This window comes from Sphaeramia orbicularis, chromosome 1, assembly GCF_902148855.1.
Source record: "Sphaeramia orbicularis chromosome 1, fSphaOr1.1, whole genome shotgun sequence".
Classification (NCBI taxonomy): domain Eukaryota; kingdom Metazoa; phylum Chordata; class Actinopteri; order Kurtiformes; family Apogonidae; genus Sphaeramia; species Sphaeramia orbicularis.
In genome coordinates this window covers 15424537-15480148 of record NC_043957.1, presented here as the reverse complement: position 1 = coordinate 15480148, position 55612 = coordinate 15424537, and the positions used below count along the sequence as shown (strand labels likewise).

General features: G+C 39.7%; 1 protein-coding gene and 1 pseudogene across 1 annotated transcript; both read left to right on the top strand.

The window, feature by feature from the left end:
* Positions 1-11699: 11699 nt before the first annotated feature.
* LOC115417402 (uncharacterized) lies at positions 11700-16472 on the top strand (annotated as a pseudogene).
* Positions 16473-26647: 10175 nt separating this feature from the next.
* Positions 26648-54875, top strand: LOC115434334 (protein jagged-1a-like). The gene is given in 27 exon segments (XM_030156270.1): positions 26648-26867; positions 30718-31020; positions 34523-34583; positions 38366-38626; positions 39352-39412; positions 39498-39628; positions 39803-39922; positions 41061-41174; positions 41256-41335; positions 41337-41370; positions 43410-43523; positions 45599-45645; positions 46856-47029; positions 47873-48023; positions 48104-48271; positions 48725-48838; positions 48920-49033; positions 49393-49506; positions 49854-49970; positions 51493-51520; positions 51761-51846; positions 52228-52341; positions 52430-52539; positions 52627-52857; positions 53005-53136; positions 53392-53539; positions 53867-54875. Coding segments are annotated over 27 exon segments (3705 nt in total). The 5' UTR covers positions 26648-26801; the 3' UTR covers positions 54379-54875.
* The last annotated feature ends 737 nt before the right edge of the window (positions 54876-55612 follow it).

Genomic DNA, 55612 nt, shown 5'->3' with positions numbered 1-55612 from the left:
ATGGCCTGGGTATATGGGCTCTTGCATAAAGTCAGCATAGGTAGACTGGCAGGAACTCAACCGGAACCTTCAAAAAGAGCCATTTCAAACTAAAAAATAAAAAAAGTTTATGGTCTTACCTTTATTTGTACATGAAATCCATGCGCCGATCCTGGTGAATTAAAGTGTATAAAAAAGAACGAAGAAGATTATAAGCGCATGAATCTGTGGACTCACAGGCGCCATCTATCATGAGGCAGGGGTACTGTTTGCCTCCCCAGTGACTTTTTCACTGCGGTTTTATGATTAATCTGCGAGCCTAAACACATTACAGAAATACATTCCATACGTTATGCAGATTATGGAAGGATAGATCATATAATCAGAGTGTTTGAAAGCATTTTAACTGCGATATACAGAGGGACAGCGACACAATATTTTCATCGGGTACCAGTAGAGTTCATGAGGGGAGGAGACAGTTCTCCTGGAGGCACAGCACAGCGCTGCCTCACAACACATCTCCTCCCTGTATTTGAATGGAGCATGTGGAAATTCTGCTCTTCTAATTGACAAAAATAAAAAATAAAAAAATAATAATAATAACAATATTGGATTCGAACGGAAAATGAGTTTATAGGACATACCAGCTGACAACTATCAGCATTTATTATATTTTATAGTCAAGTTTTTTTTCTTTTGAAGATTGACAAGGGAGGCTCTGCCTCCCCTACCTCTCTGACTGCACGTCACTGCAAACACACACATTATAATGACGTCTTTCAGTCTTTATAAAGTTTACTTTTAGCCTCATCTGACCTACTGACATGACTAAAGCCTCTCTCTTTACATATTTTCTTTGGTCTTATGTTTAAACTTCTTCTGCATCCTTGTGGTGCTGTGTTACGTTTTTGATGGACCTACAGTTCGGACGTTCAGATGTTCCTACAGGAAGTGACTCAGGATGATGGACCATGTTTAACACTGAAGGATGGTGATGTGTCAGCAGCGATCAAACAGCTTTTAAAGGCATAAGAGCTTTGTAATTACATTGCTCTTTGAAGCCCTTGACCCTCCTTACTATCACCCAGGCATCATGGGAGGACTGTAAACTTCAGAGGCATAGTTTTATGGATTTAGATGACACGATGCCAGAAATGTTTTCCTCATTTTCATCATTTAGTATCAAATACTCAAACTTTACCGGATTTTAATCACAGCTTCAGGACAGGAACGTTCAAGTAAATATTCTAAAGTGATGGAAACGTGATGGTGAATGATCTGAATCTGAATAAAAGCTCTTTGGAGACAAAGGCTTGTTGTTCTGTTGGTGACATCTCGTTCGCCCCCTGATGCTTTGTGACCTTTTCAGAATGGACTCCAAATGTTAAGGTCTGAATAATAACAGCTCATTTAAACCTCACACATGGAGGGATGTCGTCCACCAGAATAATAAGATCAACGAGGGACTGGTTATTGTCCTCATGAACCTGTTCATCTATTGGTTTGTTTTCAGTGGTGAAGAGTCTGGTTCAGCTCTGTTTATGAGCAGCTGATAATGAGATGAGCTGTTTAAGACTGAATAACCCACATACAGAAGAAGAAACTGGTTCTGAGCTCTGAAATACGTTTAAGAGAATGAAACCATAAACATTAAATGCAAATTTTGACAAAAATACATAAAGTAACTTGATAATGCACATTAAATTGAGTTAATGTTTTAATTTTAATTCATGGACAATATTTCCAATTATATTATTCTTATTGCACATGTTTTGGGAGACATACTGTATGTACACACAAGATTTTGAATGGTGGAGGTGATGGACACCAAAGTCATTCCTGCATGCAGCATCCCGACTGCCTGATCACAGTTGGCTGCACTCAAGCAATGACATTTTCCCCATTTTTACTTCAGGGTTTTTATAGGGAGGGTCACATGTGCACAAAGCCTACACATTTTTGGTTAACAATTTAGCCCTCCCATTATTTCAGGTCCCCTAACTCACAGTGGTGTAGTCCAGGGTATACAGCATATACCTACTTATTTTTCAGTCAGCAATAGCGTACCCACTTCTAATCCCCCCGATGCACACCACGGTTATAATCGTGTAATGAAAACGAATGAAATGACGAAAACTAAAATTGAAAAACTTTTCAGTAACTGCAATAAATAAAATCTGTAATTAGAAGAAAAAAATGATAACTAACTGAAACTGTATTGTAAGCTTACAAAAACTAACTAAAACTGTATAAAAATTATTGTATAAAAATCCCTTAGTTTTTGTCTTTGGCAATGTCGGATTGATATCAAACTGATTTATTTCGCTCCAGCAATTTGATCTGGCGGCACCATACAGCCTTCACAGTCCGTCAAGTCTGGTCACTTGTGGTTTCCAGTTGTCTTCTGCTCCCCACCCTACCTGGAACCATACAGACTAAAGATGGGACAAAGCAGCAGAGTCCTGTATGGGATTTACTTTAGTATGCGTGGGTTTTGTGTTTTTTTTTTTTTTTTTGCACACTGTGTGTGTGCGTGAGTGACAGAGACAGAGCGGAGCTGAATGACAGACAATGTCCAGACAGGTGTTGAACTAGCATCCAAGGTAAAGACTGGAGAGTTCTGTCACCATGAAAAGGGCCTTCCAAGCCCTTAACTGCACAGTTTAGAAGAGGAGAAAAGAGGAGGCAGAAAAATAATCCAATTACAGAGGTATGTAACCTTTATAATGTTAAAAAACATTTGATGTTACATAGCTACAGCTAGCTAATTAAAATGAAGCAAGTTGGCTAATACTGCTACTGTAGGTGATTACAGATATGAGATATCTAATGTAAATGACAAATGACATGGAATAGATGAATGACCATGTAAGATTTGGCAATGCCCGCCTAAAATTTAGCGTAACACTGCTCCCTTGTCATTCGGAATAGTTTAAATGGAATGACAGCTATAATGGAACAACAGATGACTTCAAATAACAGAAAACGACATGTTGGGTTTACTTGCTTGGCTGGCCTCTAGTAAATATAGTGAACAGAATACGGAAGTATGAGCATTTACCCCCTGAGGTTAGCTGTCGGTATAAGCCCTGGCCTCAGCTGTAAGTGAAGGTCCAGGGAGCCGCGTGAGTCCATCTACCATGAATTTAAAAAAAAAAAGCATTTCCATATCAACTTTACAGGACTAAAGCGTCCACTGTCGTCTTCCTGACATATTAGAGCCAAGGCATCACGTATGTGACATGACATTTCTACACGCACTGTTGTCAATCACGTTGGAATAAAATGTTTTTATCTCTTCCCATGAAATGAATGTGGTATTGTGATTTATTCTTGATGAAATGTAACTGAATGCAGTCGGTATGTAATCATTGCAGCTGGTCAAAGGTGACTACTGATGTGTATAAATAGGAAAAAAGGGGGGAATGTATCTGGGAATGTATCATTCTGGAGAATGACAATGTATTATCCATTATTATGACCACCTTCTCCCTTGACAAATGGAATGACACTTATACTCAGTGGAATGACACCGTAATTCATAGAATGACAGTGTTTTCTCCTTGTTATAATCTCTATCTCCCTCTCTAAAGCAAATGACGCCAATATCTCATGGAATGACGCTGTCATTCTGGAGAATGACAATGTATTATCCATTCTTATGACCACCTTGCTCCCTTGACAATGGAACACAAACACTTGTGGGTTAGGGTTATGTGAACCGAGATCTTGGCATAAACTGACACGTGATCAAATCGCCTGATAACATGTGAAATGTCGAAAATGCTTACATACAAATTCCATTAGAATTGGCATGATATACAACACGATTTCATGAGATCAGTCTCATCTGCCAGTCCCATGGATCAGTCTGGGTTTGGTGGTTCCAGGAAAACAATACCTGTCTGACTGCATTGAACCAAGAGTACAGTTTGGTGGTGTGGGGGTGTTTGTCAGAGGTTGGGCTTGGGCTTCAGCAGAACAGGACATATTAGACTTTGCTTTATGCTCTAAAAGACATGCATGAATGAGTTTGGTGTTTTTATTTTGTTCATGTTGTTCATTATTAGCCAAGTTTTTCTTTTTTGTTCATTCGGTTGATAATTTTGTTCACTGTTTGACTCAATTTCCTTCAGTTTTGTTCAGTATTTTCAGTAGAAATCAATTTATCCAGTTTGCTAAATGTTTGGCTAATTTCTCATTTTCTGTCATTTTGTTCATTTTGTTGAATATAGTGGTTATTTTGGTTCTTTTTTGCTTATTTTATTGGATATTTTAGTGATTGTGATTTAGTGATTTATTCCGAACATGCAATGAAATTTAACATATATGCAAACTAGTAAAACATACATAATCAACAAATATCAAGAATCATAATAATCTTAGAAGAACAGCACAATAGTTTCCATTTACATGCCCGTCGTTGTCATTTTTGTCCTTTTGTTCATTATTTTTCAATCTTTTTTGTTGATTGTTTTGGTCATTGCTCTTTTTGTTGAGTATTTTGGCACATTTTTGTTATTTTTTGTTCATTATTTTAGTGATGTCTGTTGGAAGAACTGGACTGACCTCTACTTGATAGAACACCTTTGGATGAATTAGAGACTGTGATCCAAACCTTCATCCATTCCATATCATACCTGAACTCACTAATGCATTTCTAGAGGAATGATCAAAAACTCCCATAAACACACTCCTAAACCTGGTGAAAATCCTTGGCAGAGGAATTGAAGCTGTTATAGCTACAAAGGGTGGAACAACTCCATATTGAAACCATGGATTTGAGAATGGGGGTGGCATCAAAGTTACACATTATGAAACAGGTTTATTTAGGACCCAAATGCAGTACAAGGGAACCAGGATAAGTTTGAATGAGTCTTTATTATCACTACAGAAGACCGAAATCAGAGCAAGATGAGTTAGTATTACACACAGTTCGTTCTTCCAGCTGGATTCCTTAACGCAGTCCTTGAGGGTGAGTCTCAGGGTAGTAAAGGGGTTGAACCTGGCCGTGCAACCACGGGGAGAAGCCCGACTACTAAGACCCGTAAGGATCAGTTCTCCCGATGACCAGTGAGAAGGGAAGGAGCTTACTGTGGCTGCTGCAGCAGAGGCGAGGAGACCGTAGACTGAAGAGTGCTGGCGGTGCTGAGGTGCCGATGAGGAATGAGGAGCAGGTGAGTCAGGGACAGGCGGAGGCGTCAAAGTCAGGGGTGCAGACAGTAGCCAGGGACACTGAGGCAGGAGACGTAGTCGGAGATGGAAGGCAGGTTGGTTTTCCAGGAGGCAGGCAGGAAGACGTGGTCCGAAACAGAAGGCAGGTAAGTTTACCAGGAGGCAGGCAGGAAGACGTGGTCCAAGACAGAAGGCAGGTAGGTGTACCAGGCAGCCAGGAAGACGTGATCCTAGACAGAAGGCAGGTAGGTTTACCGGGAGGCAGGCAGGAAGACGTGGTCCTAGACAGAAGGCAGGTGGGTTTACAAGGAGGCAGCCAGGAAGACGTGGTCCTAGACAGAAGGCAGGTAGGTTTACCGGGAGGCAGGCAGGAAGACGTGGTCCTAGACAGAAGGCAGGTAGGTTTACCGGGAGGCAGGCAGGACGACGTGGTCCAAAACAGAAGGCAGGTAGGTGTACCAGGCAGGCAGGAAGACATGGTCCTAGACAGAAGGCAGGTATGTTTACTGGGAAGCAGGCAGGAAGACGTGGTCCAAGACACAAGGCAGGCAGGTTTACTGGGCAAGCAGGAGGACGTGGTCCAAGACAGAAGGCAGGTAAGTTTACCAGGAGGCAGGCAAGGAGAACAGGTCAAAAACAGGCAAGGATGGCAATGGGTTATCAGGCAGGAGGTAAGTGCTGGAAAGTCTCACATAGATGCTCAAGAACATTCTGGCGAAGACAGGAGAGTTAGAATGGCTTAAATACAAGGCTGCATAATGGGTTGCAGCTGTGTGAGCAGGTGAGGAGAGTTGGCCTGATGAGATGGTGTGACTGACGGGATGAGAGGATCAGAGAAAGGGAGAGTGGAAAACCATGGCTGCAGGAGGTTGGGATGGAACTGAGATACTGGGACTGTGACACATTAACTTTAACATTAAAGTGAGTAAAGACAGACGTCCCAGTACTTTTGGTAATATAGTGCATTCCAACACTGTCACCAACAGGATAACGTCACATCGAATAAAGACAGAATCATTTCCAGCTTCACCAAAAGCAACTGGACAGTGAAGATCCAAATGGACATCAGACCGGATTCCAAGATCAAACTGTAAATGTGAGAAACAGTCCCCTCAGGTGTTTGGGTTCAGTCATTACGCTTTCAGATTTATGCTCAGTGAACCCAAACAGCTCATCATCCAATAATAAACATGATTTACCAAACCACCAGGTAAATATACTATCTTGTAATACTGAGAAATGTTGAGGCCTGGTTTCAGTTATACAAGCTCTGAGCTGTAAATCTGACAGAAGCAGAAACTGCACAAATGAGACGTTTCTCTGTTTCCTGTTTGTGGCGTTTGGCGACAGATTCCTCAGTGTTTGTTTGAGGGAAACATCATTAGATGAAGCTGTTCTTTGCTTTGTGAGATGAAGCAGATTCTGTAAACGACAGCAGAGTTGGATTGATTTACAGGAGCCGATGTGATGGAGGGAAAAGAAAAGCAGAAAACAAATAAGAGACATTTTGATTCACTTCTACTCTGATGAAACCAGTGACATATCATCTGAAAATGAAAAATTTCCAAACAAAATTGGTGCTTTCAGATTTGGATCATTCTCTTTGTTTCATTTTTGTCGACTGGTTCCATGATTATTTTCATGCCTCCATATCATCCATACCATCCGTTGCTTTGTATTGATCACTGTTATTTATTAATCAAGCGGGGATTGCGAATGAAAATTAGCACTGACGCAAACTCCAGCATATTTACATGTTTATATTGAAATGGAATGTATAAATGTGTGCACTGTCCCGCCTAAATGAAGATATATAATATAATAATGTTTGTTCTGGAAAATGTCAGTAAATTCTGAAAACTCTCTTCAGTTTCAGTTCAAAAAATAGGAAAAACTGGAACCAGAGCATAAAAAAATAACTCAAATTGATGAATTATAGTCAAATTATCGACAACTGATCCATTAATCAACAAGTGGTGCTAGGCACAACAAACCCCACTCCTCACATCTATTGTAGGTTGTTTTGGCATTGATCCAGCTGATGTCATCATGTCTATGTGTGTGCTGATGTCAGCATAAACATGGACAGCATAGACAAATTTCGCCCATAATAAGAAAATGCAAAAAAAAAAAAAAAGATTAAAAAATTCATTAAAAAAATTTGAACTTTCACCTATTGTTCCCAAAATGTAATCAGATCTATTCTGGGTCACTGGCAATCTATAAACTCAATTTGGTATGAATTCAACCAATAGTTTTGCTGTTAGAGTGTTAACAAACACACAAACCAACCAAACAAAAAAAAAAAACAAAACCTTTGCCTCTCCTTTGGTGGGCAGGGTAATAAATTGTTGTAGCCAACGTTCACATATTTCACATTCCATACATGAACCTTTAACATTGTTATTGTTGTTGTAGTTGTTAATGTTGTTGTTGTTGTTATAACCTTTATGAGATGGGATGAAGGCCTAATTTGCAATAAAACCAAGAAAACACAGGAGATTAGTTGATTTTGGAAACAAAAAAAGAAAAAAGAGAAATATACAGTTGTTCCAGTCAGAACAAGAGTAATCAGTGATAAAAGCACAAACAAATGATACAATGAGTCAATAGAACAATTAAAACCAATAAAAACATAATTAATTAAAATCTACAACCGTCATTCTTAATATACTGAAATGTGAACCATAGAGTTACAAATAATGCAACATCAATTAAAAAAATAGGACCAATGGCCCTGTAGCTTACCGGCCAATGAAAAGCTTTGGGAAATGTATCCAGATGCCATTTATTATCACCCAGTTATGTGTATTTATTATATTACAGAAATAGCCCATGTTTTGGTCATATTCCAATCAGATCTGTAAAAAATGTAAATTCCAAGTTGATATCATTGATACTTACTGATTTATTGGATCAATCCACTTCCTATCTCTTATAATGGGAAAATTTTTCAAAGTGGCACCAAATCCAGAATCAGATCCGAATCAAAATAATTTCAATACCTTGTGTTGACATCATCATAAAGAAGCTGTATACCAAGTTTGAAGTCAATCAGAACTGGAGTTTCGGAGAAGAAGACAATTGAAATTTTTTCCCCATAAGAGCCCATGTTAAATTTTCCGTAAGTCCCCAGATCCAGAAGAAGATCCTGATCAGCATGTGGCCATTATGTTTTGGTCATCTCCCCATCAGGGCTGTACTGTAAAAATTTCCACTGGATATGATTTATATTTACTGAGTTATTGCATCGATCCACTTCCTATCTCTTATAAAGGGGAAATTTTTCAAAGTCACACCAAATCCAGAATCAGATCCGGATCCAAATAATTTCACTAACTTTTGTTGACATTATCATAAAGAAGCTCTATACCAAGTATGAAGTCAATCAGAGTTGTAGTTTTGGAGAAGACGATTGAAATTTTTGTAACGGACGACAGATGACACCGACAACGCCGACGGACGCTGCATGACGACAATAGCTTACGGCCTGTCAGCCGGTAAGCTAAAAATGGTGGTTCTTGGAATATAATGTAGTCATTAGTAATGAGGTCGTGATTGGAGGCGAAAGATGAATAAGTACATTAAAATAAACTGTAAAGTCATCAGTATATGATAAAATGTCAAATCATGTTCTACAGAAACAGGTTTATGTCTTTATGAAGTGATTTGACCAGACTGTACATCTGAAAATGATCCATTTTTAAAGATATGTACATATATAGAAAAAGAGAAGCAGGGGATTAGAGAATAATGACTATGACTATCAACTGTCACAGATAATAATGAAGTGAATAATCCAGATGGTAAAATGGATTTTTTAATTTGATTCTGTTCTAACATCATGTCCTGATTTGCCTCCAGGAGCAGTGATTGTTCATGAAAAACTACCAGGTGTAAATGCAGACCTGAAGTCAGATTCTAAACACATCATAATCAGCTGCATCTGAGATTCATGCAGAGGCATAAAGTTGATCATTGCAGTGCTACCTAAAGCTGCAGCACCAGGTGTCAGCAGTTTGTAAACCATGGGCCAGTTTCACCTCATAATTATACTTCATACAGTTATGAAGCAGAGAAAAATAAGAACAATAACACCAACAGAACCAGGGATTATGCAGGACCACTGACGAAGACCAGGTCCAGTCTCAGACCCGGTCCTATCTCAGTCCTGGTCCAAACCCGGTCCAGTCTCAGGGTACATTCACACCAGGAAAGTCCGATAGTCCACTTGCTTTGGGCCGGACCAAATGTGTTTTTCTTTTTTATGTGGTGTGGTTCACTTTCACGTTGTACATTTTTGTAAGTGGACCAAAATCTGTCAACAAAACCACGTGTGCTGAGGTCGTTCATCCATTGGACAGAAATGAGCAGTGTCGATTAAAGCGCTAAGTCCAAAATGAAAGGAGAGAATCATGGAAATTTTGCGTGCTGTTTTTGTTATCGTCATAGTGAAATGGTTTTTACAGATGCAGACGTTTGCACAAATGTTTGAGCAGCAAGAGCGTTTGATGCAACGTCACGTTTACAATATCGTAGAATTCATTTCTCAACGACGAAGACACAGGGCAAGACGGCTATGGAGGATAGCGCTCATGTGCGCACATTATGTTGTGACTGTTCTTCTTCACGCAAGACTTAACAGGTTGGAATTATACTAGTTTATCAAAAGACTGTTATCAAAAAGCATTAGTGCTACATACTGCTGACCTGTGTGTAGCTATCCTATATCACAGTTAAGTTTAGCCAGATACAGAATTCCTTAACACAGGTAAAGTTTGCTGGGGGTGATGAAGTCATTTATTATTTTTCTTTTCAAGCACAACAGACAAATCTAACCGGAGTTCTGAAAATGAAATGTCCGCATGTTACTGTTTTGCATAAGCACTGAATCAAATACCCACATTGAAGCTCAATTACTGGGAACATAAATGAAAATGGTGCTGACTTTGACCGCTGCCTTTCTACAGTGCCAGTATGCTAATAATGCACCATTTCCACAACAATAAAAAAAACCAACTGTGTTGGATCGGGTCTGGGCTGCTTTCACACCTCAAATGAACCGCACCAGGGTTTGTATGGAACCACGCCAAGACCACCTCTTCAGCTGAGTCTTGGTTCACTTGTTTGGTCTGGAACAGAGTTAGGTGGTTTTTATTCACACCAGCCGAAAGGTCCGAACCAAGGGAGCAAACAAACTCTGGTCCGTTTTAAACGGACCAAACAAGGCAGGTGTGAATACACCCTCAGACTTGTCCAAACTCAGACCCGGTCCATCCCGGTCCAGTCTCAGGCGAGTTCCAGTCTAGTCTTTGGTTCCTGTCATGTCCTGCATTTGGATCCATTCAGGGAAAATAAAGTTTTACCACGAAGTGAAGCTACTTTTATATTTGCTGTAATAAAAACCATTTGACCCAGACTTGTCCAGATCCATCTCACATCTTAAAAATAAAATGTTCAACCAGAACCCTTTCACAATCGGTAAATTCTGCCCTCAGAACCACAGGTCCGGCCTCTGCTTTGTTCTGGGGTCCCTCAGGGCTCAGTTTCAGCACAGAGTTGTTTTATCATTATGTAACGTCAGTGTTAAACCCAGTCCAGGGTCCAACAAAGGCTGTGGTTCAGTTAAAGCCTGAAGTCAGTGAAACTCATGGAATAAAACCCACTGGGTCCATTCCATTCAACATCAACATCTGAAAACCAGCTCAGTATCTGTCACAGATCAGTACATTCCCATCATTCTAGAAACCAAAGTCTCTAATGCTACGTTCTCACTGCAGGTCTTAATGCTGAGTTCAGATTTTTTCAGGGTTGTTCTCATTCTTATATAATTGTGATGTCATCAGTCATGTGTGAACAGTCTACATCCTGAAGTGACATCACATGCATCATATTATGTTTAAGTAGAGAAGTAAATATGGATCTGGTTCCATCTCCTCTAGTCGCATTTCAGTGATGTAAAAGTCAGATGAAATGTGACGTGACCATTCAGACTAAAGTCATATTGAAAACATCAGATATGAATCTGATTTAGGACCAAATATGAAAATGTCCTGATGTTTTCTGTTCTGTTTGAACTGTCATAAAGAATGAGACGGGTCACAAATGGGTCAAAGTCAGATTTGATCCACTTTTTCCTGCAGTGTGAATGTAGACTAGACTCAGGTTTAACACTCAGTCCACCTGGTCTGGATTCATTCTGTCATTGAGTCCCACCTCTTTAATCACCATGGGAACAGTCTGAAGGACTCACACATACACTGACAAACAGTGCAACTTAAAAACAGAAGATCCAGAGAATCAGCAGCAGATGAAGACAACAAACCTCAAACTGAGGGAGTCGACGTGTGTCATGGAAATGTTCATTCTACAGCGACACACAGCGAGAACCAGAAAAAAAAAACACAAACACAAAAAACACCGGAAATAATCCAACGACATAACAGAAAAATAAACAGAATCACTCACTGTGGTTCAATGAAGGTTTGAGGGGGCTTGAATCAAGTGGAGAACCCAACAAACTGATGGAGCCAACAGGAAACAACATGGATGAACATGGGCCACCTGAAGAGGGTCTGAGTTTAAATTTGGTAGCCACACCCACAAGGTGAGCCTGGGCTACACATTCATTATTAGATGTGAAACACATACATTAAAAGACACAACCAGCCTCAAAATACAAAATATAGCAATCTACTAAGACAGAACAAACAGATCCAGGCCTGTAGGTTCTAGAAACCCCCATGACCCACGTTTACATTTATCCTCTTAAAATCCAAACCAGTTGGTGTGAAAATGTCCTGAGGTGGACTTTATTTCTAAAGGAAGCATGTCCCACTTTGAGCCACTCTGGGTTTGTTAGAATTATTTCTTGCCTTGTACAATATTTGTTCAGTCTGGAATTTAACCAGAATTTCTATAAACAGTGGATTTGTGTTATCTCAATATCCCACCTTGTTCACTGACCTTATTGCTCTTTTTTGGCATAGTTCATATCTTGGTCGTAGTCTGTTTTTGTATGTGCTGGATGGTAAGACCATAAAACAACACACAATACAACACACAATACAAAACACAATCGAATCTTGATGATGTTTAATGTGTTGTTCCTTGACAGCTGAACTTAAAACAGCTCTGCTCATTTATAAGTCTCTCCATGGTCTAGCACCAAAAGTACATCTGTGACATGTTGGTCCCATATGAACCATTTCGGACCCTGAGAACCTCAGGGACTGGTCTTCTGCTGGTGCCCAGAGTCAGGACTAAACAGGGTGAAGCTGCGTTTCAGTTCTATGTAGCTAAACTCTGGAACAGTCTTCCTGATGACGTGAGACACTCTGACAATGTTTAAGTCCAGGCTGAAAATGGCTCTGTTCAGCTGTGCATATAACAACTGAAAAGGTTCTATCTGCATTCTTCTTTTTTACTTAGTTTTAACTGATTATTATTTATGTTTTATTGATTATGTTTAATTGTAATTGTGTGTTTTTAAACCTGTCTATTTTCCATTTTTGTAAAGCACTGTGAATTCCCCTGTGTATGAATTGTGCTATACAAATAAATCTGCCTTGCCTTGCCTTCTGTTCATGTGAACTGTGACCTGTTGAAACGAGGTGAGGGTTCTGTTCTCTGGATCTGAGTCCATCCTCTGGTTTTGATGTTGGTTCTGTTTCTGACCATGTTGTGAAACCAGGGCCATGCAGCCAGTTCACTATACACCTGAATCACTCAGCAGTTTGAAGCATTTTCCTTCTAAACTGCCAACTTCATTTAATTCACAAAACTCAGTTTCTTCAAGAGTTCAGAAGTGAGACACCATCGTTGGTGTCAGTGTCATTGTTACGACACTGGGCTCAAATAGACCCAGAGACCAGTCTCAGATTCAGCAGAAAGTCCTGGTTTCAGGGCTTATCTGCATCTCTGAGGTCTACATTGGACACATCAAAGCCTGATTATCACATCGAAATGTCCTCATAAAGATGAGACTAGGAGTTGAAGTTTATGATTTTCTGATCACATGAAATCTCAGATCAATGTTTAGTGTTTAAAGTTGCAGGATGGTTGTGTATGTGAATAATGTATTTTTGAGTTGTAGCATTATTTATTTATTTTAACTGTTTGTATCATTTATTTTGCGCTGGGGATTGGATCCAGTTCTATTCTATTCTATTCTATTCTATTCTATTCTATTCTATTCTATTCTATTCTATTCTATTCTATTCTCAGCCTAATTCCCTGTCCACATAAATCTCAGTTACATCGACACCTCTGTTCAGAAGGGTGGGATCCCTGGAGTTCCCAGCTGTTTGGAACACACAGGAGTGGTATCACAACTCATCAGGGAGGCGCATGAAGGAAAAGGAGACCTGACCGTACTGTGGCTGGACCTCGCCAATGCGTATGGCTCCATACCTCACAAGCTGGTAGAGCTTGCCCTTCAACGACATCATGTTCCAGCAAAATCACAAACCTTATCCTGGATTATTACAACAATTTCAGGCTAAGAGTCTCTGCTGAGTCAGGTACATCGACCTGGCACAGGCTGGAGAAAGGCATAATAACAGGCTGCACTATCTCAGTCATCCTTTTCACCCTCGCCATGAACATGATAGTCAAGTCAGCAGAGGTGGAATGCAGGGGTCCCTTGATGAAAACAGGAGTACGCCAGCCCCCAATTAGAGCCTTTATGGATGACTTGGCTGTCACAACATCGTCTGTCCCAGGCAGTAGATGGATCCTCCAAGGCCTAGAGAAGCTCATCACCTGGGCAAGGATGAGTTTTAAGCCAGAAAAATCAAGGTCCCTAGTGCTCAAGAGGGGAAAAGTTGTGGACAAGTTCCACTTCTCACTGTCTGGAGTCACCATCCCATCCATCACAGAGCAGCCAGTAAAGAGCCTCGGCAAGTTCTTTGACTGTAGCCTCAAAGATTCTGCCTCCATCCAGAAAACCACCAAGGAGCTTGAGGACAGGCTGAGTCGGGTGGACAAACAAGGCCTGCCAGGGAGGTTTAAAGCCTGGATTTACCAGCACTCCATCTTGCCCCGGATCCTGTGGCCTCTGCTGCTGTACACAGTACCCATTACAACAGTCGAGGCCATGGAGAAAAGGATCAGCAGCTACCTGCGCAGGTGGCTCAGTCTCCCACGCAGTCTGAGCAGCGCCGCCCTGTATGGCACAAGCAACATCCTGCAGCTCCCAATCAGTGGCCTTGCCGAAGAGTTCATGGTGTCCAGAACACAGGAAGCATTGCAGTACAGGGAATCTAGAGATCCAAAGGTGGCATTGGCCGGGATCCAGGTGCGAACAGCCCGGAAATGGAGGGCAGACCGAGCTTTGGAGGTGGTCGAGTCAAGGATGAAGCAGAGGGTGCTGGTGGGGCTCATAGCAACAGGGTGTGCAGGCATTGGATACCTCCCAGCAACAAGGGTGGACAAGGCTAAAGGCAAAGAGTGGCAACATCTTATCCAGGAGGAAGTGCGGGCAGGCGTGGAGGAAGTACGAGTGAGCAGGATGGTGGGAATGGGGCAACAAGGAGCGTGGACCAAATGGGAGAATGTTTTACATCACAAGATCACTTGGTCGATCATCTGGAAAGCAGACTCCCACCGCATTAAGTTTTTAGTCCAGGCTGTGTATGACGTCCTTCCCAGTCCAGCCAACCTCCACTTCTGGGGAAAATCCAAGACACCATGCTGTCCTCAGTGTTCAAGACGGGGATCCCTGGAACACTGCCTTAGCAGCTGCCCAAAAGCACTTGCAGACGGGCGTTATTGCCCCCAAAAACTCAGAGAAAGTGTGATCAGTCATCTGGAAACTGTTACTCCAAAAGCTAAAAATCAGGTTAGAAATCTAGGGGTAATAATGGACTCAGACCTAAACTTTAACAGCCACATTAGATCAATTACATCATCAGCCTTTTACCATCTCAAAAACATTGCCAGAATCAAAGGTTTGCAGTCTAAACCAGACTTAGAGAGACTTATCCACGCATTTATCTCTAACAGGTTAGACTACTGTAACGACCTTCTCACTTGACTCTCTAAATGAGCTGTAAGACAGCTGCAGTACATTCAGAACGCTGCTGCTCGAGGCCTGACTAGAACCAGGAAGTACGACCATATTAGTCCTGTGCTCAGAGCTCTGCACTGGCTTCCTGTGGCTCAGAGAATAGACTTTAAAACAGCTCTGCTCATTTATAAGTCGCTTCATAGTCTGGAACCAAAGTACATCTGTGACATGTTGGTCCCATATGAACCATCTCGGACCCTGAGAACCTCAGGGACTGGTCTTCTGCTGGTGCCCAGAGTCAGGACTAAACAGGGTGAAGCTGTGGTTTCAGTTCTATGCAGGTAAATTCTGGAACAGTCTTCGTGATGACGTGAGACAGGCCTCTACTGTGACAATGTTTAAGTCCTGGCTGAAAACAGTTCTGTTCAACTGTGCATATAACAACTGAAAGTGTTCTATCTGCACTCTTCTCTTTTACTTTGTTTTAACTGATTATTGTTTATGTTTTATTGATTATGTTTTAATTGTAATTGTGTGTTTTTAATCTGTCTCTTTTCCATTTTTGTAAAGCACTGTGAATTCCCCTGTGTATGAATTGTGCCATAGAAATAAATCTGCCATGCCTTGCCTTGCCTGGCGCCATGATCAGGTGCTTAGGGCAGTTGCTGACAGCATAGCCACAGCCACTAGTACCATCAAGGGCCACAACAAGCCTAAGACCATCGCGTTCCACAGAGCCGGAGAGAAGCCTAACATACAATCACAGGCAAAGTCAGGCCTCCTCACCTCCGCCACTGACTGGAGAATGGAAGTGAACCTTGGGAAACAGCTGAAGTTCCCAGCCAGGATAACACCAACATGGCTTTGACCAGGCATGATCATCGTGTCTGATTCCACCAAACAGCTGATCATTCTGGAGCTCACAATTCCTTGGGAAGAGCAAATGGATGAGGCTAATGAGAGGAAACATGCCAAGTGCCAGGAGCTGGTGGATGATTGTAAGAGGCAAGGCTGGAGAACGTACTGTGAACCTCTGGAGGTGGGTTGTTGAGGATTTGCTGGGAGGTCACTCTGTAAAGCGTTCACGCTGCTAGGCCTCACCGGGGAGGCAAAAAAGAAGGCTATAAGATCCGCAACAGAAGCCGCAGAAAAAGCCAGAAGGTGGCTATGGATTAAGAGGGCAGATTCGTGGGCAAACGCTGCTGGGACACAGGCTGGGGTCTGATCAACCCCGGTCAGGTCGCCTGGGTGAGGGTGTATGATGTTTGAAAGACCCGAAACACCCAATGACCCCTGGTAACAACACTGATGATGTGTCCCAGTGCATCCACAAGATGTATCTTTCAACTCCCTCTACACATCTGCGTTTTACAACACGCACCCATACTACACTCTAAAAATAGGACCAAGGGTCCTGTAGTCCAATGGCATATTTAAAGACATTAATTGATATTTCTTTGACCTTTCAAAGTCACTCAATGTCATGGCGCCAAATGAATGCTCATATATGCCAATAGTAATTATATCAATATCTTCAACTGTTTTGAAGATATAGTACTTTGAAATATTCCCGTCATAAACCAGTGGGGACTTATAATATTTGAAAATTCATTAAAAAAATTCAAAAATCAATATTTCTCAATTCTTTGAACAAACTTAGTAGACCTTGCCCCAAGGAACGTTTGCTATGAATTTCAACTGATTCTGGCAGACAGGTATGGAAAAGAAGATTCCTCAAAAATTGTGTACAAACCAGTGGCGATTTCTCATAGACTGCAAGGGAAGCCCGGCTTCCCCTAAAATTACGAAAATTAAATGGTTAAATATGTACAGTTGTGTTGACATTTTATTGACTACAAATGTGTTAGAACACATTCATCTCACAGATGAGCTCATTCAGAATCAGCTTTATCACAGATCAATGGACTCGATGTTGTTCACTTCTCATACATTCCCGTTGGGGCTGTTTTCTCATATGATCTCTGCTCAGTGCATTTGCTCGTAGACGCCGGGCGTCTATGGGCTTCAATGGGACTGAGTGGAACAGTTTTTTTCATTGCCTCAAAACTGGACAGTAATTGGATAAATGCCAAGATGTTGTCCCGCCCCCGGACGCCGGGCGTCTCTGGGGGTGAATGGAGCTGTGGGTGGAGCTCGGCCGGGCTGGACGCCAGAATCCCACGTGCTGATTGGAGGATCAGTCGAAAGGCTGAATCCCGTTTGATTGACAGCTGTTTTCAGATCTACTCCTTCACTGACACAGTTCAGTTTAATACTGCCGCACATTCTGCATTGAAATCAAGAGGAAACCAGTATGAAATTACTCGTTCATTTCTTGCACTGTAAATAAAACACACTCATTGTACTTCCTTGTTTCAATTTAACATAATTTCAGCGTTTTCTTGTTTCAGTTACATAATTTAATCATTTCTTGTTCGAGTTTAATATCGTTTTGTAGATAGTTAAATCAATCAAACTGTTGGCTCGGTCGCATGAAAGGAGCATCTCTTGTTTAAAAAGGCTGAAGTCTTACACTCACAACACAATGGGCCAAGGCCGTCTTAAGCAGCCTAGCTCTGCTGGCCATTGAGAGGACACTGGTCCAGTCCCTGGAAAAGATGCCTACTGTGTATGATAAGGTCACTGACCATTTTCTTAAAAAGGAACGGAGGGTCGAATGTATGTTTAAATAACTTTACTTTTTTTTTTTTTTTTTTTTTTTTTTTTTATGTAAGCCGACAATGAGCTTTCCCTGTCTGAAAGACGAACAGCCGCCACTGGTACAGACAGATGATAGATGGATGGATGGACAGACGATAGATGGACGGATGGACTGATGATGGACAAACGATGGACAGACGACTGATATCAATAGTCCATCAAGCCCTTCAGGCCGTTGGACTAAAAAGGCATGATGGCCAGTAAGTGGCCGTCATAAACTACCTCAGTGAGGAAGCCTCTGAGTGTCACAGTACAATTTTACATCGTTGGATATCACTGGTCTACAAGGAAAATGCTTCCAGAATAAAAGTAATGAAATTTTACCACATGAGAGTCACTGATAAAGAAAAATCAAGTCAAAAATGCTGGTTGGCTGAACTTTCTAAGATACAGCCTTGGGTCAAAATGTGAAATTCAAGAATTAACAAGAGAATGGGTTTGACACAAAAGGAATATTTGTCTCAGAGCTCCAAGATCTACTTGAAAACACTGTCTGCGCATTAGAATACATTCACTTTGCAGGTTCTATTTACTGGAAGATTTACAAAACTATTATATAAATGTACATAAACCAATATATATGTGTAATAACACTTAATCATATACCTTGAAAACATCAGCAAACCGGCACTTTTGTCATTTATTTTCCAATTAATCTTATGAAAATACATAACATTTAACACATTTAATCTCTGAAGCAAATCATTTCTAAAAAATTGTAGACCAGTGTATTCAGGTAGAGGATGCAGGTGACATTTTTCTCTCATTACTTGTTTCTCGTTCAATGTGAAAGTGAAGTAAAAAAAAAAAAAAAAAAAAAATCATCTCAAATCAAAGTTAAAACCAGTGTTTCAGCTGGATTTTAGTCTGTGGAAACATATGAAGATGTTTTTGTGTGAGTCGGTACCAAAGCCAAGTTAAACTGTGAACTTTACCAACCACACAGAAATAAGATGGTGTTTGTTGTTGTGGTTGTTGCTATGGTTACACACAGATGCATTTTATGCATGAACTGTTTTCCTGATGACACAAATTAACACAAACCATGACATGTGTTTTTTGGGTGTTTTTTTACCTAATGCACCAGTTACATAAATCAAATTTTATTTATATAGCGCCAAATCATGACAAAAGTTATCTCATGATGCTTTACATATCGAGCCAGTTGAAACCAGACTCTAAACAAATTTACAGAAACCCAACAGAATCCTCCAGGAGCAAACACTTGTGACTGGTGACAGTGGTGAGGAAAAACTTCCCTTTAACAGGCAGAAACCTCGAGCAGACCCAGAGAATGGCCGTCTGCCTTGACCAGCTGGGGTTAAAGAGAGAGAGTAAAGGAGGAGAGAAAGAGCGATAGAGAGAGAGACTGGGGGAGAAGGGGGGGGGAGTAGGGGGACAGACTTGAATGCAGTTGATGCACAGATAACTGAACTAGAACTGTCAAAAGCAGATCAGCTGGTGTTAGTATAATTACTAGAAACCAGAACAAAGGTCCATGACTGTGTATACTACTACTACTACTACAAATACAAGTACTAACAGTGGATATACTACTATTACATCAGTTGCTACAAATAATAGAAACCTCTACCATCTATGAAACTATATAATAAACACTATCATAACTATATGGATAAGTGAGTGATGACAATGAAGGCAGGAGAGAGGTGTAATGATCTGAGTACGGTGACTGAACCCAAATGCAAGACCCGGAAGCAGACGTAAAAGTTTAGTGTTTATTAAACACAGGTTTAACAGACAAGTCTTGGACAGTGATTATATACAGATTCTTGAGGTCACAGAGTTCTTCATGGGGTTTGTGAAGTGGACCAAAGGCGGACCCTCACAACCCGGACCGAAAACACTTGTCGGGTATCCAACTAGGGGAGAGCAGAGGGATGTCAGTAAACAGACCAGGTCATACACGGTAAGGCAGACAGACAGGCAATAGTACATGGGGGACAGACAAGCTCATGTACCAGTAAAACAGGCAGGAAGGTCGAACACACGTTGACGCAACGGTAGCAGAGGCACAGACAGAGGTCGGGCAAAAGGCAGAGGTCTTGAAAAACAATCCCGGTCAAAAAACAGGCAGACAGACAAAACAGGATCCAAAAAACACTGGTAAGTAACACACAAGGCAATACGAACTGGCACAGGACAGGGGAAAACACAGGGCTTAAATACACAAGAGGGAGGGAAGACAATGAGACACAGGTGGAGCAAATCAGGGCGGAGACAGGTAATCACACACAGGTGGAAATGATTAGGGGAAGGAAGCAAAGACACCAGACATGACACATGAGGAGAACATAACAAAATAAAACAGGAAGTGACAGACAAAACACACAAGACAGACAAAACCAGACTAATGTCTGGTGGCAGATGTGACAAGAGGCAGGACCACAGAAGGAGGTCCAGAGATGATCCAGGGAGAACCTGTGATGATCCACATGATCATGTGGACAAGACACTAAAATGTAGGGAAAAAATGGAGATTTGGCAAAATATGTGCATCAGTGTGGATATGGCATGGCCTGGTGATGTTCTCCTCTGAATATTAAATGTCTTTGTCACGTTTTTAATAAATGGCATTTCACTGTATCTCCGTATAAACAGTCCACGTTAAAAACCTGTGGACGTCGATGCTGGAGGAGAAGGTGTCGACTACACTCCCATGATGCACTTCACCCACAGCCATCCAATCACAGAGCTTCAGATTTTGTTGCTGCTTCACTTAAGATGACAAAGAAAAAAAAAAAAAAAAGAAAATTCAACCTGTAATGTTCAGAGTTCTCTGAGCTTCTGATTGGGTTGTTGCACATGGTAACAGCAGCGGATTGGTCAGAAGTAAAGAGGCAATAATTCCTGGATACAACAGCAGAAACAAATATGATGATGATGTCATTCAGGAGAAAAAGTTTCATTAGAAAAACAGGAAAAGAATCTTGGCCTTTGTGAAGAATTAATCTGCTTTTGGGCTTTCTTCTTTGGCTTCAGTGGACTTCCTGCTCACAAATAACAGGCTGTGTTTCTAGGACATTGAGGCAGCATTTTCTCAGTTTTCCATCCTTCCAGCGTTTTTGAGCAGCTGTTGTGAGGCTGCATCGTCTCGTGGTGATCCAACAGAGGCCGACACTTAACCACCGTGGTTGTTTTGAGGCTTCAGCGGTGTCGTTTGTTTCAAAATGGTGACCGCCTCTCCACGCTGGCGACCCCGAGGTCAGATGTGGAGGAAGACAGAAAGCGTGGGAACGAAGTGCCGACCTCAGAGCAGAGAGGAGCATCCATTCACATGGGTTTAACCTTGGAGCGTCAACAACGACACCAGTTCAAGCAAAGGCGAGTCAAAGGGTGGCGTGGAGCAGACAGAGGATGATTCGCTTTAAAGTTGGAGAGAAGAAGGTTGAAGAAAAATAGAAGAACAGCATAAAATTCTGACGCTCACAATTTCAAATTCACATCAATCAGGTCAAAACACAGCAAAAGGTTTTTATCAACAAAGAAAAATGGACAATTGGTATTAAAGCAGATTGGATTTCAGGTCATTTCAGAGGAGACAGGACAGCTGCACCTGAGATAAGATAAGATGAGATGAGATGAGATGAGATGAGATGAGATGAGATGAGATGAGACGAGAAGAGAAGAGAGCAGGTGAGATGAGAAGATGAGATAAGATGAGAAGATCAGATGAGGTGAGATAAGATGAGAAGATGAGATGAGACAAAATGAGAAGATAAGATGAGATAAGAAGATGAGATAAGATGAGAAGATGAGATAAGATAAGATGAGAAGATAAGATAAAATAAGATAAGATGAGATAAAATAAGACAAGATGAGATAAGATAAGCTAAGATAAGATATGATAAGGTAAAGGTAAGATGATACATGTCATCTGTTTCCACTCAACAAAAACAGCCCTTAATTAAAATACAATAAACACACAATTAAAGTATAATCTACCTCATGGAGAATATCTTGGCCAATCACAGGTGTTTTCATGGATGGGCAGGACTTCAGTATGTGATAGACAGTTTTATGTTACATTCACTAGAGGTTGAAGGACACAGGAACAATAGAACATGTCACCTCACCTGTAACTCAGTGTCAGGTTGAATAAACAGCTGCTTTTCCTCTTGAAAAGCTCATGTGACAGAGGCTTGGCCAATCAGGAAATAAACCATGACTCATGTAGGTTTTAGTTCACATATGACTTCCAGCCATCAGTCCATCAGTCCTTCCACGATGATTGAATTTAAGGTGAACTAATATGTGCGATTATGTCGAGGATTTGATCAGTTTGGTGTCAAAACAGTCCAGAGCACAAGTGTGGTTTTCCTCAGCTGGGGGGTTTTGAACTGATCTGTGTAGGAGTGGTTCTTCTCCTCAGACACCATCACCTTCTCCAGAATCTGGACTTTTTATGAACTGGTTCCAGCACCAGTGGTTTGACCTTTAACCCCAGTGTTAGTGTCTGCTTAGTAGACTCATCTGTGCCTCCCGTTCTAGTTTATCTTCCTTATCCTTCCTCCCGTTCTGGCCTCCTTCATCCTGCTGTTAGTGAGCAGCCATCAGGCCGACTCAGGAATCCACCTGGAAACACATGTCCAATAATCCACATTCGAAGTTGACCCATAAATGGTGGTTTTATAAACGAAGTCAGAGAATAATATCCAGATCTATGACCATCCATAGATACAATGACTTAGAAATACATTGTCTTACATTTATTTCTTATGCTAAGGCAAGAAAACTGATAACAGTTGCCACACGTGTGTCATGGATCCCTATTACAGGTGCATCATTGGTAAATTGTCGTGGGAATAATATCCATCTCCTTATTTGGACATCCTGGGGGTGTGTTTATAGGTCACATCTTCAGGTTTTATAAAATGGCTTTTTTCATCTTTGAAACCCCAGATATGATAGTTTTAAAGCCTTCTAAGGCCTGTTTTCACAACGGTTTCACAATGTTTCATTAATACTTTTAATCATTTTCTGCTACAGAAAAGTGATTAAAATAACTTCAGTGAACTGAGAATCTCATCTTTCCATTACACAGTCCATTGATGTCCCATGTGATTGACTGCAGGACTTAGAGCCAGTCACAGATCAATACGTACATATCTTCACCTCCTACTAAATGGAATTGGATCAGTCCTTTGTCCATTACCTTGTGCAACATAATAGGTTGAAGCCCTCGTCTGTCAACTTTTACTAACCACTAGGCATTCTTGAATCACTAAGGCCCACCCTATTCAAGTTTTATGTGTAGAGGTAGAGACAGGACAGAAATAGACCTGTCCAAAATGAGATGTCCCCCTCTGTAATATAATATATAATATAATGGTCCTTGTCATTTACACACATCTAATGAATGTTGACCTGTAATATGACGTTATCTCACATTAGAGACGTTTGGTGAAAATAGAACATTTATGATAAAAAACTGTTTTACAAAATGTCATTTTAGAGATCTGCTTATCCATCCATCCATCCATCCATGGAATTTCATCTACAAATGGATGTCCGTCAGTCCTGGTCTCATTTACAGCCTGTCCATCCATGGGAGTGGATCTCTCCTCCATTGTAGTTCTCCCTGAGATTTCTGTTTCCCACTGGGTTTTGTGGAGTTTTTTCTTGATGAGAAGGAGGGTCTAAGGACAAGGGATGCCTGGGACATTGATCCATTTGCTTCACCGACTGTTTAATAACTGATTATTTGACTGTTTGTTCATTTTTATTGTTTTTTTTTTTTTTTTAGCAATTCAACAACTTCTGTAAAGTCCTGGTCTATAAATAAAATTGAATTGAACTGAACTGAATTGAATTGAATTGAATCCATCCGTCCGTCCATCCGATTCAGTTTCTGTCCATCTATGCCTTCCATTTGACTGAGCAGCAGAATGAGATCATGTTTGCAGATGAACTCCTGGTTGGATTTATTGATAATGAAGCTCAAACCTCATCAGACTGACCCTGTAAATATAAAATAAATAACTAGTGTTCTGTTTATGTTCGGGGTCTGGGTCTCGGTTTGGGTTCTTGGGGTTCCCTGTCTAGTTGTCACACAGTGCCGTGGTGTTTGGAGGTGGGGCTGCTGGTTGGTTCATTGGTGTGTGTGTGTGTGTGGGGGGGGGCAGTGAAGGGGGCGGGGTCTGAGCAGTGCTCTAATCTATTCATGGGCTTCTTGAGGGAACAGGAGCCCAGCTGCTCTGATGTGAGAATAAAGACCAGTCCACCTTTGTTCTCTTTCTTTTCCCCCTCCTCCCATCAGCCCCTGCTCCCATCAGCCCCTCCTCCCATCAGCCCTTTCATTCCTCCACACGTTGGACATCATCTTTTTGTCCTCTTGTCATGTTTCATCATCTGCTGTAGTTTGTACTTTTGTTGATCCTGAGGCTTTTTAAAGTGTATTTTCATCATAAATCTCTGCGTTTCATCTGCCAAAGTTCTGCCTTTGTGTGTTTTTTTAATCCTTTCTCATAAATTCACACAGTTCAAGTCATATGGAACATCATCACATACAAATGTATGTTCTTACCTTAAATACACATATTCTAAAGAGCTTTAAATGAAACAGAAACAGCAGAAATGTAAAAATTAACTGAAAAAAAATCAAATGCAAATGCAAACACTTACATTTGTACATGTTCATATAGTCACCCAGAAAAAAAAATTACATACATTATATACATGACAAACACTGTGATTTAATTTAAGCAAATTCAGCTTAAAAGAACTACTTTAACTCCTGTTTATATAAGTGTTTCATATCAGTGAAGTAGTTGGAACAGTAGCCTTATCTAAATCAAAATTAAAAAAATAAACAAAGTCATTTAATAAATAATCAGTAAGTAAATACATAAAACAATCAGTCAACCAGTGAGTCAGTAAACAAGTAAGTAAATAAATAAGTAAACAAATAAATCAATCAATAAGTAAATAAATCAATAAGTGAATGAATAAATAAATAAATAAATGAAAAAGTAACTGAGTAAGTAAATAAATAAATAAATAAATAAATAATATAATCAATCAGTCAATAAGTAATTAAATAGGTAAATAAATACATAAATAAACCCTGTATCAATGAATGTCATGTAACACTGTGTGGTTATTTTTTTTCATATTAATACTGTTAATGAAAGCATTAATGAGTAGAGTTCACAAACAAAACATTTATTTCACAAAACAAGGAAAACACATTATTATTGCTCATGCTTTGTTTTTGTATCATTTTGTTTCCTTTTACTGTTAAAATACATTTATTATCACAGATTTCCTGGATTATATGTTTGAATTCCCTTCATTCACCATAATCGAATGGCAAAATACATGAATAAATGCACAAATCTGCACTTTACTCTGCACAGTGTATGTCTGTTAAATTCAGTCTAAAAGTGTGTTAGTTTATGTAAATGATCATTTCATTAATAACCATTTCACTGCATGTTTTATAGTACATGATGCACCGATAAATGATGTGGTGTAAATACTGTAATTTCATTAAAAATGGTGGCAAAAACCGACTTTCATACATCCTTAGTTTGAGGATGGCATTTAAGCTAAAAACAGAGTGATTTAGCCTTAAAAACTGCTGAAACAGGTGAAATTCTTAACAAAACATTTTGGTATAAACTTACATCAGAAATAAAACTAGTTGAAAGACTTTGTTCTAATTATTATAATTAATTTGAGGATTAGTCTTGTGAGTCAAGGTGCTGTGATATTTCTCATTATTTTTGGTGTTTTGCAGAAATTCATATTTTCAGTTTTGTAAAATCAAAAAAAAAAAAAAAAAAAAAATCAGAGAAATGTCCCAAATAAAACATGGACTAAATGTTAAAATACTCAAACCTGTTCAATTAACATTATATCAACACATGAGTTTTTCATGACAATGATGCAGATGAAATATACTTTTCATAGAAATCTATCATTCAGCCACAGGAGTAAAAATATGACTTCATAAACAAACAAACTAACTAACAAACTAACTAACTAACTAACTAACTAACTAACAAAAAAGGAACTAAAAAACTTGATCCTCAAGTTAAATTTTGACCAGTATATGATAATTTAATGCTGAAGTAGGTGTTTTGGTAATTCCAGTTTTACATTTTATATTTTCTTAAACATGAACATCAGGTCTTTATGACACAGTTGATATTTGGTTATGGTTTTGCCCCTAATGAGCCTCCGTACATGACAACATGCAGGATAGTAGACGACCTGAAGCTGAGGATGCAGAGGCTGAAAATGTAGAAACTGAAGATGTAGAAACTGAAGACATAGAAGCTTAAGATGTAGAAGCTGAAGGTGTAGAAGCTGAAGGTGTAGAAGCTGAAAGTGTAGAACCTGAAAGTGTAGAACCTGAAGGTGCAGAGGCTGAATGTGTAGGAGCTGATGGTGCAGAGGCTGAAGATGTAGAAGCTGAAGATGTAGAAGCTGAAGGTGTAGAAGGTGAAGGTGCAGTATTAGTGGGACATGTGACCGTGTGTTTGCAAAGTAAACTTCAGCAGAATGTCTTGTGTTTGTATAATTATCATCCAGACGTTAAAGGCCTCTCATGTCGGCGGGGTGGGGGGATCCGGGGGGTTTGGATCCATGTGTGAAGGCACTTCTCCACCTCCATGTGAACTGACTGTAAACAAACCTAGCCCCTGGAGGCGTGGTCAGCATCCAGACTCCGCCCCCCAGATGCTGGTTATTACCCAGCCTCCCCCGGTCCGGGGCCAGTGGAGCCTCTACCCGGGATCTGGGCGCACAGAGCCGGACTCAGATCAGGACAGAAGCAGACAAAGGACCGGGATCAAACCGGGACAGCGTGGAGGATAAGGTTTGGGACGGTGCATGAGGAGGGGGGACAACCTGGAGCGACCCGCACCGAGCCTCGAAAGCTGCCGCCGGCATGAACCTGCCCCGGAGCCCCGGAGCCCTCGGCCTGATGCTCCTAGTTCTCTCCGCCCGCATCCAGGTACGACCCCCAGAGCAGAACTGGCTCTGCTTGGTTTAGGACTGTGATGGAGCTGAATCACAGGTCCAAGTCCAGGTCTTAATGTTGGATCAGATGATCCGGATCCATTTCACTGTGTAACTCGGACTACAAAAAGTACTTTTACTTACAAATGTGGAGTATTTCTAGTGTTTTCTGTAGTTTTACGTCCTTTAACCAAGTGAATCCTCTCTGACCTGACCAGTATGTACCCATGAACAATAAGAAAACAAGATAAATAAAAGTTTAAAATGACAGGGACTAATATCATACTTTAACATCATTTATCTGAGAGCTTCAGTTGGTACTGACATTAACATGCATATAATACTATATGTAGTATTAACTCCTCATGTACCAGTGGTTTCTCCTCATTAATCATTCAAATACTTCTCAGTTTTTCTCCTTTTGAAGACCTGTCATACTTTCAGACTATGATGAGTTACTTGTCGTGTAGTATTTCTACTGTGTAGTACTAGTACAACTCCAAAAGAAATCCAATAATGGACTGAAACATCTAAACCAGGGTTTATGGATTATCATATTTCTGAAGTGCATGTTTGTATCAGATCTGATTATTAAAATTATCTGATTACTAACATTTATTGGATTTAATTGGTCATGTAAACGGACTCAGTATAATGAACATGTCTTAGAAGAAACAGGATTTCTACCTGGTTTTCTGGACTCTTTTCTGGACCCTGTCTGTTCACAGACGTTTCAGATGGGGTAAATTTGTGATTGACAGCTGTAATAACCAATCACTGATCAGATCGTCTACACTGTGGTTTGACACAGACGCATCATCTCTTTTTCAATGAATGATTCTATTTTCTAGATTTGATCCTCTCTGAAATCTAACACATGATCATGGTCTGAGTCTAGTCCTGAATGAGGACTGGGTTAACCCCTTCATTCCCAGCGGATCACCAGTGATCCACTATTTAAATACATTAAAGTTCCTACAATAAATCTTTTCTTTACATAATCATATTCTGCCTTGTTAGAAAGAGCATAATCTCTACAAATGAGTCTCTAAGTTTATTTTCCAGTTTTCCTGAACAACAAAACTTAAGTAGTGAAAGAGTCACCTGGATAGTGATGGAAGCTAATTGGGCTTCCTACCTGTTTGGTGTCATGAGGTCACATGACTGGTTCATTCCATCATTAACTATATTCCTGTTACCAAAAAAAACTGTTTCAGTTAAATTTAACCTGATGTAGTTCATGTTGTATTTTTATTATTTATTTTTTTTAAATAATTTTATTTTTCAAGAAGGTTTTGTACAGAAAAATAGTAACAAGAACATTTAAAGAGGGGTGTACATAATCAAATAGATTACAATAACAATAAACAGGGAAATACAGTTTTCTAAAGAAAAGAGAATATATGTATGTATATATATATATATATATATATATAATATATATATATATATATATATGTGTGTGTATATATATATATGTGTATATATATATATATATATATATATATATATATATATATATATATATATATATATATATATATATATATATATATATATATATATACAGTACAGGCCAAAAGTTTGGACACACCTTCTCATTCTTCGCATTTTCTTTATTTTCGTGACTATTTACATTGTAGATTCTCACTGAAGGCATCAAACCTATGAATGAACACATGTGGAATTATGTACTTAACAAAAAAGTGTGAAATAACTGAAAACATCTCTTATATTCTAGTTTCTTCAAAGTAGCCACCCTTAGCCCTGATGGCTGCCTTGCACACCCTTGGCATTCTCTTGATGAGCATCAAGAGGTAGTCACCTGAAATGGTTTTAACTTCACAGGTGTGCCTTGTCAGGGTTACTTAGTGGAATTTCTTGCCTTATTGATGGGGTTGGGACCATCAGTTGTGTTGTGCAGAAGTCAGGTTGATGCACAGCTGACAGCCCTATTGGACAACTGTTAGAATGCATATTATGGCGAGAACCAATCAGCTAAGTAAAGACAAACGAGTGTTCATCATTACTTTAAGAAATGAGGGTCAATCAGTCTAGAAAATTTCAAAAACTTTGAATGTGTCCCCAAGTGCAGTCGCAAAAACCATCAAGCGCTCCAACGAAACTGGCTCACATGAGGACCGCCCCAGGAAAGGAAGACCAAGAGTCACCTCTGATGCTGAAGATAAGTTCATCTGAGTCACCAGCCTCAGAAATCGCAAATTAACAGCAGCTCAGATTAGAGACCAGATGAATGCCACACAGAGCTCTAGCAGCAGACACATCTCTACAACAACTGTTAAGAGGAGACTGCGTGAATCAGGCCTTCATGGTCAAATAGCTGCTAGGAAACCACTGCTAAGGAGAGGCAACAAACAGAAGAGATTTATTTGGGCCAAGAAACCCAAGACCATTAGACCAGTGGAAATCTGTGCTTTGGTCTGATGAGTCCAAATTTGAGATCTTTGGATCCAACCGCCGTGTCTTTGTGCGACGCAGAAAAGGTGAACGGATGGATGCTACATGCCTGGTTCCCACCGTGAAGCATGGAGGGGGAGGTGTGATGGTGTGGGGGTGCTTTGCTGGTGACGCTGTTGGGGATTTATTCAAGATTGAAGGCAACCTGAATCAGCATGGCTACCACAGCATCCTGAAGTGACATGCCATTCCATCCTGTCTGCGTTTAGTTGGACCATCATTTATGTTTCAACAGGACAATGACCCCAAACACACCTCCAGGCTGTGTGAGGGATATTTGACCAAGAAGGAGAGTGATGGAGTGCTGCGCCAGATGACCTGGCCTCCACAGTCACCGGACCTGAACCCAATCGAGATGGTTTGGGGTGAGCTGGACCGCAGAGTGAAGGCAAAAGGGCCAACAAGTGCTAAGCATCTCTGGGAACTTCTTCAAGACTGTTAGGAAACCATTTCAGGTGACTACCTCTTGAAGCTCATCAAGAGAATGGCAAGAGTGTGCAAAACAGTCATCAGAGCTAAGGGTGGCTACTTTGAAGAAACTAGAATATAAGAGATGTTTTCAGTTATTTCACACTTTTTTGTTAAGTACATAATTCCACATGTGTTCATTCATAGTTTTGATGCCTTCAGTGAGAATCTACAATGTAAATAGTCATGAAAATAAAGAAAATGCAAAGAATGAGAAGGTGTGTCCAAACTTTTGGCCTGTACTGTATATATATATATATAAAAGATTCACACAAAGTCTAGTCTTCTTAATAAGATATACAGTCGTGGAAAAAATTATTAGACCATCAAAAGTCATCAGAAACAATGGTTATGTAATCACGTACTAACTCCTGTGTATATCATGTGACAAAAACAGACAGAAAAGAAAACATAGAATGCCTAAAAGCACTGTTTTTGTCAGTACAATGCCATAGCTATTGATGTAAGAACTGAAGTGATTTTGGTTATTATCAAGAAAACATGGAAAATGGCCAGATATCAACTCTGAAATTAAACTCTTATGAGCTATTTTTGTTATCATTATATTTGTCCAAGCAAATGTACCTTTAGTTGTACCAGGCATTAAAATGAACAAGAAACTGAAGTAAACAAGGGGTGGTCTAATAATTTTTTCTGCAGCTGTACGTCCTCCATTTCTCCCATATTTTATCAAATCTAGTTCATGTTGTATTTTATCCTATAACTAAAACAGTAAATGTTCCGAAACTAGAGGTTATTACCTTTAAAATGAGGTGTCAGTGATTAATTTAGTCCTTGTGGTTCTTCAGTTCTAAGCTTTGGAACTTGGTAAATAGGAGAAAATGAACCCAAATCAGGTGGAAGGAACAGGTTCAACATGTTCCCCCTTCCTCCTCCAGGTCTCCTCAGCTTCAGGACACTTTGAGCTTCAGATCTTATCAATGCAGAACGTTAATGGGCATCTTCAGAGCGGCGCCTGCTGTGATGGGACCCCGGACACCACCGACCGCCGATGCTCGTCCGGTGGATGCAACACCTACTTCCGGGTTTGTCTGAAGGAGTACCAGCTGAAGGTGGTGGCGGGAGGGCCCTGCAGCTTTGGCTCTGCTTCCACACCTGTACTGGGAGGGAACACCTTTTCTCTACGCAGTGGTCAGAGCGAAAAGGCCAGGATGGTTCTGCCCTTCAGCTTCGCGTGGCCAGTGAGTCCACGTCTCATTTTCACTGGTCTGTTTCTGGTTTTCCTTCATTCATCAGTGTTGTTCTCTGTGTCAGTGAATGATGGTCTGAAGGAGGTAGGAGCAGTAAAAATGGTAAACTCAAGGGACAGTAAAACTTTTAAAGAATGTGAATTAGGGCTTAACAATATTGAAAAAAATGACATTGCAAATTTTTTTTAAATCGGCGATATATATTGCAATATGAAAAAATACTCAGGAGAATATAATAGCTGTGTGGTGGTGACATAAAAGGTCAAACTTATTAGTTGTGTTTCCTTTTTTTGGCAACAGGTGCAAGGCACTATTGACACAGAACACATGTTTCAATATCATCCTTATAGCCAAAATAATTCCAGATAATTGACGGTGATTTTCTTTTTGGCACCAAGTCTTCATTTATAGTGATTTTCTCTTGTTTGTTGCTCATTTTTCAATGTTGTTACCAGCGACACACTCCAAACTGATGAAGAACGATTGTGATTGGTGGATCACTGCATGCAATGTGTGTCAGGTTCCCTTGAAATTAGATGAGAACACGTTGAGTTAATTTGCCTCCAACATTGCAGGACCTGCGATGTGACTATTGCGCACACGTACATCGTGATGTCGATGCTCAAACGGTATATTGTGCAGCTCTAATGTGAATATCACTAAGCCCCTTTACATTCACACTAGTTAATACTCTGGTCATTATCCGATTTATGGAGATCATGCAAACACCCTGGTTTAGACGTTTCAGTCCATTATTGGATTTCTTTTAGAGTATGTACGTATGTAGTGACGGTACAATCAAACTTCCTGTCATTGTCTTCAGCTCACGTGTGTCTATGTCACTTGCATTTTCTACAATCTATGTATTTTTTTTTACATGTGCAGATGTAAAAGAATGAAAAATAAAATAAATCAGATTAACAGGTATACATGCATGAAGACGTCAGAGTATTGGGGAGAAATCCAGGTGTGTTAATCTAATTTCTCATAATCAGATTACTGCTGTTATCTGATAAAATATATCAGATTACACTGTTTACATGATCGCTAATAGTCTGATAACTCCTCAAATCAGATAATAATCAGAGCTTTAGTGTGAACATAAATGGCCTCAGTAACAGGAACTTTGATTCTACCGTCACTATGTACGTACATACTCCAAAAGAAATCCAATAATACCAGGTTTATTGATGATCGTATTTCTGAATTGCATGTAAATGCATCAGATCTTATTATTACAATTATCTGAATATGAACAGTTATTGGATTTTTATGGTCATGTAAAAGAGTTCAGTGTTAACCCTCTGCAGACTCTGGCTGAGGTTTCATGCTGCACCTGGAGCTCATTCTTCTTTTTCTGTGTTTTCTGTGTTTTCGCTGTCACCCTGTGATGGATGATAAAGGCCCGTTGTCCGGACACTTGTGTGCTCGACCCAGTAACTGTGAAACGAAGCCACAGCGGTCTTCGACAGGATGAGGCCTCTGTTGTTGTTGTTGTGTTCAGGATGCAGTGGTCTGCACCAGAGGGATTATGGGAAATCAGAGTGTGAAGTAGTTCACCCTCAGCCTCTCATTTAGTGGGTTTTAACTGCAGTGATGACAAAAGCGAATCAATCAATATTAATAATTATCACATAACCGTTTATTTCTTTACAGTTTGTACTAATGGACATTGGTTGGTATTTGCAGTAGTGTCGTCTTATCACATGTTTTTTCTATCCCCTGATTCAACAAGATGAAAACCCTGTGAACAAACTAAGTCCCAAAGACCAAACCCATATGATTATTAATAATAGTTATCATAATACATGAACATTATGGTAATTATGGTTTTATGGCCTATTGAAACAGAAGTGTCCTTTAAAGGCCTACTGTCCTTGGACCAGTATGTGGATCTACTGGAGGATGGGCTGGAAACCTGGTGATTTTATCCTCCACCAGAGTCCAGGGGCTGATGGGAAACCACCTTGCAGATACTAAACTGTCAGAACTGTCCAATCAGCTGCTCAGATGTTTGTGGCTCCACCCCCTCTGTATGATGGGCATGCGTTTATCTGTTCTCGTCAAGAGGCGACCTCAGTTCTGCATCAGTGGGTGCGATGTGACGTTCAGGGAAACATCTCCACAGTACACTGAATGCACCACGCTGACTCAGGTTGACTCCGCCCTGTTTACGCTCATGTTTGGGTGTAAACAGGTTTGAGTCAATGATGATTCTCAGCAGGTCGACTTTAAAAGACAGAAAATAAGAAAATCTGTTGCGCTGTTCAGATACATACATATAAAAGTGTATTTACATCCAGATAAAGGTGATTTATCTGAAAATCAATTCATTTCTTGCTTAACATTTTATTTACAACTTATCAATATGTGTTCATTAAAGTAAAGGATTTTTCTTCTGAGAAAAACTCCACAACAGTCTTTTATTAATGTTATTTTTCCTAAAAATCACACAAAACTCATTAAAAACATGAATAAAAATACCATTAATTTAAACAGACACTGTCAGTGACTGATTTCAACCTGGCAAATCAGATATTTTATACGACTTTATAGTTATTGGTTGTATCATATGATATTTTATTAGATATCGTGTAATGTGTAAAGTTTGTATATTATGATGAAAATATAAATACAGATGCTTAGTAATGTCATATAGGCCAATAAACCACTATGGACACTGTGCTAAACCATGCCCTGTTTGGCACAATTTGTAATAAGTTTAGTTTTTTTTCATTTCATTCATAAGATAAGAGAAAGACAGAAAAAGAAAATCTGCTTTTACAAGTCACCAAAGAATAGTTTTATATTATCTGCCTCTTCAACTGAATACTTGTGCATTTACGGTTAGTATTTTCAAACAGAATTGTGAAATCAACCTCTTGATCCAATACCTGCATCACTTACTGCTGCAATTCACCACTTGCAAAAAAGAAAAAAAAGAAATGATTTATTCTTTAATTTGTCATTAATTAATTTGTCACTTTAAAAAGACAAAAATGTCTGTGCTTTTCTATCCTGTGTGGCATTACTAAGCATTTTCAACCTCCTCACTGATTAAATGACCAAAATAACAGTCACGTCACATGATATTTTAACATGTTCTAATGTTTCTGTGTGCGTGCATGCGTGTCTGTGTGTCTGGGGATTCACACAAAACCCAGAAAGAGCTGACTGCTGCAGTTTGACATACTTATGTATTTTGGTCAAGGAACAGACAAGTGAAAATGACATGTTGATAAGACCAGTATTTTAGGAGATATTAGTAATTTTGGAATACAATAGCCTTAGAATCACATTGCTATGGCCAGAACGCTTTGGCGGTGACTGCTGGACAAATGCGGTACAGCATGCACGAATACACAACAGCATAAAAACTACCACATCTAGAACTTGTATATCCCCGCAGGTCAACATTATTATTAGTGGTAGTAACTGATAAACTGTATCATCACACTGTGTTAAAGTGACCTCTTCTTTTTTGTCTGTGCAGAGGTCGTACACATTGATTGTGGAAGCCTTGGATTTCAACAACGACTCAGCATCCGGCGGCGGTGAGTATTAGTGTCCCGCTGGACTAACACGACCTTTGACTTTTGAGTGAATCCATAAAGATGTCAGTACTGTGGACAAACAGACTGAAGTTACAAGAACAAACACTGGAGGAGTTTTTAGTTAAAGAACCTGCAAATACTGAGTAAGAGTGACATGGTTTACAACTGAATAACTATAAATTTAGAGAAAAATTACATTTTGAAGGTTTGTTTTTTAAGTGTTTAATTAGAAAAGGTAGAACAGTTTGTGTTCATCCCACTGATCGCAGCATATCTGACTTGTACAAAAGATTAGCCATTTACATTATTATTCGTAAAAAATTAGGAAAAATATACAAAACAACTTTGATCACAAGATGCAGTTGTAAATGTAATCACATTTTTTTTGCCTAATTTGTCATAGGCATTTAATTTCTGAATCTAATACTTTAACCCAAAAGAGGTGAATTAATCAGAAAAAATGTAAATTAATTCCTATGGATTTAGAAGAAGTCTGTAGATGTAAAAATAAAGCCTTAATTATTATTAGAGCTCCTTAAATTAGTCTTACAATGGGCTGGATGAGTCTCATTCAGAAAACAGGTAGTAAACAGTGTGAGCGAGGTGAGTGTTGGCCCTGTGCTGTATTTGGCATCCCTCAGGGAACCATTATAGGCCCGGTGTGAAGTCGGCTGACTTCAGACCAGCTGAACTCCGAGGGGCCCGAGCTTCAGCCCAAATATGAAATTGGGCCTGAGGGTCGGTCTGCGACGTTGAGGTTGGGCAGTTTGTTCAGCAGCTAAAAGGTTGAAGCTGAAAAACGGCCCTGAATCCAAAACAAACATTGACCCTACAAGTGAAGTCCTGAAGACACGTGGAATGAACGAACACCGGAATCATTCTGTTAGCAATGAGAGAACAGCAAATGAAGAATTAGAATCTGGTGCAGTTAATGAAATATCAATAATCTACAAAATGTTGACAAACTCGTAAACTGCACCTTGATGTTTTTCAAAGCTCAGGGTTTGTTTTTGACCAAACAGTAGAAATGAAAGGTCATGTAAACAGACTCAGTTTTACAAACAGTGGATCCACATGCATAAATACTCTGTAGGTATATATGTTATACATGATATGTTAAATAATAAAATACACGTTAAATATAATGGACCATGTTACAGAATTTTATAATCCCTTGAACAGAAGAGGCTCGATCACAGATCCCTGAGGAACTCTGTGATTTTTGTGACCGACACAACGTTTGAACATGTTGTTTTTTTGTACTTTTTACCATCAAGATGTTCAATAATCCTTAAATCATTTAGGGTCGTTTTCTTCACAGAGCAGTTCTACCTACATGTTTACATTACTGCCACCAATATCAGCCAAAACCAGATTTATTTCAACAACGGAACTGATTGTAATAAGTGTTATTAGACATTAATATTTTTCTGTTTAGATTTCCACCAGAGCTGTGATGATGGGCTGTTGCTGGAGCTGAACTTCAGGCTGGTTTTATCGATGAAGTGCCAGATTTGAATATTTGCTTAAACCTCCTGGATGGATCCGATCCAGCTCCTTTTTTGGGGTTAACTTTTCCATCTCTACTGCCTCTGTGCTATTTTCAGCACCTTCCCTGTTTTCCGAGTTGATGTGAAGGGTCACAGTTTGCTCGTAGGACACCGCCGACGCCGCCTCCTCCTTGCGGGTTTTTTGTTGTGCTGCTGGTCGATGAAACAGACACCATCACCTCAGGCCGACCACACTTTAACTGCCAATGTTGAAATACCACAACCTCTCCTCTGGAATATTCCATCAACTTCAGCCTGTAATGCAGGGGTCACCAACCCTGGTCCTCCAGATCAACTGTCCTGCATGTTTTTGATGTTTCCCTCTTCCAACACACCTCAGAGTCATTATCAGATTTCTGCAGAGCTTGATGATAGGCTTATCATTTGAATCAGGTGTGTTGGAGGAGGGATACATCTAAAACATGCGGGATAGTAGGTCTGGAGGACCAGGGTTAGTGACTCCATGCATGATAAAAACATTTAATTACTAATAGTTGAATAGTTTTTACTTTTAGGTTAGTTGGAATTGGTTTAAAGCAGGTTTGTTCAGTTCAGTTTCAGTTTTTATTGGTTTAGTTTGAATGACTGAAGGTTTTATTTACATATAAAGTGCACAATACAACCAACAAAAGCAAACACTGAAAGCAAAATTAACAACAACCAAACAACCAAAAAAGAAATTTATACTGTTATACAAAAGAAACATTTAATACAGTTTTAGTGTTATTTCCACATCTGAAAAGGAGTAAAGTTAAACACTGAGTTAATTCATCTCTTTATTACAACTCTCAAACTGTACAATCTACATTAATACATGTATACAGTAAATGTCTATCAATCAATATAATAATTATCATATATGTAATTCTACATCATAACCCACTACATATGTGTCAAATATAAACCCATGCAAATACAAAATACAATTGGCTATACATTTATAATTATTTACAATTTTCCTTATAATTTACATGATCTATGATTATCTCAGTTGTGTTTTTTAAAAAACCCACAACTATATAGTTTATATAGATATACACAATGTATGAGGTTTTATATTATATAATATATTGAGGGTTTTTGTTTGTAATATTGGATATTTGTTAAAAAGGTTGGAAAAATATAATGAAACAACAACTAATGGAAACATCAGAACTTCCAGGGACATTCAGTCCAAATGGGATGGACACAGTAGTTCCTCTATTATTTTAGTTCAGCTTCATTTTTTCTGTGAAGCCCTGCTATTTCAGTTAATGATACACAGTTTTCCTTATTTTGTTTTTGGTAAATATGTCTTCAAATGAAAGTATCAGCTCTTAATCTATTTCTCTGATTATTTATCCATATGAAAGATAGTGGTTTCACAATCATTCCATAAATAGTCCTTAACATTTCCTACGAATACAAAGCAAACATTAAACTGAATAAAAACTGAACTTAAAAGGGGTCATATTTTGATAGATCCACTTTTATTAGTCTTTGGTACATTTATTTGTGTATTTGAACCCTAATAGTTCATAAAGTTTGAATTTGAACCCTCCAGGAGCTGCAAAGCTATCTTTATATTCATTTTGGCAAAAATTAGAGTGCATTTCTACAGCCCGTTTAAATTCCTGCTTAATTTGTTACATCTATAACTAGTTACATCACGACATTTGCACAAATAAGGTCAAGACTTCCAACAAGCATTTCTCAGAGTACGACATAATTGTTTGTCAGCAGCAGTGGTTGTAGTTCATACTGAAAATATGTCCAAACTTCAAGCCGATTACCTAAAATGTTCAGTTGTTGGCTGAACGGGACAGAGCAGCACAGCCAACAACCTGAAGGGGGTGGGGCCTGAAATGGTTCACTTGCATTTAAAAGGCCAGCACTCAAAACTACCTTTCTGGTGTCATTACTCAGAAATAGGGTTGAAGAAGGACCTGTGGAGTTGAATTAATGAAGAATTCAGACCCGAGCATAGCATTTACAGTTTATGTAGACCATAGGGAAATGTTTTAAAATACATAATTTCTTTAAAAAAGCTAAATATCACTCCTTTAAACTATTTCTATAACTACATCTATAAGTGAAACCAACTGTAGAACCAGCTGTAAAAACCATCCGTAACCCTAAAGCCAGTGACCCGGTCAGTTGACCCCTGTGTTGGCGGCAGGTCAGTGTTAGTCGTGAACACCTGTTTGATTGCGGGGGGACGTTGCTGATTTGTTTTGACCCTGGTCATTGCAGCCGTCGGTGGGGGGTCGCTGATTGAGAAGGCAGTCCACTCAGGGATGATCAACCCGAGCGGACAGTGGCAGATTTTGAACCACAACGGCGCCTCGGCCCAGTTCCACTTACGGCTCCGCCTCGGCTGTGACGAACACTACTACGGCTTCGGATGCAACAAGTTCTGCCGGCCACGAGACGACTTCTTTGGCCACTATGAGTGCGACCACAATGGCAATAAGACGTGTCTGGAGGGTTGGTCAGGTCCGGACTGCAACACTGGTGAGGACTCATCTGGTTTATTAATGTTCATTAATGAAACATTTTATATTTTTTTGTTTACTTTTCTGCCTTTATTGGATGCAACAGGGACAGTGATCCTGGAATTAGATTAATTTAACTCATATTTTAATTGATCTATGTTCTTTTTTAGGCTATTATTATTGTTTTGATTTTATGTTTGGTTCAACACTGAATTTTTCTCTTTATTGTTTCGGATGTGGTATTAGTTGTTAGTTTTCGTTATTTACTGAATTATTTATTTATATCAATTTATGTTGTGAATTAATTCTCACCACCATGAATGAATGAATGATGTTAACAGAATGACATGTTTGAGTTTGATGAGTTTTTCTTCCTTGTGACGTCTGTGTTTGTCTTTGGATTTGCTTTTTCTGAATGTTAAAATATTTATTTTGTTTGTTGTGTCTCATGGTTATTTTATATATGTTATTTGTATAGTGGGTATTGACGGTATATTTTGTAAATTTTATCTTTATCAGTATTATTTGGATTTTATGTTTGGTTCAACACTGATTCTTTTTTATTGTATTTCCTTCTATCAGTCTATGGGTTTAGTTATTTACTGAATTATCTCTTTATATTAATTTGTGCATTTGACTGGTAAATGAATTCTCCACTGCCATGAATGAATGAATGAATGAATGATGAGTGACATGGTGAGTCTTTCATCTTGGTGACGTCTGTGTCTTTGTCGGTCTTTTCAGCGATCTGCAGACAGGGTTGCAGTACCACTCATGGATCCTGTAAAGTTCCTGGAGAATGCAAGTGAGAACGCAGAACACATGGTTATGAGTGTGGTTGGATGTTTCAGATCCACAGGGGCATTGTGGGTAATGGTGTGTCTCTGTAGGTGTCTGTATGGATGGCAGGGTGAATACTGCGACCAGTGCATCCCTCATCCCGGCTGCGTCCACGGCGGATGCATCGAACCGTGGCAGTGTCTCTGCGACACCAACTATGGAGGACAACTCTGTGATAAAGGTACGTGAACCATCCATCACCTTCAGGAACACAAACTGACACTTCCATTCAAGTGAAGCATCTTAGAAAAAGCAGCCAATTGGAGCTGAATTTTGGATACGTCTAAATCCTGGATACGCTGGATAGTGTGATGATGATGTGACTGGTGGACGTCGTTGTGTTTTGGTCTTTCAGATCTGAACACGTGTGGAACAAAGCAGCCATGTTTGAACGGAGGAACCTGCAGCAACACAGGACCCGACAAATACCACTGCTCCTGCCCCGACGGTTTCTCTGGAGTCACCTGTGAGAGAGGTGAGGGGCGGGGGGCCCACAACCAGGGGATATGACATTGGCCAAGTATGTCAAACATATGGACCACGGGGCCAAAACCCGCCAGGCAAAGGGTCCAGACCAACCCATGGGATGAATTTACAAAGTGTGAAAAATTAAACTGAAGATATTAACTATCAAGGATGTTCAGGTCCCACATTCAGACTAATATGATCTCAAGTGGGTCAGACCAGTAAAATAATAAGATAATAACCTATAAATAATGACAACTCCAAATTTATCCTTTTGTTTTAGTTCAAAAAAGTAAAATTACAAAATTTCTCAATTTGGAGAGGGCTCCCATCCACGTAATGTATTTTGTAATGTATGATCAATTTAACAATATTATGTCTCAGTTTATCAATTACACATGTACATTACAACTTACAGATCACAGTGGATCTACAAGTACACAAAATATTTAATAACTGGCAGAATATTGTTAAAATTACACTTAATTCTCTGATCTTCTAATTCTAAATCTTTCAGATTGTTCATTTTTGTTTATGTTATTCACATTTTTTTTGTGAAAGGACACTTTGTAAATGTAAGTATTTTCAAGCGATTTGACTTTTTTTACTTGAAAACAAAGAAGAAAATGTGTCGTTGTCATTAATGGACTCTATGCACAGCTCCACTACTTCCTGAACTTCAGGTGGCTCTTTCATTATTGGACACACTGATTAATCCAGGTGTGTCTGCTATTTCTTGTTGTGACTACTGATTAATTAGGCACACCTGGATTAATCAGTGAGTCCAGTAATGAAAGACAGGAAATAAAGGACCCACCTGAAGTTCAGGAAGTAGTGGGGCTGTGCATAGAGTCCATTAGAGGTTATTATATGTTATTACTTTACTGTATGTGGAACCTGAACTAAAATGACTTTATCATCCCTGATCCAGAGGCTCAGAAACACGTCATGTTAAACACACGACAAACGCTGTTGGTTTTTAAATCCTTCCTGGTGCTTGATCTCCTTCATGTGGTGAAGAAAAGCCAGGTCAGGGGTTAAAGGTCAGGGGTTAGCTGGGTATTAACACCAGGGAGGTAAAGGCTGATGCAGAGCGTCTCCTGTTGTCCTGGTTCTGTGTTGTTCTAATGTCCTGGTTCTGGTCCCAGCGGATCGGTCCTGTCGGTCCAACCCCTGTCGCAACGGAGGAAGCTGCTCTGAAACGTCTCATGGCTTCGAGTGTCTCTGTCCTCCTGGATGGACCGGACCTTCCTGCTCCATCAGTAAGACCGTCTGACCTTTGACCTTTGGATCCGTGGCCTCGGCATGTGTCCGTCTCATGGGTTTTTCTCCTTTTGTGTCAGATGTGGATGAGTGTCAGAGGAATCCCTGCGCCCACGGAGGAACCTGTCAGGACCTGGTCAACGGCTTCAGGTGCATCTGCCCCCCCCCAGTGGACGGGGAGGACCTGCCTCATAGGTGAGACCTGCACCGTCCAATCAAGTGGCCATGTTTCTGCTCTTACATTTTCAGTGAAGTCCTCTCAGACCAAGAACCCAACCCTGACCCAGTGTCTGATTTCCACCTCCTGACTGCTGTGTTGTTCCTGGAGGTTTTCTCGTGGTTCAGCTCAGCATTGGAGGTCAGAGCTCCGTCCTTCGCCTCCTTCCTCTGGGTTCTCGTGGTTTTCTCTAATCTCCAGGACCATCCCTGGAGGAATAGTTGTGGTCTGGAGGCTTCGCGCTCTGGGACGCCTCACCGCAGTGTTAATCCGCCGCCGACCGCCGCCCACATGCTCCCGTCCTTCGACTCACCGCCAACAGCGAAACATCCGCTGCTCTCAGCAACCGAAGACCTCACATTTATCCCGGTTATTGCTCCGTTTACTCCGCTGCCTCGGGTTATTTGTTCCATCTGCTGTGACTCCGACCTTTAACCCCTGTTTGTTCAGTTAAGTGGTGGAACTTGTTCCGTCATAAAGTGGTTTGGATGAAGAAAACACACATTTATCAGCTTCCCCTCATTTTCTCGTCTCATTTCCTTTCATTCCCATCATTAGTACTAGAACTGTATCCATGGCAACCAACGAGGGTGAGTGGGACCAGATGCTGAGGCCTGATAATCGAACTGGTTAATTATCGAGAGTAAAAATCCAGAGACCAGCTCATCAGATGTGGAGAACTTTTAATGTCATCAACAACACCGTAGTTTTACAGTTTTAAACCATGTTTTACCTCCATTTGACCGTCACCGTCAACATGGACCATTTTATTCAGTTAAATGTTGGACAATAATGAGCTCAAAGCAGATAATGATGTAAAAATGCGTAACACAGTGGTTCCCAGTCTTTTTTGCTCGTGTGACCCATTTTAACATCACAAATTTCTGGCAACCCCAGACATTCAAAACAGAGATTTTTTTTTTTTTTTTTGCTCAAATTAATTTGTTTTTGATCATGTAATAGTTTGCCATACTATGTTGCAAATAAACGTTAATTTTAGACGACATTTAGTCTATATAATGTATATTATTATGGATTGAGCCAGAAAAGCCAGGCTGACATTACTGCACAAAGTGAAAATTTTATTTAGGTCAGGATATGTACAGTCAGTCCAGCTTGTATTTACATGGCTGCAAATTAATACTGAACAAACAATAACTCAGACTATAAATTATGAAAGAGCTGCAGCATCTTAAACCGTCCAGAGTCAGGCGATCCCATTTGAATTCCAGGCAACCCCACGTGGGGTTCTGACCCCAAGGTTGAAAAACACTGGCCTAACAGCACTAAATAGTATAAAGCAAAGGGTTTAAACTATGACACTAGAGTCATTTATACAAAAATCAAACACATTTATACAATGTAATAATTATAAAATGTAATATATAAAATAATAGTGTCACTTGGTCGATTTTCATCCAAATGTGTCGCAACTTTAACAGAAAATCAGTAAAATAATTCCATCCACTGCTGTATGCGAATATTAACAGTTGGTTCGTTATCATTGTGTCTCAAACGAGTCCAGTTCAAAGTAGTTTTTCATGTATTAATACTCGACCTGAATGGTTTACACTGACTTTATTCACATCGTTACGTCAGACTTTTCCTTTTGTCACAAAGGTTTTTTAATTTTCTAAATAAAAACTTGAATAAAAACCTCAATCTCTGGAGTTCAGTGAACTATTTTGTTCCAGTTTTTGACACAACCTTGTTATTTTTCTTCCTCTGAATGGAACTGAAACTAGAGTCTGATCTACTGTGGAGTAGTGGTGTTGTGGGAGAAAAAAACCTGATGAAGTAATGACTTTGTTTCTCCAGATAATGACTTAATATCAGCCTCGTCGTCGGCCACGGTCATGGGTTCTGGAATGCTCTGTAGGATTGGTCGGCAGCCGATAGGTTAAATGTGTTTGGGAGCTTCTACATTTCCAGACCAACAGTGGGAATCAGTTTGGATCCGACTGCTGGCTCTGCTCACACGACTCGGCTTCATCTGTTGTTTATTGTTTCATTTCAGATGCCAACGAATGTGACACAAACCCCTGCGTCAATGCCAGCTCCTGTCGAAATCTGATTGGAGGATATTTCTGCGAGTGTCTTCCTGGTTGGACAGGCCAGAACTGTGACAGCAGTGAGTGATCCGTCCACCCATAAACCCATGTGTGTTTGGAAAGTCGACAATGAGCTGAAAATACAAAAACCTTAGGAGTTTTAGTGTTTTACAGACAACATATCATCATCACATTCAGGACGGTCCTTCTCAAACAGCAGCTGCTCTTTTACATTTACATTCTTTTACATTAATGTTTCATAGAAGTTTGGAATTTTTATGTATTTGTCTTAAAAAAAAAAAAATTACAGATAAAGATGATTTTATCTTTGTTTCTGCTTTGACTGAAAACTCCCCATGAAAACAGAGTAACTGAAAGTTTGATTATTTTATTTAATACAAACTTCATACTTTTTTTGAAACTAACTTGATACTTTTCTTTCAATACTCATTTTTTTTGCTAATACTTCAGTTATTTTTTGATTCTAAGTTCTCATTACTACTTTACTTCCAGAAAATAACTTGCTAATACATTTTTTTTCGATACAAACTTGATACTTTTCTTTTTTTTTTCATTTTGTTTTTCTTGAAAAAGGTGACAAAATATCTCCAACATTACCATTCATACAGACATTATCTATTATTACTATTTCGTATTTCTTATTTTATACATACAAACATGTCACCCCCCCCCCCCAAAAAAAAAAACAAAAACAAAAAAAAACAACATAGGAACTGGGTACTCACAGTTTTTGTATTTCTCACTTAAAAACAATCATAACATTACAATATCTCTGGGTTCTTTAAATATTACACATGTTTATGCAGAAAAACATAAAACAAAGAATAAATATAAGGGGAAAAAAAGGACATTTTTAGAGGAGTGATACAAATTCTGGGCGGCTAGAGGATACAAACATAATCTATTTGTCCCAAATATGATAACAGTTATTACTCTGGTTTCAGAAAGAGTAAGTCCATTTTTCCATTTTGAATATTTGCGATTTGCGATCGATGATCCCGTACCAATCTTCTATTGTTGGTGGAGTTGGCTTGAACCACCTTCTTGTAATAGACTTCTTGCTGGCTGCTAAAAGCACCTGTAAATAATTTTGTATCCTGCCTCTGTTCTAGTACAGCAACATCACCAAGATATAGATTTACAAAGTTATAGGTAATATGAACCTTAAAGACCGATATTAAAGCCCCATGGATACCACTCCAATACTGGTGCCTCTTGGGGCAGTCCCAGGCCAGAACACATGATAATGATTAGCCTCCTTTGATCCACACGGTCTCCAACACTCAGATGCGTCATTTCTGTATTTACCCTGATGGGCTGTCTTAAAATATCTAACATTTTTCCAACAATGCTCTCTCCATTCTAACGAATTGGTAGAAGACCCAAACTTGATACTTTTCAAATAAGTTAATTTTTTGTCTATGCCAATTTGTTCTTATTCATTAAAAATGTGTTACTGTGATACTTATATATATATATATATATATATATATATATATATATATATATATATATATATATATATATATATATATATATATATATATATATATATATGTACACTACAAACAAAAAGTTAAGGATATTTTTAATTTTTGGGCAATTTTTTTCAGTTGGGATTCTTGCACAGCGCTTTTTACTTTTTTGTGCGTAAATTGAATCACATTTACATGTATGCATTTGGCAGATGCTTTTTTCCAAAGCGACTTACAGGGGAAAACCAAAATTAAAATAATAATAATAATAAATAAATAAATAATAAAAAAATAAATAAAAAAAATGAATAAAATACAAGAATAGATTAAAGGTATAAAGCAGCTGTACAATTAAAAACAGTGTCGTACAGAAGATTAAAAAGCAAAATTGAAACACATGTTTTTAATGACCAGACATAGCTTTATTTACAAATGGCAAAAATGACCAAAAAAATGATAAAAAAAAAAAAAAAAGAAATATCCTTTACTTTTTGTTAAGGGTACCTTTATACCTTTTGATTATAGTGTTATATTTTGATGCTAACACATTATGATACATCTTGTTTCTGATTTTAAAAAATTTGTATAAAAACCTGTTCCTTTGATATGTATATTATGATAGTGTCATTTGGTCATCGTTCTGTTCTTTGTTTCCACAGACGTTAATGACTGTCAAGGTCAGTGTCTGAACGGAGCTTCATGTCAGGTGAGTCTGGCTTCAGTTCTGTTGGATTTCTACCCTCACTCTTCTTTCTCTTCTCCTTCTTCTTCTTCTGTGTTTTTCTGGTTGTGTTATAAACAGTAGATGCTGAGTCGGGCAGAAACAGAGCTCTGTGTGTGTGGTCTCCATGGCAACGGCGGATCAGATTTCTGCAAACGTTCCCGTTTCCAAACAAAAAATAAACAGCCCGTCCTTGTTCTTTTCAGACACTGATGGCTGTTCTTTTCTGCCATTCTTCTTCTCACAATAGTTTCTGGTTTACTGATACGAGTCTGATTAGGTTTCAGGAAACGTTCACTGCGAAAAAAAAACTACTGGAACGATGACACATACATGTCTGGACGATGGATGTCACAGAAAACCCACTTCATACACATTTCTAGTCATAGTAGAGAGTTTTAGATAGTTTATGTACTTTTAGTGTTGGGTTTCAACTCAAACTGAGTCAGTTTCCAGCTAACAGCCCAGAACTGTTTTGCAATACAACTCCCAGGATGCACTTCAGCTAGGTCTGGACAATAAAACGATGCCCATAATTACTGTGAGGTAATTTTATCTTACATCATGATCATTTGCTTTGGAGATCAGCTTCTTGTGACCATGAAGAATAGTTTAAATCCATGAATATATGAAAACCGTCTTAGTGGTTTGTTTTCTTGTTACTGACGAAGAAACTGAAATTAATATGAAAATGAAAAGAATGAATATAAGGATGAAATCACTAGATCACAGGTTAAGATTAAGGCTGTTGTGTGTTTTTCCTTTTGGTTGCATCTTTTGTGTCAGTTTCAACTTGTGTCTCTTACAAATAGGCTAAAATAAAAATTATAAATAATCAGTGATAAAAGATCAAAAAACAACCTTTAAACTGTAAAGAAATAATGGTTTTATACTGTGACATTTTTTCCATCATGATGAAATTTCTGACTGATCTAATTTCACATCATTCCATTTTGGAGCAACAGATTTCACTTTGTTGGAACAGTTTGAGGCTCCATCTCCATGGCAACAACAGCTGAGGCTCCTGGGTATTGTAGTGTTGTGTTTGAGAGCTGACGTGACACCAGAATATCATAATTTACGTCTGTTAACAAACACCGTTACCGCTGACACTTCAATGCCTCGACAAATAAACAAATGCAGAGGTCTTTATCATGTGACCCATATGCTGACGTTGCCTTCCCATCATCCTCAGGACCTGGTGGGTGGGTACGAGTGTGTATGCGCCGCTGGCTTCGGAGGTGACCACTGTGAGATGGACATGGATGAGTGCGCCAGTGGGCCATGCCTAAACGGCGGCCGCTGCCACGACGACGTGGACGGCTTCCACTGCCTGTGCCCACCTGGGGTGTCTGGACGGCGTTGCCAGGTGAGCTAAGCCACGCCCACTTCAGCACCTCAGACACAGGAACAGGATTTTACACAATTGAATCTCCCAGATGCCTTCAATGCACAAAAACACATTAGAAATACAGGAAAAATCTAAATATTTTACTGATCCTTCAATGTCAAAATGTTTGGGCTCATTTTCACTCCAAGAAAAATGTAGAGATGTCATTTTCAGTCACTATTTAACAAGAGGCCATTTTCCCTGATTCACATTCAGAACAATATCTATTAATATTCAATCAGATGAAGATGGTGGCCTTCAACAAGTCTGAAAACTTGGAAGAAAACCTAAACATCATCTAAAATTAAAACTCAATGGTAGAAAATGAAAAAAAAAAGCATAAAACTTACAAATAAAGTTTCCATATTCAATATAAACTTGTCAGAAATAGCATTAGTAGACATACAGATAATTTGAAGACAGAAATGTGAAATTTATGTGAAACTTTTGGCAACAAGAAAATTTCCAAAATACACTCAAATGAAATTAGGTGAATTTTCCCTTCAATGTTAATGGTTCATGTTGAACATGGATAAAGTTTTTTTTCAGCTTCTATGACAGATTCAATAAAAATTAAGAACAGTTAAAAAATAGTATTAATAACAATAATAATAATAATAATAATAATAATAATAATAATAATAATAATAATAATAATAATAATAATAACATACAATAATAAATAACATTGATAATATTAATTGATAGTTCTTTAATATTATTAATAATACCAATAAAACCTATGGAGATGGTGCCTAAATAATAATAGTAAATCTCAAATAAGATAATAAAAATAACTGTTGTTTTGTGTTTGGTCCACAGTCGGACACGGACTTCTGCATCCACAGTCCGTGTGAAAATGGCGGGCGTTGTTTTAATCTGCTCAGTGAGTTCGTCTGTGAATGTCCTGAAGACTACGAGGGTCCGACGTGTTCCCACCTGAAGGACCACTGTCGAACGCTGCCCTGCAAAGGTTCACACATGTTCACGTAGACTCAGAAACACCTGGATCCAAACAGGTACCAACTGTCCTCTGTCCTGCCTCCTCTGCAGTGATTGACAGCTGCACCGTGGCCGTGTTGTCCAATGGCACAGCTGCAGGGGTGCGTTTGATTTCGTCCAATGTGTGCGGCCCCCACGGTCGGTGTCGGAGCCACAGCGGGGGGGGTCAGTTCAGCTGCGAGTGTGAGGATGGCTTCACAGGGGCATACTGTCACCAGAGTGAGTCCACAGGAAAGGAAACACTTAGAAGACACTGATATTTAACCCACTTCCACTGATGTCACACTGCCACTGTAAAAGACACATTCATAGTTGTGTCATATATGGAAAAAATATGAACATTTTTTTTCTATATTGATCCTGTCCTTATAAATAATAAATTAAACTGATTCTACATCTACTCTCTACAAATATTTCTGTTAATATTCAGCTGGATGATGGTGAAAATATTCAAGAATCACCAATGTTTTTAAAGTCAGTATGTTTTTATTTTTGGGTAGTTAAATATGTTTGTAAGTATGAAAGTAGTATTTTGTTTTGAAGTTAAAAAACCTTAGTTTATTATTGGATTTATTGATATAATGTACTATAATAAACGTACAATAACACATTAGTGACTGTTCATATATATTTTCTAGAAGTTTAATGTATTGTTTTTCATGTGTTTGTCAGATATAAATGACTGTGAGAGTGCCCCCTGTCTGAATGGAGGAACCTGTATTGATAAAGTGCGTCAGTATCAGTGTATCTGTGTCGATGGGTGGGACGGACCGACCTGCGCTAACAGTAAGCCCTGCCCCTTTTCCTCTTCCTCCTCCTCTTCTTCCCCCTCACAGTTTTCAACTCAGTTCTTTTTCCCTCGCTCAGATGTGGATGACTGTAGCTCCGCCCCCTGCCAGAATGGCGGTATCTGTCGAGATCTGCTCAATGACTTTCACTGCGACTGTAAGAATGGATGGAAGGGAAAGAACTGTCACTCAAGTAAGCCCCGCCTACATATGACTAAAAGGATTGCCTGGTTTCTGTCCGAATCCTCATTTTAGTCTGAGCCCTGGCTTTAGTCCAGGTCCGGGTTTTAGTCATGGCATTAGTTTGGGTCCTAGTTTTAGTCCAGGTCCTGGTTTTAGTCTGAGCCCTGGCTTTAGTCCAGGTCCTGGTTTTAGTCGTGGTTTTAGTCTGAGCCCTGGCTTTAGTCCAGGTCCTGGTTTTAGTTGTGGTTTTAGACCTTGTCTTTGTTTTAGTTTTGGTTTTAGTCTTGGTTTTAGTCCTAATTTTAGTCTGAGTCTTGGTTTTGGTCCTACTTTTAGTCTGAGTCCTGGTGTTTGTTTTTCTTTGTACAGGGCTGAGTCAGTGTGATGAGTCGACCTGTAACAATGGAGGAACATGTTTGGACGAAGGTGATGCCTTCAGGTGTCAGTGTACGGCGGAATGGGAGGGAAACACCTGCAACACCGGTCAGTTTCACCTCAGTGTCTGGAAATGGATTTAATCTAATGATGTGTGATACAGAGAAACATTAAAACCATGGAACAGTCACTGCTCAGAGACAATGAAAACACAGTGTTTCTGTTCAAAACACACATACAGTCCAACGTTAGTCCTTGTCCAACATAACGGTAACATCCTGGTAACGTAACACTGACATAATGCTAACATGATGTAAGACGATAATATCTGTGTTTTACAAAATAAAAGTGACACGAGGCTAAATAACTGAGGTGATTATTGAGAACACGCTCCTTTAATGACAAAATTATAACATTAACGTATTTTGTTTTTTTCTCGTTTTCCCGCTGTCCAGTTAGGAACAGCAGCTGTGTGTCCAGTCCCTGTGAGAATGGAGGAACCTGCCTGACGGACGGACGCTCGTTCAGCTGCGTCTGTAGAGACGGATGGGAGGGTGCCACCTGCAGCCACAGTGAGTCTACTTTTTTACTCATGTATTTATTATTAATTTTGCAATAAAAATGAAGAAAAAGAAAAGCAGCGCTGGCACTAAGAGATATGTGTCTATTTTTAGATGCCCGTAGAATTCCAACCAACAGATGAATAATAGTTTTTTTCTGTTAAAGCGTTGGAGTTCCTCTTCCATATTCCACATCCAACATGTCCCAGAGCGCTGTTTCTGTCCACTGATGGGTTTGCAGATATTCAGCAAAACGTAACACAACCAAACCAGTTTAATCCAGACCACAGCTGGTCTATAGATCTGATCTGGTGTTCACTGCATTTCCTATGATGGAATTTACCCAATCACCTTCTGAACATCAACTGTCCCCTGGTTTTCCTTTACCTGTCTATGACACAACAAGACGTGACCTCATTTTCCCAGGACTTGTAGTTTTTGGGTGGTAAACACTTCTCTTGTGTTGCTATGTCACTTTTTGTGGATGAACATGGTTTTATTGAAGATGTGTTTGTTCATAAGTGTCTGTCACACTTAGAGATTTAATGTCATTATTGTAAATAATTCATTCTGATGCACATGCTGTCCTCCTGCAAAATGGACACAATGGACATTTTAGTTTAGTTTGTCTTAGAATTTATAAAAATGAGTGTATATAAAAATTAAGTTATATAGACATTCAAAATAAGTTTTCTGTTTGAAAAGATTTTTTGCATCTTTGTTACATTTACAATTTTGAGGGATACAGCTTTGACATTTATTACTGAAAAAACACTGCCTTTTTTGTGGTTTATTGGACTTTTTAGCAACTTATTTAGTTAGTATGGGCTTATTTCATAATATTTATTATAATTTGGGTCATAAAGGTTGTGTTGATGAATAGCAAATTAAAATAGTCCACAAAATGTCACTACAGGTAAAAATGTATAGGTATGCTCTAAAGGACTAGTTCTGTGGTCATAAAGGGTTAAATTATCTAATTTAAAGAAGAAAAAATAATATGATGAATGATTTAAGGCAAAACCCATCAATAAATTAGAATGTAGAGATAAATCACATGTTACTGATGTGAAGACATGCGTCTTTCCGTCACCGCGGCAACAGCCCCTTCTACAGTCGTGGAAAAAATTATTAGACCACCTTTGTTTTCTTCAACTTCTTGTTCATTTTAATGCCTGGTACAACTAAAGGTACATTTGTTTGCACAAACATAATGATAACAACAAAAATAGCTCATAAGAGTTTAATTTCAGAGCTGATATCTATCCACTTTTCATGTTTTCTAGATAATAACCAAAATCACTTCAGTTCTTACATCAATAGCTATGGCATTGTACTGACAAAAACAGTGCTTTTAGGCATTCCATGTTTTCTCTTCTGTCTGTTTTAGTCACATGATACACACAGGAGTTAGTACATGATTGCATAACCATTGTTTTTGATGACTTTTGATGGTCTAATATTTTTTTCCCTTGACTATATAATACAGATTCATCTCTACCGGTCTAATCCAGTGTTTTCTGTTTTTTCCCAGATGCCAATGACTGCAGTCCTCATCCCTGGTGAGTTCCACCTCGTCCTCTGGTTCTGCTAAAGTGTCTCAGTGCAGATAGTTTTCAACTGTCACATCTGATCAGACATAAACTTCTCAACCTCAGTGTTTGTGTTTCTGGAGCTAAGAGTTGAAGCCACTTTGACTTTTCATCAACTTTGACTTTTTGCTCCAAAACCACAGAGCATTTTTCAAATCTGAGGTGAATGTTAATGTTGCTGAGCTGCGTTTATCCTGGAATGTTTTTCAGTTATAACGGTGGGACGTGTGTGGATGGAGACAACTGGTATCGCTGTGAATGTGCTCCAGGTTTCACTGGACCGGACTGCAGGATCAGTGAGTGGTGACCTTTGACCTTTAACCTCTGTTGTGCTTCTGCTTTTTTGTTTGCTGTATGTCTTTGGCTTCTTTCAGCCTCAGTGCATTTAAGCCAGGCTTAGATGCTCAGGTCACATGGTCCTGGTTTGGGTTTTGGGACCACACAGGACTAAAATGACCTCTGATAAATCCTTCAAGAATATGTGACTGAGCGTTTCTTAAACAGGTGGATTCACAACGAAAGGTTTATGAATAAACTGATAATGAAATAAAACTGTTCAACAACTCTTGAGCTCAAACATCAGATGGATTTGTTCAGTCCTTCGCTGCAGGTTTCCATATTTTCCTGAAGGGTTTGAGCTGAAGTCATTGTGTTGCTCCTCCTCTTCATTCTTCCAGACATTAACGAGTGCCAGTCGTCGCCCTGCACCATCGGTTCCACCTGCGTGGATGAGATTGATGGATACCGCTGTATCTGTCCATCAGAGAGGTCTGGCACCCGCTGCCAAAAAGGTAAATGCTTCAGACTCTCAAGTAGCACCATGCAAATGAGTCTGTGGTGCATTTACTTCCCCTCTGATGCCGTTGGTTTGTCCCTCAGCGTCGCAGCGGCCCTGTGTGGTTGGGGGTTCGGTAACTCCGGACGGAAGCCGATGGGATGAGGACTGTAACAACTGTCAATGCAACGATGGGAGAATCTCCTGCACCAAGGTACGACCCCAAACGAGACCCAGTTAAGTTGATGTGTGGATCAAACAAGTCTGTTGAACTGACCCTGAATGCCTCATGCCGCCTCAGCTCTGGTGTGGATTCAGACCCTGTAACGTCCTCAGTCGAACCCGTGGCTCTGAGTGTCCGGATGGTCAAACCTGCGTTGCTGTTCGAGATGAGCTCTGCTTCGTGAAGCCTTGTCACGGTCTGGGCGAGTGCTGGAGCCCTGCCCACCAGGATCTGCCCATAGCCAGGTGTCAACCTGAAAGCACCTGTGCAAACGTCACCTTCACCTTCAACAAAGACATGATGATGAAGGTCAGTGTGCTGGTCATCGTCCACTGAGTCCAATGGTTACCACTTCATCTGCTTTAGAAAAACCCAGAGGCAAGTTTTTGATTTCTTCTCCTTCTTCTCCTCCTCCTCCTTCTTCTCCTTCTTCTTCTTCTCCTTCTCCTTCTATAGGGTGTGACTGTAGGTCAGGTGTGTCAGGAGCTGCGAACCCTTTACAACCTGTCATCCTCTGACTCCGCCTCCTCCGTCTCCATGAGCTGTGAGCCGTCATCGAGTGCCGACAACCAGATCCACGTGGCCGTCGTAAGTCGCTGTTTGTCGTAATGAGTCTTCAGCCACGAGCATCACACTCCTCTTGATCACATTAACCAGAGTCTGGAACAAACAGACGCCACCAGAATGAGAGGCTTTGGGTTTGACGGGTTAAAGATCAGTTGGCGACCGCTGAGCCCGCCATGGTTTATCTTAGACAAGCCAATGGAGTCATTGGGCTCTGATTTAGGCTGAAATGTCAAAGATACTCAAACCATAATGGTGTTTTTCTGCTGAATGTTCCAGATGGATGACCAGAGCAGAGGAGCAACCTTCATTAAGGAAATCACAGACAGGATCATGGATCTGGTCAGTAAAACCAATGCCAACAGCTCCATCATCGGCGCCATCGCTGAGGTTCGAGTTCAGAGACGACAAAGTCACAACCCTGACAGTGAGAGACGGCGAAAACGAGCACCCACACTAAAACCCTTTTCAGATTATTAATGACTGTGTACACAGTATAATCTGCTGTTTTATCAGATAACAGCAGTAATCTGATTATGACACACCTGGATTTCTGCCCAGTACTCTGATGTCTTTATGCATGTTGATTGTTAATTTAAACAAGAATTTGATTTTGTTTCTCGTAGCATTGCTTTGTTCTTGTTTCTTCAGCTCTAATCAGTAGAAATACCTTCACTCAGTGACCATGAGGTGTGTCCAAATACTTTTGTCCACCATTTGATGCTAACATCCGCTCTTTACCATCCTCCCGCAGAACGTCTCCTCCCCCTGCTGGTTTCCATAGTTATCGTTGCCTGGGCTCTGGCCATCTCCTCCATGTTGCTGTGGTGTTTGTTTCGACGGAGGAAGCAGCACGCCCATACCGGTGTCAGCACTCAGGCGGTGGCGACAGCGACGTTGTACACCCCTGCACTCGAGGACAACAACGCCCTCCACAACAGCATGTGCACTGCCCGCGAGCAACTCAATCACATCAAGAACCCCATTGAGAAAAACCCAGCGGCACACTACAATCAGAACCAGCACCAGCATCTCCTCCATCAGAACCTTTACGAGGACAAGAACTCTGTCAGTGCCAAAACGAGGAGGTCAGACACAGGAAGTCAGTCGGACGAGGACGATGTGGACAAGCGGAACGCCAGGTTGTCCAGATTTCCACCGGCGTATTCTCTGGTGGACTGGGACAAACCCAAAGCCCAACTCTGGACCTTCAAACAGGACAACAGGCGGCTGCAGAATGTCAAACGGGCCGAGTTCATTGTATAGCCATGATCAGGAGGCGCCCGCGTTTGTACAAAGTCGAACTTAGGGAAGAGTTTTTTTGTCTGTTTTGGCCGAATCAGACGGAGACATGGACGTCAGAGCTGAATATTGAACTAATCGACTGTTGATGATCAAGATGATCCAATTCCAGCTCTTTTCATTGGAATATTTTCAGCTGGCTCTGTCTGAAGACATCATCTTGGACTGACAACCAATCGATTCATCAGGAGGATAATCAGTGGATTTATGGTCATTTTTTTAATCGCTAGGGGATATTTAAAATGGTCTAAAACCATCTGAGGCTTCGATGTCTGGCCGTTTGGTGTCTTTTTTTTATTGTTTCGACAGGCTGGATGTTTCATTTTGTCTCAGAAAACCAACTGTAAAAAAATTCAAATTCTTAAAAATTGGAATATTTTCTGATTTCTTTCCTCCTATTTTTACCCCTTGGGCTCATGGACCAAACATCTAAAGCATTAATAAAGACACTAATGGACAAATTAATCAACACAAACATCTGAATGTGTTGAAGTGACTGGATCTGGCATTAATGGAGCTTTTCCACTTGACTACTTGGGTCTTCCATCAGGTCAAAGTACCAAGTACCTGGTACTTTTTTAGTACCTACTTGGGTTCCAAATACACTGAAAATGTGATGTCATCAGACTGCAGGCCACTGATTGACCAGGGAGTGACATCACTACATGAGTCATGAGAGCGACTCCATGTCATCTGTTGTTGTGTTTGTGTTGCATACAAATGACGTCACAGGAGTTTCCTGACACTTTGTAATGATGACTCCACCTACATTGAGGTGGTACAACTGAAAACAAACAAAACCAAGTCGCGTTGAGTCAGATGGTGGTTATGGGTGGAAATGGATACAAATGTAACAATTCCAATTCCATTATCAGTATCACTTATTGATTAGATTCCCTATTGTTTCTCTTATCGATTCTAAGTGGATTAGGGAATAAACTATGGTACAAATGGCTCTGTTTGCATTAACTCTTTAATGTCAAATATTCACTAACATTTGACATTCAATTGGCACTAAAGTCATAAAGGTTTATAAAGGGTTAGTTAAAGGAGTGTGAGAACTTTTTTCAGACATGTCACTATGACGTAAAACTAATTATTCAATAATATCCAAGTTAAATATATTTTAAATGTGTTAAAGTTCAGGACCGAAAGTGGGTTTTGGATCTATGTTCATTAATTTTCCAACTGGCAGAGT